Genomic DNA, 70,879 nt, shown 5'->3' with positions numbered 1-70,879 from the left:
GCATTCTGAGGTAGAGTATATGGGGAGATGATACTAAGTATGTCCCATCCCAAGGGTATTTTCCTCTTCCTGTCATTTTCTTTTGAATTTTCCCACCTGAAAAAGTGCTGGACCTAGGATAGACAATCAATATTTCAAATAAAAAATAAGTTGAAATGTATAGTGTCATAAAACTATAGCTGTGATGGTGATGGTACGTTCTTGGGTATATATAGAAATAGAAAACAACTGATGCTATTGACATTGAATTATTGATAGGGCATTAGGGATGGTTGGTTACTCATCACTAGTACACATTGCCATCAGCATCATAACTATGATCATTGAATTTCAGAGTCTAACAATCTTTAGTCAGTGTGAGCACATTTTTATAAATAAGTTGAGCTTAATTTCCTAGAGAAAATTAGAGAAAAGTTTAGAGAGCTATTTTTTGGGCTTATGAGGTTCAGTATTGTATCTCATAAAATATGGAAGGCCTCACATACCCATAGTGAACAGAAGCTGTGGCCTTTGTTTCTGTGACTCACACTTTCAACTTTGCCTTGGTATTGTGCTGTTCCTACTAAGACTATAAGTTCTTCTTGCACAAGGACAGTCCCTAATGCTTCCTTGTTTCCCCCAGAGGGCCAGGGACATGTAATTATATAATAAGTGCAGTTCCCGGTGGAATGAATGAACCCAAAATTGTCTGCTTCCTATGTTCTCCAGGAAGGGTCACTTTGGCCTGCTAAGGATAGAAAATGCCTAAAAGCAAGAGGTGTGAGGAAGAGGAGGCAGCCATTGTTATTGTCCACCACACGTCACATGTGTGCTCACACCATTGCTGTTGGTTTGAGGTTAGAGACTGCCTGGGCCATGAACAGGGTCAGTCCTACCATTGGTGAGGTCTCTGTAACTGTTTTTGCCTTCTCTGCCTGACAAGGTCCTCTCATCTATCCAGGTCTACCTTCCCCTGTGAAGTCCTTGATGTGGTTGGGCTGTATCCCCACCCAAAATCTCATCTTGAATTGTAATCCCCATAATCCCCACATGTCAAGGGCAGGACCAAGTGGAGGTAATAGGATCATGGGGGGTGGTTCCCCCATGCTGCTCTCTTGATCATGAGTGAGTTCTCAGGAGAACTAATGGTTTTATAAGCATCTGGCACTTTCCCTGCTTGCACTCACTCCTTCCTGCTGCCCTGTGAAGAAGGTGCTTGCTTCTCCTTTGCTTTCAATCTTCCATCATGATTGTAAGTTTCCTGAGGCCTCCCCAGCAATGCAGAACTGTGAGTCAATTAAACCTCTTTCCTTTATAAATTACCCAGTCTCAAGTATTTCTTCATAGCAGTGTGAGAACAGACTAATACAGTCCTTCTCAACCCCTGCAGGTAGAATCCGGGAGTTAATCACTAAATCCTTTGTGCTTTCTTGGCATTTTACTCAGACCACCTGTACCATTATACATTATATAAGTGTTTATCCTCTTCCTTGAGTCTGGAAGCTTCCTAAGAGCAGGAACCAGGCACAGTTACATTCTCTCACCAGTTTTTGTGAAGATAGTATTATTTGATGAGTAAAGAATTAATTAGTAAATGAACAGATACAGTTCCTGCGGCAAGAATGGGTGAAAATGAGAGAGACCACAGGTACTTTTCCAGATGACCTTTAAAGGCCTTACAGAAGGAAACCAGGAAGATGTTGGCAAGCCATATAAGTGGTCATTCTTCAAAAGCAAAAATACTTGAGGTAGATACACCTTGTCCTTTTTAATAAAACCTGTGCTTCTTGATGGACACAGCCTGTGTCTAAATTTCAGTATGGCATCTTGATGGCTCTCCTAATCACTTCTGACTTGTATAGCATTCATCTTATGGGTCAGACCTAGCACAGCATGTTCAAAGACTTGTTCACAGGTGAGCATAGCACATGATATTTAAGAACATCTTCCTCTTCCTCTGCCAGTGCCTGTCTCCAAGTGATGCACCAGAGTGGTTCATCAGTTCTTCAAAATGAAGACAGTGTGATCCTTTGGGCAGGAGCTGACTTGGAGCCAAACCTCCTTGGATGGCCCCAAGACTTATTGAAGTAGAACCTTGTCACTGGGGATGTCTTTGTTACTGAAAATAAATGCCCTCCTAGGAGGAACATTTACACGCAGCCAGGCCCAATTCTTCCCATTGCTGGAACACCAGATGCTGAGCAGGACTATGACAGAAGTCTCAGGATGCCCCTAGAAATGCTCGGCTGCAACTTCCAGAGGGAAGATGGATTGGCCAGGCTCAGGATGGCCCAGGGAAACACTGTTCCAAAAATTGCTGTGATTTATTCACTGACAATTGTTTAGGTATAGAATAAAGGTTAAAAGCTTGGGACAAGCCAGGGGTGATAAGGAACATGAATCTGTTTTCGTCTGTGAGGGCTGCTATAATAAAATACTTCAGACTAGATAATTTATAAGGAACAGAAATGTATTCTTACAATTCTGGAGGCTGGAAAGTCCAAGATCAAGACCCCTGCAGATTCAGCATCTAGTGAGGGCTTGCTTTCCATTTCAAAGATGGTGCCTTCTTGCTGTGTCTTCAGATGGCAGAAAGGGGCAAGGGAGCTTGCTTGAACCTCTTTTAAAAGGGCACTAATCCCATTCATGAAGGTGGAGTCCTCATAACTTAATCACTTCTCAAAAGGCTCCACCTCTTAATACTATCACGTTGGGGATTAGTTTCTAACATATAAATTTTTGGGGTCACCAACAGTCAGACCATAGCATTATCCCTCCATCCTCTCCAGCTTCCCTCTGCAGTCCACCAGGGTGGTCTTTGCAGCTCCCCAGGAGGCTGCTGTGCAGTCAGGTTAGGCCCACTTTGAGAAAGCTGAACATAGACTTTCTTATTATCTAAAAATTAACAGAAAAGCAACAGTACAGAGATCAAAACAATCATGTGTTTATTGCAGAATAAAGAAGAAGCTCATTCTCTCTCTCTCAGGGGAGTAAGAAAATCATCACTGTAGCATATTTCCATAATTATAGCAACCATCTTTTTTCTTTTTTTTTCCTTGAAACAGAGGCTCGCTATGTTGCCCAGGCTGGAGTGCAATGGCACAGTCTCAGCTCACGGTAACCTCCATCTCCTGTATTCAAGCTATTCTCGTGCCTCAGCCTCCCAAGTAGCTGGGACTACAGATGTGCACCACCATGTCTGGCTAGTTTTTTTGTTTTTAGTAGAGACGGGGCTTCCCCATGTTGGCCAGGCTGGTCTCAAACTCCTGACCCCAAGTGATCCACCCACCTCAACCTCCCAAGGTTCTGGGATTACAGGCATGAGCTACTGCGCCTAGCCCCCATCTTTATGTTAATACCACATAAATCATATGAGCACAGCTTGGGGTAGAATTTGCTCTGTCTTCATACCAATATCATGAAAATTGTATCAGTGCAACTAAGGTAGGGTCTTAAGAATTATTATTGATATTTTTAGATATTATTATTATAGATAATTAAACATAGTGAGGATCCTGAGGTGTGATGTGCACATCTGGAGACCCAGGTAAATTTTGGGGCCTTGGGAACCTCTTTGCATGGATTTGATCCATTTCCTGGACAAAGCCATGATGGGACGTTTTGGAAACAATAGTCCTGTAACAAAGACTTCTGACCCAGGTATAAAAAGAGAAGGAAAGATGACTGCTCATTTCTTGTGCAGTATGTGGGATGGGCAGAGAATTCTCTTAAAGGTAGCAATGAGTCATGTGCTTGCATATGTACCTAAAGTATGATTCAGGGAAGGTGCTTTTGTTTTTGTTTTTGTTTTTTTGTTTTTTAGACAGTCTTGCTCTGTTGCCCAGGCTGGAGTGCAACGGTGCGATCTGGGCTCACTGCAACCTCGGCCTCCCAGGTTCAAGTGATTCTCCTGCCTCAGCCTCCAGAGTAGCTGGAATTACAGGTGTGTGCCGCCATGCCTGGCTAATTTTTGTATTTTTAGTAGGGACAGGGTCTTGCCATGCTGGCCAGGCTGATCTCAAAATCCTGACCTCAGGTGATCCGCCCCCCTCAGCCTCCCAAAGTGCTGGGATTGCAAGTGTGAGCCACAGAGCCTTGCCAGGGAAGGTGCTCTGTGGGGCCTCTCACAGGGTTCTCCACCCTAGACTAGTGAAACTAGTTCCAAGGTATGGAAGATTTGTGCCTGCATGTCACTGAAGGATGAGTTAAAGAAAAATAGTGGTTTTGTTTGTTTGTTTGTTTGTTGGGCTTTTTTTTTTTTTTTTTGAGACAGAGTCTGGCTCTGTCGCCCAGGCTGTAGTGTGGTGGCACGATCTCGGCTCACTGCAATCTCTGCCTCCTGGTTTCAAGTGATTCTCCTGCCTCAGACTCCCTAGTAGCTGGGATTACAGACATGTGCCACCCCACCCAGCTAATTTTTGTATTTTTAGTAGAGACGAGGTTTCACCATGTTAGCCAGGCTGCTCTCGAACTCCTGACCTCAAGTGATCCGCCCACCTCGGCCTCCAAAAGTGCTGGGATTACAGGTGCGAGCCACTGCGCCCGGCCAGAAAAATAGTTTTAAGAAACTAAGAGTGCAAGTCCAGATAGCATATGATCCATTATTTTTTAATGTTAACAATGGTAGGAAGAGGACCTTAGTCCAGTTACCATCACCATGGTGATGACAACTTTGGAAGGAGGGATGCTGGAAGCGAAATTAGGGCCTCAGCTGCCAAGGTCCCATGCAGTGGGGCTCCAGCAACATTGTATAGAAAAGAGCACATGCAGAAGGTTAAAGCAGGTCAGGCATCCCAAATCAGCAGAGCCTGGGGCCCAGTGCCAGAGGGACCCAGCAGAACTGTGAGAACCCCAAGGATTCTAAAGATGGGAAAGAAGCCAAGTTACTTGGCATAGATGAGATCTGAGTTTGAGGAAATTTTTACTTGGCCTTAAAGACCAAGTTGTACCCAGGAAACAGGAAGACTTCGGGACACAGAAGTATTAGTCACTATTATTTTATTTATTTATTTAAGATGGAGTCTCACTCTATTGCCCAGGCTGGAGTGCAATGGCACGATCTCAGCTCACTGCAATCTCTGCCCCCCAAGTTCAAGCAATTCTCCTGCCTCAGCCTCCCGAGCAGCTGGGATTACAGGCATGCACCACCACGCCTAGCTAATTTTTGTATTTTTAGTAGAGACAGGGTTTTACCATGTTGGCCAGGCTTGTCTTGAACTCCTGACCTCGTGATCCAGCCACCTTGGCCTCCCAAAGTGCTGGGATTACAGGCATGAGCCACCGTGCCCGGCCTAGTCACAATTACTATTATAGATACTATTATTGTGATGTATAACCACTTCTGGATTTAAGATGTGTGAATTTAGCAGACTATTTCTCTCTGAGCCTCATTTTGATCATCTGTAGATCAATGAGTTTGACCAGATATTATGTAAGTTTCCTCCAAATATAATGGATTGTGAACCTTATAATTAAAAAAAAAACAGGGAACTTTATGGAGAAACCGTAAAAATTCGATACAATGAATAAAACAAAAATGACAGAAAGCAGCATAGAAGGGGTGAACTTAAAATTCTTGGGTTAACAGGATAGGATTACCTATTAGGAAAAACCCTGACTAGGGTGACCAACCATCCCTGCTAGCCTGAGCCTGAGGGGTTCCCAAATCACAGGATTTTTGCTTTTAAAATCAGGAAAGTCCCAGACAAACCAGGATGAGTTGGTCACCCTACTTATGGACCTCAGGTACCCAAATAGTATTGCATGGAGAAAATGAGGACAGTTTCATACAAATCAATTGGAATTTGATTAACTAAGGGCGTGAGTTCTTATAAAGAAACATATTTCATGGAAACACTAGATGCTAAAGAAAGAAAAAAGTACACTTGGACAAGAAATCTATAAGTCTCAGAGAATATTTGGATAAAAATAAAGGAAGCAAGAAAGATATATTTTGTTCAGGCAGCCTGCATCTGGAAGTCCAGCCAGGGAGAAAATGTGTATGATAATTTACCAACGCAAATATGGAGCTCAAATTCTAAAATTATTAAGCAAATTCTAAGTGTCCTAAGAACGAGTATTTTTCATCGCTGTTGTTGTTGTTGTTGTTGTTGAACAAAGAAAGAGGAGAGCGAGGTTTGCTGATTTTGTTTGGGGTCAGGACAGTTGTTTTTCATTGGCAGTTGGAGATGAGGTTCATAGAAGATGGCATTGTCTCTTGTCCTCACCACACCACCTGCCTCCCTCTTCACCCTCAGTCATGTTGGACTGTTTTGAGCCCTTTTGGAGGAAGAGGTTAGAAGTAAAAATTGGAGTTGTTTTGGTGAGAGATTTTGTAAGATTTGGGGCTCAAATAGTGGTGCTTTGGTATCTATGTAACAAAGTACAAAATAAAGTGGGTAGAGAACTTTCTCTCCACTTTGGTATGGAACCCAGCTTCACTCTGCTCCTTGAGGACTAATGGCTTTGGGAATAAGTTGCCCATGGACACTGACACAGTCAGCAAGGGCTGTGAGGTACCCTCAGGAGGTTCTACAAAAAGTAAAATTAAATATATATTTATATCTTCTATATATATATATATAGAAGGTATATAGAGAAAAATATATATAGAAATATATATAGAAAATATATAGAGAGAAATATATAGAGAATATATATAGAAAATATATATATAAAAAGATATATATAGAAAATATAAATATATATAAAAAAGAAGATATATAAAAGATATAAATATATGTGATGGTTACTATTGAGTGTCAACTTGATTGGATTGAAGGATGCGAAATATTGTTCCTGGGTGTGTCTGTGAGGGTGTTGCCAAAGCAGATTAACATTTGAGTCAGCTGGACTAGGAGAGGCACAACCCACCCTCCATCTGGGTGGGCACCATCTAATCAGCTTCCAGCACAGCCAGAATATAAAGCAGACAGAAGAACGTGGGAAGACTAGACTGGCTTAGTCTTCTGTCCTACATCTTTCTCCTGTGCTGGATGCTTCCTGCCCTCAAACATCAGACTCCAAGCTCTTCAGCTTTTGGACTCAGACATTTCACCACAGACTGGAGGCTGCACTGTCAGCTTCTCTACTTCAGAGGTTTTGGGACTTGGACTGGCTTCCTTGCTCCTCAGCTTGCAGGCGGCCTATTGTGAAACTTCATCATGTGATCATGTTGAGTCAATACTCCTTAATAAACTTCCTTTCATATCTGCATCTATCCTATTAATCCTGTCCCTCTAGAGAACCCTAATACAATATATAAAGGATAGATATAAATATATTATTTACTTCTGTATTATTTATATATTATATTAACATTTACATTATATTATTTATAGCATAAATAATTTGCCTCATTTCATCATGAAAGATGAGGTTTCTTTCATTCATTTAATTGTAATTTCATTCATTCTTTTAATTGTAATTTTATTTTCATCTTGATAGTCCGTTGTGTATATGTACTGCAATGTACTTATCCAATCTCTTGCTGAGAGGCATCTGAGTGGTTTCTAGGCTTTCGCTGTTACTAGCCATGGTACTGTGAACATCTATGTACACATAGGCACTAGGATACACATGTGTAAGTTTCCCTAGGACAGAAATTGCTGAAGTACAAACATTCATATCTTCAACTTTTCTAGATAACAAATTATTTTTCAAAATGATTACCAATGTGCTTTCCCCAGGTACATATGAAAAATTATGTTGCTCACAAACAATAAATACCATCTGTAACACTTCCCAATCTAGACAGTTTGTAATGGTATCTGGTTGTGATTTTAATTTGCCTTTCACTGATGACTAATAAAGTTTAATACTTTTTCATATGTTTATTGGCCATTGGGATCTCCAGTTTTATTAAATATCTGCTCAAGTGTTTCTCAATTTTTCTATTTGGTTATTGTTTCCTTAATGATTGTAGGAGTCTTTTATATATTCTGGTAACAGTCTTTGTTAATTATATATGTATTGCAAATATCCTAAAACATTCTGGGGCTCAAATTTGTATGCTCTTTATAGTATGTTCATATGAAAAATATGCTGGATTTTGATGGGATCAGATTTATCAATCTTTTCCTTTAGTGCTCTTTATATCCTCTCTAAGATGCTTTCTTTAACATGAGATCGGGAAGACATTTTTTTTATCTTCTAAAAACTATACAACACTGCCTTAACTACTGTAGCTTTATAATAAGTCTTAAAATTGTTAGTGTTAGTCCTCCAATAATGTTCTTTCTCAAAGTTTTTTGGCCATTCTAGGTCCTTCCATATAAATATTAGAATCAGTTTGTTAATTTCTACCCCCAACAAAAAAAAATGATAGGTTTTTTCTTTTTTTTTCTTCTTTCTATATTTAATTTTATTTTCTTTTAAGTTCTGGGATACATGTGCAATATGTGCAGGTTTGTTACACAGGTAAACGTGTGCCATGGTTGTTTGCTACACCTCTCAACCCATCACCTAGGTATTAAGCCCCTATTTAACCTGATGCTCTCCCTTTAAGACAATGAGTCTTAGTTAAGGTCGTTAGTTAAGGTAGATTTGGGTTTCATGTAATAAAGAATGTTCTAGCTACAGGAAGTAGTAACATCCTTATCACCAGAGATATTCAGAGGCTGAATGACTGAGACCATCATGGTTTCTTGTGAAAGGTTGAGCTGAATGACTTAACATTTCCCAATTCTAAAACGAAAGATCTTTAGATGCTGCAAAATAGATTTGAAAAGTGCGCTAAGGGCAAAGTCTCAATTTTGAAGCAGTATCACTTGCCGTTTTTCTCAGTCTACTGCTTCCCTTATCAAGCTTTCAGCCTTTCATATATCCTTCCCTTGCCATCACCTCTCAGAAAATATGACAAAAGCTCTCATCTTCTCCCCAGGTAATACATGGGTGATGAAATAATCTTTACAACAAACCCATACGACACAAGTTTATTTACTTAACAAACCTGCACAGGTACCCCTGAACCTAAAATAAAAGTTTTAAAAAATCCTAATATAGTTTGGACATTTTCCCCTCCAAATCTCATGTTGAAATTTGATCCCTAATGTTGGAGGTGGGACCTGATGGAAGGTGTTTGTGTCATGGGGGTGGATCCTTGTGGTGGTCAGTGAAATCTCACTCTATTAGTTCCCTTGAGGTCTGATCCCTAAGAAGGGTCTGGCACCTCCCTCCCCTCTCTTTTCCCTCCTTTCTTGCCATGTGATGCCTGCTCCCTCTCCGCTTCCACCATGAGTAGAAATCCTCAAAGCAGATGCTGACACCATGTTTCTGGTACAGCCTGCAGACCACGAACCAAATAAACCTCTTTTTAAAAAAATTATCCAGCCTCAGGTATTCCTTTATAGCAAAGGAAATTGACTAAGACACATGCTCCTATAGATGTATATGTATGCATCTATAATGCATATATATGTATATGTATATAACACACATACACATGTGTTAGGACGTTCAGGGAATACAGGGACAGTATCAATCTCAAAAAAAGGACCCCACCGAAATTAAGGACAGCAATTCTCAATACTTTCATTGATAACATTTTATAACATGTTATTAATAACAATTAATAACATTATGGACTTTAATGTGGTTTTAGCTTACTCAAATTTGACAACATCTTTAAATCTTTTTTTTTTTTTTTTTTTTTTTGAGAAGGAGTTTGTCTCTTCTTACCCAGGGTGGAGTGCAATGGCGCCATCTCGGCTCACTGTAGCCTCCGCCTCCTTGATTCAAGTGATTCTCCTGCCTCAGTCTCCCGAGTAGCTAGGATTACAGGCGTGTGCCACTATGCCTGGCTAATTTTTATATTTTTAGTAGAGACGGGGTTTCACTATGTTGGCCAGGCTGGTCTTAAACTCCTGACTTCAGGTGATCCACCCGCCTCGGCCTTCCAAAGTGCTGGGATTGTAGGTGAAAGCCAGCCACCGCGCCCGGCTCTTTAAATCTTTAAGTGACTATTCTTCAGAGTAATTCACTCAAAAGTGAATAGTATAGAACACTAGCTATGTTTTAAACATAGTTGTATTAAATGTTTCTCTCTCTATATATATATATACACACACACACATATATATAGTCACCTATATTTGTTAACCTATATATAGGAACCTGTGTGTGTGTGTGTGTGTGTGTGTGTACATAGGTTTTGGATTTTCACTTTCAAAAATGAAGTTGTTAAATCACCTGAATGGAACGGGCATGGCTGTATCCTCCTGTCTTCACTTTGAGACACTTTGAAGAGTTTGCCGTTTGCCTTTGGTGAGTGAGCGCAATAAATAACTTCCACTTGACCCACAACAAAGTTGAGGAGACTCAAAGGTTAATTTAACAATTTCTATGAGATAAATTAATCTGGGGGCCAAAGTAACTGTAAATACTTGGTATACTCAGTGCTTAAAATTAGATAGGAATGGGCGAATTGAGGACAGTGATTTGCATAACATTTTCTTTGGAGATAAAATCCAGTCAGAGATTTTTTTTCACATGCAATCATTTCAGGCAGTTCACCTAAAAAGCAATAAAAATTGTTTTGGTTTTTCCTTAAAAGAAGTGAGATTGCTCTTCACTCTATCTTTTGTCCTTTCTATAAGCACTGAGTAAGTAGGCCATTATTATTATTACTATTTCATCTTTCTTTTTTTAATATAACATTAAATTTTTACTGGCTTACTTGCTTTAAAATGTCATATTCACATTCTTTATTCCAAGAACGGGAGAAGATAGAAGAAAGTTTTACCACCTTTGATTTGAGGGAAGACTTAAAATGTGATAGGCTGAAATTTGGGGATAAACCCAAGGTCTGAATGACAGTTGGGGTTTGACGAATACTGTACAAACAGAATGGCAGAGACTTAATCCTTGGAGAAACTCTATAAAAAGAAATAAGGTTTTTGGGACAAGTAATTAAGTAAGAAACAATAGCATGAAAAATAGAATGACAAACTGAGAAAGCTGATATTCTCACTGCCCTTGGCTCCAGTAAGATCCTTCCCAAAGAAATTATCTTCTTGCTATGTGTGCCAGGACCATGAAAATCCAGACAAATGAGAAGATTAAAAATCATATCAGATGGAGAACAGTGAAAACAACAGGAAATGATTTGTTTGCAGAATAAACAACTGGGTGAGATATGATATTGTCTTCAGAATTTGAAGGACTGTCATGAAACTTTTATGACAGCACTAAGACCAGAAAGAGGATGGTTCCAAGAGTTCTATGTGGCATGGAATAAAGACATGATGATTAAGATTGCCTGACAAATTGACAAGCTGCCTCCCAAATCCATGCACTCACTTAGAATGAAAGTATCTGGGAGCTGTATTAGTCAATTTTCACACTGCTGATGAAGACATATCCAAGACTGCTCAATTTACAAAAGAAAGAGTTTTAATGGACTTACAGTTCCATATGGCTGGGGAGGCTTCACAATCATGGCAGAAGGTGAAAGGCACGTCTTACATGGCAGCAGATGAGAAAAGAGCTTGTGTAGGGACTCCCCTTTTTAAAACCATCAGCTTTCATGAGACTTATTTACTATCATGAAAATAGCACAGGAAAGACCTGACTCCAGGATTCAATTACCTCCCACTGGGCCCCTCCCACAGCACATGGGAATTCAACGTGAGATTTGGGTGGGGACACAGCCAAACCATATCAAGAGCTAAGTGATAAGAACTTATGAACACAAAGAAGGAAACAACAGACAATGGGATCTACTTGAGCAGGGAGGGTAGGAGGAGGGAGAGGAGCAGAAAAGATAACTATTGGGTACTGAGCTTAAACCTGGGTGATGAAATAATATGTACAACAAACCCCCATGGCATGTGTTTACCTATGTAACAAACCTTTACATGTACCCCCAAAGCTAAAATAAAAGTTTTAAAAAAACGTTTAAAGTAGTACTAATAATATTGGTTCAAGAATATTGAGATTAACTACTACCTGAAGAGTCCTATTATATTCACGTATTGTATATAAATGATCATATTCATCTATTTACATGTAAAAACACAAAAGTTGGCATCAAACAATACAAGGTTAATTATTACTGTAGATCTGAAAGTAGAAAAAAACAGAATGGAATTATTTGTTCCTAGGTTGAGTGACCAACTATTAGAGATGCTGTGGATGATTCCTCATTGAATGAGGAATATCAGTGGAACTTTACGGCAGTGGTCAGACTTCTGGGTCTCATGACTGCTTTATACTCTTAAAAATTATTGAGGCCAGGTGCGGTGGCTCATGCCTGTAATCTCAGCACTTTGGGAGGCCAAGGCGGGTGGATCACAAGGTTAAGAGATCAAGACCATCCTGGCTAACATGGTGAAACACGTCTCTACTAAAAATACAAAAATTACTTGGGCTTGGTGGCACATGCCTGTAGTCCCAGCTACGGGGGAGGCTGAGGCAGGAGAATCGCTTGAACCTGGGAGGCAGAGGTTGCAGTGAGCCAAGATTGCACCACTTCACTCCAGCCTGGGAGACAGAGCGAGACTCCACCTCAAAAAAAAAATTACTGAAGACCCCAAGGAACTTTTGTTTAATATGGGTTATATATCAATATTTACCATACTGAAAACTAAAACTCAGAAATTTAAAAAATATTTATGTATTAATAATTTTTTAAAATAATAAACATTATATGTTATACAAATAACATTTTATGAAAATACAACTATATTTTCTAAAACAAAAATTTAGTGAGAAGAATGGCACTACTTTGCGTTTTTATAAAACTCATTAATGTATGACTTAATAGAAGACAGCTGATTTTCATACCTTCTTTATTCACTCTATTGGAATATCACACACCATGTGGCCTCTGGAAACTCCACTATACACTTGTGAGAGAATGAGAATAAAAAAAAAACGCTTTTAGTATCATTACAAAAATGGTTTTAGTCTCCTGAATCCCTCTGAGAGCATCTCTAGATCCCAGATACACTTCAACCCTTTGTAGTCTGATAGCATCAACCCAATTTATCAACCTAATAATACTGCATTAATAAGCCACACTCTCCCCTTTCAGGACATGGTTAAGAGGACTCTACTTGGGTACAAAGCATAGACATGTGAATTCATCAGAATCTAAAAGTATCATTCTACTTTCTCTTTTTTTTTTTTGCCATAGTCAAGATTCATTAATCTTCAACTAGAAGTTCAGTACTCTTTTTTGTTTGTTTTTTCAATAGAGATAGAGTCTTGCTCTATTGGTAGGCTGGTCTCAAACTCCTGGCTTCCAACACTCTCAGAGTGCTGGGATTACAGGTGTGAGCCACCACACCCAGCTAAAAGTCTGATACTCTTCACAGCATCATATTATTTATCTGCAAATAAACTATCTTGAAAAGATTATAATGGGTCATGTCAAAGTTGATATATCTATGAGGAAGTTTACATTTGAGGTTGCCCAAAAATAATTTCTTGATTCATAAATCTAGAAGCAAAGGGGAGATTTTCAACCTCCAAGTAATTTTTACTTTTTTCTTGGTTCTACATAAGCTTTATCATAATTATGTCACTGACATGTTGGAATAAATACAAAGTTAATTACAATTGAAAAAGAAGAACACTGCAACATAAACTAAATTATTTTAACTAAATTTGAACTTACGTGGTTGACATTGTTTCACAATTGTGTAAGTTCAAATTTAGTTTAGATCTGTCTAGTTGTTTAGTGTTTAGACCTTTACAAAGGCCAGATAACTAAACAAATCCTTTTCTCTACTTTTTAGTACTGTTATTTTTAGATTACTTAGATTAACCTCAAAACAAACCCAGTTTATAGCATAGTCCACAGCCTGTAATTAGATAACAATTACAATATTGGTTTAGCAAAAGTGGAAGCCATCTAATCATTTTCCAAAACAATTTAATTCCTAAACTCATTTTGCTTTTCATCATTTGTTGCCAACAATTTCCTACTTTGTCAGTTTCTATATATCTCTCATGTTCTTTTCATACCTAGTGCTTGGTATTGCCCTTCTATGTAGAAGTTAAGTTTATGTTAAAGATCAGATAGGTCTGTTTTAACTTCCTGAATTTCTGCTTCTTGTATTCCTGAAATGACTAGGGCAGTTATTTGTAGATTTTCTAAGGCAGTTACTTGCAGATTATGTCTTTTATCTCTGTGGAAATAATAGACATAATAATTTCAATCAATAATTGAAATAATTCCAATTGCTACAAATATTCATAGCGCTTTTCTTAGGTGATATTTATCTAGTGGAGATAAATTTGGTAAAATGAGCTTTTTGTCATATCCTTGTCCCTTTTTGTCATATCCTTGTCCCTCAAATTGTATGCATTGTGGTTGGACATATGTGACTTTAAATTGTTCTATTTTGAAAAATATTTTACTCTCCTAGGTGTTGGTTTGTAAATTAATTTTAATAAGTTAATGAGAATGTGTTTCAATAAATTTGATTTTAATAATTTAGGTGGAGAGTTTGTTATGCCTTTGGTCCACTGTGGTTTCCAATGGTGTGTTCATAAGCAATGTGTGTCACTCCAGGATCCTCTGTCAATTATGCATAGTCCAGAGTTACAGAGTTTAACAGAGCATTTTGCAAAAGAAGTGTCTTTAGCTACAAATATAGGTAAGTGGGAGTCTAGTCTTGTTATGGTTTGGTAAATAGGATGTTGGACTGACCATGTAACTTTATTCCATGATCCATTAGATGGCTAGATCGTGGAGAAAAAGTAATTTGACATACCTGGGTTTATTTTTATGACTTTCTTCATATTTATTTTGGTTCCTAGTGTTTCCCACCAATTGATTTAAATTATGTATTGTTGTTTATATCATCCTGAATTTCCAATGGACACATTGGAAAAATAACTTGATTTTGTACATATTTGGTTTTGCTGGTAAATTTGTTTAATATAATCATATTTCTTGGTTCATTTCCTGTAGAGAATGTGCTAATAATCTCTGTTGTTTCGTATGTGGATATAAATGGTCCAAGTACTAAAGGTGACTTAGATAATAGCAAATTGTAGTTATCTGGTCTGTGAGTACATGTGAATATTAATTGTTCCCATTTTATTTGTCATAATTTATCAAAAATACTCATTTCCAATGATGTCCAGGACCATCCAGGATTTCTAGAAGATGTTGACTTCCAAAAGTCAGTAAATTTAGCAGGTATTTTGTATGTTGCTATATCTACAGTGATGACTGGGAACTAGTGTACTTTTCACAATTGTGTCCAAAATGAGCCTGTTTTGGCTTCTGTTGCATCCCATGATACAGCAGACTTTCCAGTTATGATAACATATCTGTCTGCATTTTCTATAAGCTCTTTGGCTAAAGGTACTTTTGATAATCATAGAGAAGTTTTCTATCTAGTGTAAATTTAGTATGTGTTGTGTTATGCCAAAGCTGCCTGAATTGGGCTGTGTCTGTTGGTTCAGTTTGATTTGTAAAGCATGTTTGTCTTGGCATCTGTAGCCATGTTGATTAGTAATTTATATTGAAGGATGGATGAGGCTAAGATTTTTCACCTGTGGGATAATGGAATGTAGCTTTAGTGTATGTCAAGTTAAGTTTAAAGTATATTAATGCTGGTTGTGCCTCAAAATATATATCTTGTTGGGTAGCGTTGATTCTATACATTTTAAGTTCATCAGTTGTGATGTTTAACTGGTACCCTTGAAAGCAATATACTGGTATTCAGGACAAGCTTTATCTACATAATCTTGTGTTGTTTTAGTGTGTGTTTCACAGGTAGTGTGTGTAAAGTGATAGGATCTGTTAAGATTATTGGGTATAATCTTTGTTTACAATCTAATTCTGCTGGTAATAATTTTTTTGCCTTATTAAAGAATTGTGGTCCTGTCAAATAATCTTGCCTTTTGGCATAGTAATCATAAGATGAACAGGGTGGATGAAAGAAAACTTTCTAAAAATGGAAAGTGAACAAAAGTTCCTTAGATAATAGTTACAATATGTCTTATCCTCTTATTATGTCTTTTATCTCTGTGGACATAATTGAAGTAATAATTGAAATAATTCCAATTGCTGCAAATATCTGTAGCGGTTTTCTTAGATGATATTTATCTAGTGGAGATAAATTTGGTAAAATTAGCTGTTTATCATATCCTTGTTATTCTGTCATAGTCTCATGTGTATCCCAGTAACATACTTTTTCCTGTGGAGGTTTGAAATGTGGGTATATGTAATATGGAGTGGTTCATGTGGTAGCAATATTTGGTGTAGTATCATCCTTTGAACCTACTTCATAATCATAATCTTCATTTCCTTCAAGCCTGGGTTTCTTCATTTCCTTCAGAATTCATATCAAGTATTAACAAATGACTTACTTGTAGAAGTGTATTATATTCAAGCATGTCATGTTAGATCCTGCAATATATGGTTCTATCTGTGGTATTATGATTGCTCTTTGGTCTGATTTATTGCTTCTTATGCAATGATCTATTTTGATTGATATGTCTGTTTCTGTTAGCATTTCGCTATCCATTATGTGTGCTGTCTATTGGTTTGAAGTGTTATTGAATGCTTGGTTGTAGCTGCATAAATTGGCTGTGTCACATTTAGTCATGTCATTTATGCATTCTTCTGAGGGGTGCTTAAAAATGTGTGCAAAGCTTCTATAAAGACGCATTGGCTGGGTTGTGTCTCATGCCTTTAATCCCAATACTTTGGGAGGGCAAGGCAGGCAGATCGCTTGAGCCCAGGAGTTAGAGACCAGCCTGGACAATATGGTGAAACCTCATCTCTGCAAAAAATTAGTTGGTCGTGGGGGCATGTGCCTATAGTCCCAGTTACCTGGGAGGCTGAGGTGGGAGGATCACTTGAGACCAGTGATTGTGCCACTGCACTCCCCACTGGGTGATAGAGTGAGACTCTGTCTCAAAAAAAAAAAAAAAAAGATGCATTGATTCAATGCTCGTGTAGAAACTCTGCAGGCATCGCTTCGGTCAAACAAATACGAACAAAATGGTCTAATTGAAGCTCTAAGTATTCCTTTATCAGTCCCTTGATTTTCCAACAATTGTTCAAAAATGGTATATTTTCATAAAGTATATGTTATGAAATGTGTTCTGTTAATACTATAATTTTAGATGCTGTATGAGTTGGCATTGTTGGATATGTGTGTGTTTGAGGCTTAGGGATTTTAATGGTTGCTTCAGAAGTAGAATTAATAGTAGTAGTAGTAATAGTATCTGTTATTTCCCTTCTATACCTCCTAACATATTTTAAGCTATTTGTATCAATCCTATGTTTGGGATTAATGATCAGATACATAGGCATTAAACTGCAAACAGAGTAGTGTTAACTGCAAACAAAGATATAATAATCTATGTATAAATCTCATTGTAATTATTTACTTCTTTAATAGTATAGTCAAGGGTTGCTTCCAGCAGTGGTATGGCTGCTGGGTTAAATTGGCGTAGCTCCAACAAAATAAGGTAGTTATGTGGTGTTTGTTCTCTCCTATTAAGCGGTTTAACAATACAACTTATATAATAGGTTAGCATCCAAGCAAGACCAATGCAATCATTGGGGTGTACACTTTCAGCTAAACCTTGAATGGCTGCTGATGCCGCATTTAATTCATAAATGTAAGGAGTCGGAAGGTGGCAGTGGCACTTAGGTTCTACAAAGTCTGGTATGAAATTCCAGCCTCCACCGGCCTGCATGGGCCAGTCTGCTTTAGCTAATTCCTGAAAGAAATCGGTGAAGTGGTTCTGAGAGCTGTAGGTGGTGAAGATGAGGCTGAAACTGAAGAGGAAAGAGGGCAAGACGGGATACATGAGGGTGATGGAGATCCTGGAGAGGTTAAATCCATATGCTGGGAGTGCACTACAGCTCTCAGTCTGCAAATGCTTAATCAAATAACGCTCTTAATAAGCAGACAGTGTAATTTGTAATTTGCCTGCAAGGGGTGTGTTTACTTGTGTTAGTCTCATTTGTCTGTTTACAGTCTCTCCGGCGGCAATGTAAGTAACAGGATAGCAAAGTCACTATGATGGCTAGTATGAGGTGAATGAGAAAGGTGATAAGACCAGTTGAGAAGTGACACAAATTTGTAGCCATTTTGATGTCTTAAGTGGGTATGGTATTTAATTATTTCGGTGATGACTAGAAGTGATGTTTTGGGTTTTTGGGGTTTTTTTGAGACAGAGTCTCACTGTGTCGCCCAGGCTGGAGTCCAGTGGCATGATCTTGGCTCACTGCAATGTCTGCCTCCTGGATTCCAGTGATTCTCCTGCCTCAGCCTCCCGAGTAGCTGGGATTACAGGTGTCCGCCACCATAGCCGGCTAATTTTTGTATTTTTAGTAGAGACGGGGTTTCACCATATAGGTCAGGCTGGTCTCAAACTCTGGACCTCAAGTGATCCGCCTGCCTCAGCCTCCCGAAGTGCTGGGATTACAGGTGTGAGCCACTGCACCTGGCTGAAGTGATGTTGAAGTTAAAAATATTAAGTTAGTGGCAAGTAAAATTGGATTGAATTGAAGCATGCCTTCACTTATTCTTATGGAAAATATTAGTGCATGACTAGAAGAAAACAGTGTAACAATACTGCAGAAAGTGGGATAGCATGTCTAAGTTTAGTGAGAATTTGGAGAGAGGTTGAAGATTTTGTGTAATTGTGATTCTCCTCTGTTTCCTGTAATCCTATAAGTGTTTCTGTGTCCATTGGCCATAATGTCCTGTTGGGAGATAGTGTTGTTATTTAGTTTAGTGCTTGCCTTGTAAGGTTTAATATTTGCATTACGTCCTTCCTTATCTTTTGTGACCATTAAGGTCAGTTGATTAAGATATAAGTGGGGGCTGCTTTTGTTAAGTCTTTCTCTTTGATTTAAATGGAAACATGCCAGGTTAAAAGCTTATTGGAATGTACTCATTTTGTCTAAGGTTCTTAATTCTCTTTAGTAGTCCACTCAATCTTTCTGTACATCCCACTGCTGTCAGATTATAGGGTAGGTAGTATTCCATTGTATATCTCATTGATCTGCCAATGCTTTTGTTGTCCTTAATGTAAGATGAGTTCCCTGATCAAGTTCAGTTGTTTTAGGGGTTCTATTGTAGCTGCCCAATTTTCTAAAGATGAGATGGTTTATTTAGCAGGTGGGTGGCTAGCTGCTATTGCTGCACCATTTCCTGTATATGTATCCATCATTGTTACTGCATATTTTTGTGGATAGGAGTGATTTAATGGTGCTATAAAATCTATCTGTAAGCAGAAATTAAAGGCATCAGGTTTATATTACTATATATCTATGAATTTAGCATATCTATATTTGTCTAGGTTAGTTTTACATTGCTCACAATTAGCTTTTGCCTTTTTAATTTGGTGCCATGTCACTTTTTGATTTCTGTCTGATAGCCACCTATACATTGACTGTGTGTTCCCTTTAAATGTCCTTTTTGCTTATGTAATTGTAGGAGTGTTTGTGGAATGGTGTCTGGTGTCTGTTTAATTTTAGTCACACCTTGTTTCATTATAGTTATCAGGGGTACTTAAGGTATCTCCCATTCACTATCTGATTTTTGTCCTGAGTTGTGGAGGTGTAATGAATGTCTCCCTGAGTTGTCTGGATTTCTGTGTAGTTTTAATTTGGGTATGTTTTGAATGTCAATGGTTATGTTTCTTGTTAATGTATCTACGTGTTTATTAAATTTTGTGGGCTCTGAATTAACTTTTTGGTGTGCTGAGACATGTGCCACAAATATCTTAATTCAGTTTGATAATTCATGTAGTTGCTCCCAGTAAGATTTGGACCATATACCTTTACCATTAATTTTGAAATTGTTTTGTCTTCATTTATGTGGCTGCGGGGCTATGCCTGCAAGTCTGTAAAAACGTAAATTTTATTTTGATTTTCTGAGTGCCTGACTGCTAGAACAGCTGCAATTAGTTCTGCCAAGAGTGATTGACCTGCCTCCTTCAGGATCGGTTGGTCCTGAGGTCTGAGTGCTGCTGCTGTCCATTGAGCCTGGCCTTGGGTCACAGAGGCCTTTTTGTCTATAAACCAGGTGTTGGGTAAGACGTTTGACTAGCCTGGGCCCCATTTTCCTATATTAGCATAAACTGTACCTACTCTCAGAATAAATTTTGGCACATCTATTTCAGTGTTGTGAGTTTCCTCAGTAAGGAGACCTGGTTGACCCCTAAAGCCTGTGTCTCCATCCTGGATATACCATTTCCATGTGAACAGCTTTGGATCAATTTGGATACCTGTCAATTTTTTTATTTTTCAGGACTCAATTTTATCCCATGAAGGAGAGGCATATGGTATCTAATGGTAATATTGCTGTTGCCAGTCAGAGGCTCAGTGTTTTTGAAGGCTTCATATTTAAGATACACACACACACAAACACACACACACACACACACACACACACACACACACATATATATACATTTTTTTTTTTTAGAGACAGAGTCTTGCTCTGTCACCAGGCTGGAGTGCAGTGGCGTCATCTCAGCTCACTGCAACCTCCACCTCCCAGGTTCAAGCAATTCTCCTCCCTCAGCCTCCTGAGTAGCTAGGACTACAGGTGTGCACCGCCACTGTGCCCAACTAATTTTTGTATTTTTAGTAGAGATGGTGTTTCACCATGTTGGCCAGGATGGTCTCGATCTCTTGGCCTTGTGATCTGCCCACCTTGGTGTCCCAAAGTGCTGGGATTACAGGTGTGAGCCACTGTGCCCGGCCCCATATATATTTTTCAAATGGGCTGTATTTGTTGTTAGAATATGGAAACTTTGTTGTCCAAAATCTGACCAGTAGGATTTAGAATCTGATTTCTTTGTCTATAATGACCATGTTCCATGTTCATTGCTCATTAAAATTTCCAACCTAAGTTCCAAATCTGGAGATGGGTAATGTCATGTTTGGAATGTGGTGATGTAGTCTTTGAGTGTTTCAAATGCTTGTGTTTGTTCTTGTCCCCATATGAAGTCTTGGGATTTCCTGGTTATCTTTTTGGTTTTAGGATGATGCTTAGGTAAGGTATAGGCTGTCTCTAGTATCCAAGGAAACTTACTAGTCTTTGCTTCCTGTTTATTTTTTGGTGCCCTATGGGCTTTTGATCCATCTATCACTGTGGTCAGAATTTTTATCCCTTCTGATAACCACTGTACTCCTAAAACTTCGCAGTTGGTGTCTTGATTTATAGTTGTATCTATAATAATCATCCATCTCAGTGATCTCAAGTGTGTTGAGATTTCTTTTGGGTAAGTTTTTCTTGGTATTGTTTACCATTGTAATGTCATCTATGTACAATATTATTAGTGATGTGTATTTTGATTGATCTATGTGTGATAATAAAATGGAGTGAGCTGTTATTGGACTATTTAAATATCCCTGTGGTAATCTTTTAAATTGGTATTATTTGCCTTCCCAGGTAAAGGTAATATATTCCTGGTCTTCTTGGACTATTGGTGTGGCAAAGAACATATCTGACATGTCTATGGTTACAGAGTATTTGTCATTATAGTTAGTGATCTTATTTATTTATTTTTGAGATGAAGTCTTGCTCTGTCACTGAAGTCTCACTCTGTTGCCTAGGCTGGAGTGCAATGGCATCATCTTGGCTCACTGCAACCTCCACCTCCCAAGTTCAAGTGATTCTTTTGCCTCAGCCTCCTCAATAACTGGGATTACAGGCATGTGCCACTGAGAGGTGAAGCCAGCTGGACTTCCTGGGTCGAGTGGGGACTTGCAGAACTTTTCTGTCCTACAAGAGATTTGTAAAATGCACCAATCAGTGCTCTGTAGAAACACACTAATCAGCACTCTGTAGCTAGCTAGAGGTTTGTAAAATGGACCAATCAGCACTCTGTAAAATGGACCAATCAGCACCCTGTAAAATGGACCAATCAGCAGTTTGTAAAATGGACCAATCAGCAGGACATGGGTGGGGACAAATAAGGGAATAAAAGCTGGCCACCCCAGCCGGCAGCAGCAACCCACTCGGGTCCCCTTCCACACTGTGGAAGATTTGTTCTTTCACTCTTCACAATAAATCTTGCTGCTGCTCACTCTTTGGGTCCGTGCCACCTTTAAGAGCTGTAACACTCACTGTGAAGGTCTGCAGCTTCATTCTTGAAGTCAGCAAGACCACGAACCCAGACACATCTTGGGGGCTCGTCTGAGATATTGCCATGTGGTGAGTACCATCAGACCCCTTTTGCTTGCTATTCTGTCCTATTTTTCCTTAGAATTCGGGGGCTAAACACCGGGCACCTGTCAGCCAGTTAAAAGTGACTAGCACAGCCGCCAGACTAAAGACACGGGTGTCAGGCTTTCTGGGAAAGGGCTCTCTAACAAACCCCGATTCTTCGGAGTTGGGAGTGTTGGTTTGCCTGGAACCAGCTTCCACTTTTCCTGTACTTCCAGGCAGAGCTGAGGGTCAACAGAGAGGAAAGCCATTCAGCTTCAGGGTCCCAACAAAAAGTTGGTTGATCCTGCAGCCATGAGCGGAACTCTCAAAGATACGTCGCCCAAGCTATACTCACCCATCTATCCCATCTATCCTGACACTTGCATCCTGGGTCCTAATGCCTGTCAGACAAACTTTCTCCCACCTCTCTTCTCCAAGACTAGTCCTGCTTCCAAAAACCATTCCCTGTCTCTGGTGCTTTTCTAGTTTCTCCTATAAGAATGATTTCTAGTATAAATTGCAAGACTGTTCCTTTCTTTAGGCACCCAGGCTCACCAATCAGACAAACATAATTTTTGCCCAAAGCCCTGTCATGGGCGAGACTATCTGGGATTTTTGGATCCCTCCTCAGAAGGATGCATTTCTGCACCTGATAGTGTTATGGTGTTCCATTATCCCATAAATGGCGGAGTCAGTCTGCATCTGTGGTCTGTCTTTAGCAAAAATCTATTCTTAGTATTTGTAATTCTGCTCTGGTGTATTCTCGTCCTGAGGTCTGCCATTTCCATCATTACAATCTATAACTCTTTTTCTAGTTATCATAGGTCTTGACTTATAGATCCCACCTCCAACAGGGATCATTGATTCTCCTAGGTCCTCTGGATGGAGGTCCTTAAGACACAGGGTTTCCTCCTTAAAAGTTTCATTGGAAAGGGATTGACTTTTCCTTAGAATTCTGTGAGCTAGCTCTTTGCCTTTGTGGTGACCCCTGTCTATCTGTAAGATACTTTGCATTAAAAGTGCAGGGATTTCTTCTTTGGGGGCTCTGGTAATTAAAAGCTGAATAATTTTTGGGTCCCTCAAGTCTGACTGTATGTCCTCAGAGGATCATACAGAGAGTCTTTTCCTGGCTTCCAACTCTGTTGGGTACCAAGGATCCTCAACACTGGGTACTGCATTTGGGTGACAAGCCCTCCAGCATGCTTGCTTAAGTTTCTTTCCTAGGACCCACATTATGCAATATTGGTAGCTATTTTATATAGTTTCTCAATGATATATATTTCAATTTCCCACTTTAACCAGACATAAGAGTGCAGGTTATGTAATAATTGACTTTCTTTGGGCCAAATTAAATATTTGTTTTGCTAACCATCATCTCATAAATTGAGACCCTGCTTGGTATGAGCCTTTCTGGCTCCACCAACTTCCTAGCTTGGCATCAGTCAAGACCTTGTCAGCCGTCATTATCTTCATGACCTAGGTAAGGTCCCCTGTCACCCAAGGTTTTCCTCAGGGAGACAGACTTTCAAGGTGAAGAGAGATTATCTCTTCTTAGAGATGGTGGCAGTTTGTTTTGCCAAATGGCATGACTTCCAATTTCAGTTTAAGTGGGGACTTCAGCCTTAAAAATCAACTAACTATGCCAATTATGCCAAGTAAGACAACTGTGCTCATTGTACCCAGTAAGCCAACTGTGTCAATTTTGTCCTGAGCTGTGCAAGGTTAGAAATAACCAGATCCACACATGTTTGTGTCTTTCCACAGTGTCAGGCTTTTATTGATGCTATTTCAATCACAAAATCCACAAGCTACACGGAGTTCCCAAGGAGGCAATTCTCCTTAGTACTTCCCATTGACTTGTAGTCAGAGCTGTGGGCACACAGACTCAAGCCACTTCACAGTCAGTCAACATTACACATCATATATAATTGTATACTTAATATATAAATGTTATAGGTTAAACATCCCACAACAGACAAAGTAACATTTAACATTAAGAGGAAAAAGAGATAGGAGAAAGAGTAACAAGACAGTGCACAGAAAACTAAGAAGACAAAAGGAGTCCTGGTCTGGGCCAGGTGTTCTGTTGGTCTTGCAAGGAAGAGTCTTTGAGGTGGCAGAGCCTTCGGCGTCAGATGCCAAGTTCTTATCACGAGTGACGGCAAGAACGGCAAGTGCCAGTTAAGATGGCCGTTTTGAGATGCTGAAGAGCTAATCTTTGATAGTCACAGCTTCCTCTGGTGAGAACTGATAGTGGAAGAGTGTCCTTATCTGGTTGGATACAGTCTTTATTTTTTATTTGTTTATTAAACAAAATATCTTATCTTTGTTGGCAAAGTACCCTATGAAATATAAAATGGAGTCTTCTCCTAAAATGGAATTAGTTATGTCAAGGGTGCTCTATACAATATTTCTACTACTTTAAGAGAAGGGCATATGTGGAATGTTGGATCCCCCAAAATAACACCAAAACAATCTATTGATCCTACTGATAAGACAATGCTACCTCTGTGACGTCTTACTAGCATCTTAGAGGGAAAGGTCAACATGAAGAAATGTATTGAGATTTTTGAAGTCTGGTTTAAAGCAGGTCTCTCAGTAGAAGAGGGAGGAAGGGTTGGAGCTTGATTAAAATTAGATAAGCATCATGACAGAATAGATTAGAACTGTTAGATGCAGCAAGGCAAAGATTTTGAGGAGAGGGTTCAAGGAATCTTGAAGTGTAAACTAAACTAACATTTGATGCCTTATATAGTTTCTCAATAATATATATTTCAGTTTCCCACTCTAACCAGCCATATGAGTGCAGGTTATGTAATAATTGACTTTTTGGGGGCTAAATTAAATATTTGTTTTGCTAACCAAATTATTCTGTTGAAGAGTTAATGAGTCATTTAGGAAGTTCCAAGGATCAACAATAAAGTTATCAGCAATTTTTAATTTCTTGGGCAAGAATTCCCTAAAGGAGTTTGGTAAAGAAGAAAGCAAACTTATGTTCACAGAAGCTGTGAGATGTGGATAGTTTCAGTTCTCACTGTGGTTTTCATTTAAAAAAAGAAAAGAAAAAGAAAGAAACAGGCCGGATGCGATGGCTGTAATCCCAGCACTTTGGGAGGCTGAGGCAGGTGGATCATGAGGTCAGGCATTCGAGACCAACCTAGCCAACATAGTGGAACCCCATCTCTACTAAAAATACAAAAATTAGCTGGGTGTGGTGGTGTGCTCCTGTAATCCCAGCTACTCAGGAGGCTGAGGCAGGAGAATTGCTTGAACCTGGGAGGCAGAGGTTGCAGTGAACCAAGATCACACCACTGCACCCCAGCCTGGGCAACAGACCAAGGCTCTGTCTCAAAAAATAAAAATAAAAATAAAAAATAACAGAAAACCACACAATTTTTAATAAAGAAAAAGATGCCTCATGCATACATGTTTTTAAAAATTTTGTAGCTGGGTATGGTGGCAAACACATGTCGTTCCAGATACCCTGGAGGCTGAGGTGGGAGGATTGCTTAACCCCATGAGGCCGAGGTTGCAGTGAGCTGAGATCATGCTACTGCACTCCAGCCTGGGCAGCAGAGCAGGATGCTGTCTCCAAAAACAAAAAAAAGAAAAAGAAAAAAGAAAGAAAGAGAAGAGAAACCATAAAGTTGTATTTTTGATATTTATTATATATAAATAATATAAATTATTTATAAAACTGAATACAAATATATTTACACATATTTATTGAGGAGTGAATGAATTAATTAATTCATGGAAACTCTAGACAGGGAGGAGAAGTTGACCAAGCAGCTACCTCTGTCCCCCAGGCTTCTCCTTCCTCTTTGAGTGCTAATATTTAGTGTCCCCTTCACTACCATGCCCAGATTTCCCTGAGTACAGTTTACAATTCTAGCTCAAGTTGAAACAAAAATATCCTTTCTTTTGGATTCCCTTAGCATAGCTAAGCTAGGCAAGAATTTTAGAAATTATTGCTAGCTACTTAGAAAACATTGGGAGAATTGAACAAAGAAATAGCCCCAACATTCAAACAAAGAGAACGACACCTACAATAAGCAATGGTATGTCCACTCACACCAATCAGTGCTGAGTCAACAGAACCATCTATTTACTTAGTGAAAATTCCATCACTGTTTCTTCAGGGCAGCATCGCTGATACTACTCTGCAATGCACACACTCTGATTTTCTGATGTAATTCCCAGAATATTCCACATCCACAAGAAGTTAAGGTTCCTTTGCTTGGCACTCAAAACCTAAACAATCTGTACCAGTTTACCTTTCTGGCCATATTTTCTTCTCCCTTTCCCCAGTACCTTCTTAGATGTTCTCCCCAAACTCTTCACACAGTGTTACTCAAGAGCTAGGACAAATAGGACCCCTCTATGAAAACTGTCCCCTTCCACCCCCACTCCCCAGTGTCCCCATTGAAGCCATAATCTCCAATATGATGGTATTTGGAGGTAGGGCCTTGGGGGTATTAAAAGGTTTAAAACTTAGACACATAAAAAATTTGAAAAATTTATTTGAACAAGTAGCAATTCATGAATTGGGCAGCACCAGACCCCAAGCAGTTCAGGGCTCTACCAAGAGATCACAAGGGGAAACTTTTGTAAGGTGTTTATAGAAGCAAGACAAAGAAAATATTTGATTGATTCAAGTGGAAAATCCCTAGTTAGAGGATAGTTGGCAGTTTCTGATTGACAAAGTTGCTAGTTGGAGGTTAGCTGGTAATCTCTGATTAGTTAAATTTTGTTTTACTATTTACACTAAGTTAGGCTTCAGTTTGCTGATGTAGCAACTCAAGGTGGCAGAGCTGCCTCAGCCTAATGGCCTCCAAAGTAATTATTTTAATGGGGAGGTAATCATGTTTAGATGAGGTATGAGAGTGGGTCTATCATTATGGCACTAGTGGCCTTATAAGAAGAGATACCAGAGAGCTTGTTCTTTTTGTTTCTCTCAGTTATGGGAAGATATAGTGAGAAGGTGGCCATCTGCAAGGCAGGAAGAGAACCCTCACTGGAACTGGACCATGCTGACACGTTGATCTTGAACTTCTAGCCTTCAGCACTGTGAGAAATACAAGAACTGATTAATACATGAGGCTAACTCTGCACGTTTGCTCTAAGCCAGGGTGTAAGTTCGTTGAGGCCCAGGAGGCTGGTACATGGTGCAATACATGCTAGTTGAACTACATTGACTTGACTTGGTTTGGTTTCATTTAGCTTTATGAAGCCTGCCACTTTGCACACTCCTATGGTATTGCTATACTTTTAACCCTTGTGGCAGCTTTTTAAAATTGAATTTACAAGGATGAAGTGATGTATTTAAAAAGTGGAAGAAGAATAAGAACATTTTAAAAGTTTAAGTTCCATGAGAACTACTCCGTATCAAAGTTATGCTCCTCTTGCTTCTGATTTCCAGACAGGAGATAAGTAGAATCTTATTTTAAAATAGGTATTTTTAAATATTCCATTTTTCACCTAATGAAGTGTACCTACCTCCGTACCTACAGACAATTTATCCTGGATGTGAGAAATTGATCCAAACAAGAAGAGCAGATTCCATTTTATGTGCCTTGAGATCCTTGAAGGCTCTTTCTCCTTTTCTTTCAGATAGCTAGGACTGAGGGGTGCATGTCAGACAATGGGAAGCCTTCCAAAACTGCCCGGGGTTTCTTATTGTGAAAAAAATGATTTTTACCATGTCTTTTATTCCCGCATCCTCTTTTAGGAACCCTTGACTGTTTTCCTGGCCAGGGTGATCAGACATCACCTGGAGCTGTGGAGGAAACTGATCAAATATCGAGTTGATCAGATATTGAGGATGGGGGTTTCTTGCACAACTGACTAAGTAGAGCTGTTTGGTAGAACTGGATTTTACAAAGAAGTGCACAGATGGGCCTAGTAGAAGATTTAGAAGCCTGACTGAAGTTTGGCCAAGCAAAGAATCCTTGTCAATTTCCATAACATGCTGCCTTTTGTTATCAGTGAAATTTTATTTTACTTTATTTTGTTTTATATTTTATTTATTTTATTGAGACAGAGTCTCAGGCTGGAGTGCAGTGGCACAATCATGGCTCACTGCAGCCTCGACCTGCAGGCTCAGTCTTTTTTTTTTTTTTTTTTTTGCAGAGGTGGGGTCTCGCTCTCTTGCCCAGGCTGGTCTTGAATTCCCATGCTCAAGTGATCCTCCTTCCTCAGCCTCCAAATGTGCTGGGATTACAGGCATGAGCCACCATGCCCGGCCTGAAACTTAATTTTAGCTGGGCAGGTGCTGCCAAGTGCAATTATGAAGCAGCTTAATGTAGGAGATGGATGTGTGAAGAAAATAAATAGGGAGAGAAAAAGAAGATACAAAATCAGTGCCAATGTCTAGACTTTACAGATGTAATGATTATCTAGTTATGTATCTCATAAGAGCAACCAGGTATATGTGGAGAAAGATCCTGGTTATCTTCCTTAATATCAATGTAATTGATTTGGGATGATGCCAAAGGTTCTAGTTTCCTTTAACAATGCACTCTGGAGCTGCTATCCACAATTACTTGTCCCAAAGGGGTTTTTTTTTTTTTTTACAATATTGATGTTGGCCTCACTTTGCAGATTTTGATTTTCAAGGTCTAAGGCCATGAACCCCCATCTGTCCTTAGGCAGCCAGCTTTGTTCTGTATGCAAAGTTATGACTCACACAGAAAGGCTTCCTGTGGGTGAAAAGGAATGTGTCGCCGATTTCAGTGGAACAGTGAGGACAGAGCTTGATATTGGATGTCAGAAGACCTGCATTTGAATTCCAACTCTGCTTTTTACTGGCTGTAAGAAATAAGTTTTTTGAGCTTCAGCTTTATCATCAACAAAGTGAGCAATATAAAGACTAACTCCAAGGGGTCAGGTGAAGGCTTAAGAAGACAATGTATGTGAACTGCTCATTGTAACTCTATAGTGTTTTAAGAAGCTAAGTTTTTGGAATGTATTATATATTGAAAGTAATGTGGGTTTTGACCTGTATACTTAGGTTACTTAATCTTTTTTAAGCCTAAACATTTTCATGTGCTAAAAATCAGACAGAGAAAGAAAGAGAGACAGAGGCAGAGCTATTACAACCTACTTTTGTAGGTTCTTTTGAGGATTAAGAAGGATAATATATGAAGTGTCTGGCAAAAATCCCAGCAATAAATGGCCTTCCATCTTCCTATAAAATTACAACTCTTTATTAAATTATTAAACCATTAGCTACTTGAATTTTTAAATAAGAAATGGAAGAATTGCCCACACCCAAGTTCTATCAAATCATATCCACATTCATCTTCCACTGTTATCCATCACTGTCATTTCTTCCAGCTCAATACAGTTTCTCTTCTTGAGTCCTTCTTGGCCCATCAAGGACCTGTAACTGTGAAACACCAGGCCCTTAAGCTAGTATCACAAAAAAGCTCTGGATATTTATGGCTGACAGATTTGTATTCTCATGACTACCTGACACTCAAGACTACTACATAGCTAAAGCCTCTTTCTGAAAAGTCCATGAAAAAAGAAACACATTTTTGTTCTAGGCACTTAGGTGAAACAGGCAAAGAAAGAAATTCTAAATTCATCACATATGCATAGCTCCCTCACCACGGGGCTTTTCTATGTATAGATCGTATAACCCATCCTACTTAAGGTGTAGATCAGTTAGTATTGTCACACTCTCCAACCAGTTTCAAGCTCTTGGGAAATAATTCTCTAGTTGGCAATTAGATAAGGTGAAAAGTGAAGGAGCTTTCTAAAGTCATTCAATCTTGGCTCCATTCCCTGAGTAGTTCTGTATGGTCTTGGGCAAGCTACTGAACCCTTCTGGGCCTTAAATGTCTCATCTGTAAGATAGCAACCATACCCACCTTTCAGGATATCAAGAGGACTAGAGAAACCTGGATGGAAATAGGCTGCACGGAGGAGGCAATTTCACAAAACACCTCCTCCATTTTAGAACATCTTTGTCCAGACACTAAAGGTGGAGAGAAGGGTGCATCACTTATGCTTCAGTGGTGATGTGTATGTGACACTCCTGTGATGAGATCAGCCCCTTCATCCAAGCTGGCCCCTTGTGACTGCTCTTCCTCAGGGTCTGGAAGTGTCCACGCAGCCTGGAGGTTTTGTATGGAGTCTCTAGACTCAGACTACCTCACTACCTGTCACCTTGCCATATGAAACACTTAGCATATTGCCTTTCATGCAAACCATTTCATGGGACCTCTCTGCTACATTTCTCCAGATTCTACTTTACCCCCATAAAGTAGGTTCTGCTCTTGGGAAAATCGTTACAAGATAACACCTATTCTCTTTCATCCAGCTCATCACTTACTCTCTTCTGAGGGTGGTGGAGTGTTTTATCTGATGAAATCAGAAAAAGGAATTGTGTGCACTTGGCACAGCCTCTTTTGGATCTGCTCTCTCTCTCTCTCTCTGAGAAAGAATGCTATCTTCAGGTTGCACATACTTTCCACCCAGGTGATCTACCTCTGAGAGGGAGTCACAGTGGTCCAGTTTCGCCTGACACTGGTGGGCACATTCATTCCAGGGGGGCATTTGGTGGAGTCTATAGACAAAGATCAAATTACCTTCTGCAATTCAACCTTGTCAGAAACCAAGCTGATATTTTGATCTTCATGTGCCTGGTGTCTGTTACTCAATTTATTATCAGTTCAAGAAAGGAAGAGCAGTCCTACTCAACTTCCAGTAGAGGGTGATAAATACACATTGACTATTAATTTTATGTTTGGTTTTCCAGAGATTTCCATGCATATGAACATACATTATATTTTGCCTAACATGAAATGAGTGTTCTTTTGTCAAACAAGCTCTGGTACTTGTAAAATAGAGCCATACTAATGGCGTGAATTTAACCAGTTTTGTATCTACCTTTCATCCATTTGTACAGGCACACCTCATTTCATGACGCTTCACTTTATTATTGCAGTTCACAGATTGCATTTTTACAAACCGAAGTTTCATGGAAGCCTTGAGTCAAGTAAGTCTACTGGTGCCATTATTCCAACAGCAAGTGCTCACTTGAGTATCTGTGTCACATTTTGGTGATTCTCACAATATTTCAAACTTTTTCATCATTATTATATCTGTTATCATTATCTCTGATCAGTGATCTTTTATGTTATTGTTACAATTGTTTTGGGATTCCATGAACCGTGTCCATATAAGAGGGCAAACTTAATCGATAAATGTTGTGTGTTCTGCTCCACTGACCAGCCGTTCCCCCATCTCTCTTCCTCTTCTTGGGCCTCCCTACTCCCTGAGACATAAGAATATTAAAATTAGGCCAATTGATAATCCTACAGTGACTTCTAAGAGTTCAAATGAAAGGAAGAGTCTCGCATCTCTCACTTTAAATCAAAAGCTAAGTAGATTAAGACATGACTAAGCCTAGCAAGGAAGGAATGTCAAAAGCTGAGACAGGCTGAAAGCAAGGTCTCTTGTGCCAAATAGTTAGCCAAGTTGTGAATGCACAGTTCTTTGAAAAAGCTCTTGAAGGAAATTAAAACTGCTGCTCCAGTAAACACATAAATGATAAGAAAGCAAAACAGCTTTATTGCTGATATGGAGAAAGTTTCAGTGGTCTGGATGGAAGATCAAATGAGCCACAACATTCTCTTAAGCCAAAGCCTAATCCCGAACAAGGCCCTAACTCTCTTCAATTCTATGAAGGCTGAGAGAGGTAAGAAACTTGCAAAAGAGAAACTTGAAGCTAACAGAGATTGGTTCATGAGGTTTAAGCAAAGAAGCCATTTCTGTAATAAAGTACAAGATGAAGCAGCAAGTGCTGATACAGAAGCTGCAGCAAGTTAGAGAATCTAGCTAAGATTATTGATGGAGGTGGCCACACTAAACAATGGATTTTCAGTGTAGATGAAACAACTTTATACAGGAAGAAGACGCCATCTAGAACTCTTCATAGCTAGACAGGACAAGTCAATGCCTGGCTTCAAAACTTCAAAGGACAGGCTGACTCTCTTGTTAGGGGTGAATGCAGCTGGCGAATTTAAGTTGAAGCCTATGCTCATGGGTCATTCTGAAAATCCTAGGGCCCTAAAGAATTATGCAAAATCTGCTCAGCCTGCTCAATAAATGAAACAACAAGGCCTGGATGACAACAAATCTGTTTACAGCATGGTTTACAACATGAATATTTTAAACCCACTGTTGAAAACTACTGCCCAGAACAAAAAAAAAAGGATCCTTTTCAAAATAGTACTGCTCATTGACATGTACCTGGTCAACCAAGAGCTCTGATGGAGATACACAAAGAGATTCATGTATTTTTTTTCTTGTCCGCTAACACAACATTCATTCCGCAGCTCATGGATCAAGGAGTAATATCAACTTTCAAGTCTTATTATTTAAGAAATACATATTGTAAGGCTATAGCTGCCATAGATAGCTATTTTCTGATGGGTCTGAACAAAGTAAGTTGAAAACCTTCTGGAAAGGAATCATTATAGATGTCATTAAGAACATTCATGCTTCATGGGAGGAAATCAAAATATCAACATTAGCAGGAGTTTGGAAGATGATGATTCCAACCCTCAGGGATGACTCTGAGGGGTTCAAGACTTTAGTGGCGAAAGTCACTGCAGATATGGCAGAAACAGCAAGAGAACTAGAATTAGACATGAAGCCTGTAGATGTGAACGAACTGCTGCAATCTTATGAGAAAACTTGAATGGATGTAGAGTTGCTTCTTGTGGATGAGCAAAGAAAGTGCTTTTTTGAGATGTAATCTACTCTTAGTGAGGATGCCCTCAATATTGTTGAAATGACAATGGATTTAGGTAGAGTATTATATAAACTTAGTTGATAAAGCACTGGCAGGGCTTGAGAGGACTGACTTCAATTTTGAAAAAAGTTCTACTGTGGGTAAAATGCTGTCAAACAGCATTGCATGCTATAGAGTAGTCTTTTGTGATAGGAAGAGTCAATCAATGCAGTAAACTTCACTTTGCTCTTATTATAAGTAATTGCCACAGCCACCCTGACATTCAGCAACCGCTACCCTGATCAGGCAGCAGCCATCAACATGAAGGCAAGAGCAAAAAGATTATGACTTGCTGAAGGCTCATATGATGGTTTAGCATTTTTTAGCAATATTTTTAAATTAAGGTAGATACATTGTTTTTTAGACACAATGCTATTGTACAATTATATTATACAATGTAAACATAACTTTTATTTACACTGGGAAACCAAAAAAAAGTCATGTGACTTGATTTATCATGATAGTTGTTTTATTAATGTGGTCTGCAGTCAAGCCCACAGTATCTCTGAGATATGCCTGTACTTCTTAGGTGCTTGGAATAATGCCTAGTATGGATTAACAGAACCAGTTCTAAAGCCAGGCTGCCTGACTCTGTCATCTACTCAAGCCCTGTAGGTCTTGTTTCCTTAACTACAAAACTGGTGCAATAATACTTACCTATGGGTTATGATGATACATAAGTGAGATAATGTGTGCAGAGTTTATGGTAATCCTTCAAAGGTTAGGGTCAGTTTCAGCTGTAATACAGACCCCAAAAGAGTAACATTAATACAATGAGAGTTTTTTTTTTTCTTCTGTCTCAAAAAAGGAGATTGGAGGCAGGCAAGTCTGACATGGCAGCTGCATCCTTTAACAGAATCTAGGCTCTATGAAAGAAAATAAATTTTCTTTCTGAGGAATGGTAGCCCCCTTTAATGATCAAGCCCAGGGAAGCATTGAAATGCAACAGCAGTAACATCTCACTCCCCCTTGAGCTAGATAGTTACCTCTTGAAGCCACTTACTATGTGGGCTCTGGACTAACTGATGCCAAATAGCCATAAAATACCATATGCTGGCTGGGCATGGTGGCTCAAGCCTCTAATCCCAGCACTTTGGGAGGCTAAGGTAGGCAGATTACCTGAGGTTGGGAGTTCGAGACCAGCCTGACCAACTTGGAGAAACCCCATCTCTATCAAAAATACAAAATTAGCCAGGCATGGTGGTGCATGCCTGTAAGCCCAGCTACTCACGAGGCTGAGGCAGGAGAATTGCCTGGACCTGGGAGGCAGAGGTTGTAGTGAGACGAGATCATGCCATTGCACTCCAGCCTGGGCAACAAGAGCAAAACTCAGTCTCCAAAAAAAAAAAAAAAAAAAAAAAAAACTACCATATGCTGGACATCAAAGCTTATACCCTATAGCTCGACAATGCATAAGCCAATCACCAGCCAATGTTATCTCTGTAAAACAATAAGAATTCCAGTCAAACAACATTTTTATCAGCGTACTCCTTGTCCCCCTTTGCTTTTAATACCCTGCTTGTAACGAAGGCTAAATGAACATTCCCCAAGGCAACTTGAAGTGTGTCCCAGGCAGTTGTCCTCAACCTTTGCCAAAATAAATTATCTACATTAATTTTTGCCTTAGTTTCTTCCTTTAGGTTGATATCTCTTTCTATTCTGCTGCTTTAACCATGCTGTCTCATAATCCCAGCTGGCTGCTTGAGCTCCAGCCATTACATCCACATTCCAGGCAGTAGAAAGGAAGAAGCAGCAGAGAAGGGCTGAAACAACCCTTTACTGATTTCTTGGCTTACCAAGAAATGTTCTCTTAGAAAACTCAGTTCCCCTTGCTCGGTTGGCATTAGAGTAGATTTCTCAACTATAATTTTACTTCCTTTAAAACTTACTAGGAATTTTTCTGCACTGATCATCAGAACTAAGCATAGAGTTTCATGAAACATTTCCCCCCAAGCTGTATTACAGATATTTACTAACAGTCTTACAATCCAACTTTTAAATAGGAAGCTTACATAAGCATTTTGCCACATGTATATATGACAAGTTATGTATGTGTAGTGAGTGTGTGTGTCTGTGTGTGTCTGTGTGTGTCTGTGCATGTGGAGAGACAGAGAGGCATGTTGCAGTCTCTGGACTTATAGTGTGTACTTTTAGCATGTACATTTTATAGAGGCTGCTCTCTAATAATCTTAACCTTTTTGGGTCAGAAACCCACTCTAGGATCTGAAAGAAAGCTTAGAACTCTTCTCTGGGAGAATGTACATGAAAACATACACTCCAAATTATAGTCATAATGGATTTTTATTGCATTGGAAATGTATTTCTTTCACAAAAATTATAGAAAAAAATATTTACAACAATTTGTGACACTAATAAATGTTCAAGCTTGGCAAATGGTTTTAACAATGGTCTTTCCTTTTCTCTCAACAAAAAAGTGCTTGAAGTTCAATTTTGTGTCTCCAGAAGGCCTCTGCACAGTCAGTGAGTTTCTTAAAGTCTGCTCTCATTTCTTGACAAAAAACCTCTCAAAAAATGGTGATTCAAAGCCCTGATTCTGATGAAACTGATGACTCTCACAACAGTAAACAAGACTTCTTTCAAGATTTCCGCAGAGTACTTGAAATTTTTTAATGAAATGCGAGGCCTCCTCACTCCCTCCCCGGTCCCCAGGCATTCTCCACCCCATCATCCTGTTTTAACTCTTTCGATGTTGTAATCACTCTATGAAATCATTGTATTTGTTTGGTTGATAAATGTATTACTTTGCTTAGCATTTATCTGTCTCTGCCACTAGAATGGAAGTTTCCCTGAGGCCACACCATAGCCCAATGCCTGCAGCTGTGTGCAGAGTTATTTGTATTCCCGTGAGGATCATCACTCACCGGCCAGCTGGAGCCCATTGCACAGGCTACTGAGAGGCAACTGGGCTCATCTCTCCTTGACTCCATGTTTGGAGAAGCCAGCAGTGCTATATGAAATCATATCGGAACCTGAGTCAAGAGGAAAAAACATGCACCCCTATATACAGTTATCAAAATATCCTTTCATGTGGTAAACCAAGTGGAAAAAACTAAATACTATGATAAAGAACAAAAACAGGCTGGGCATGGTGGCTCATGCCTGTAATCCCAGCACTTTGGGAGGCCAAGGTGGGTGGATCACCTGAGGTCAAGAGTTCAAGACCAGCCTGGCCAACAATGGTGAAACCCCATCTCTACTGAAAATACAAAAATTAGCGGGGTGTGGTGGCACACGTCTGTAATCCCAGCTACTCAGGAGGCTGAGGCATGAGAATTGCTTAAACCTGGGAGGCAGACGTTGCAGTGAGCCGAGATGGTGCCACTGCACTCCAGCCTGGGCGACAGAGCAAGAACCTGTCTCAAAACAAAACAAAACAAAAAAAAAAAAGAAAAGAAAAGAAAAAAGAAAAAAACCATGATTAGCCAGGCACAGTGGCACATACCTGTAGTCTCGGCTACTGGGAACGTTGAGGCAGGTGTATGGCTTGAGACCAGGAGTTCTAGGCCAGCCTGGGCAACATAGCAAGACCCCATCTCTTAAAAAAATAAAAAAACCAAACAGAAAACCATGATTATGTATAAAGCCCTGCATAAGTAAATTAGAGATATGTAGACATAAAAATTTGCCCAATTCAATCTGTTCCCATGCCACTGTCAACTGTCATAAAACACCCTGTTGGGTGACTCAAAAGCCACTAAGACTGAGGAGCCCCGGGCTGACTGGAAACAACTGTTGCCATTGCACAATCATGCAGGTCCGAAAACACAAACAGCAGCCCATCTTTAATCCATGTTTTATACTTTGTTTGTCATGGATTTTTTGCATTGATTTTGATTTTTTAGAATATTGCATTAAAACCTTAGTCATTATGATTACTGAGATTGTCCAAGCCCCAGTCTTGGCACTGAATGTCAGACAGCTTAAAATAGGCCACTGTCTGAGCATTAATCCCCTGGAAACTGGCAAGGGCTGCTAATCAGGACTCCACTCCACCCCTCCCAGAGAACTGGTTGTTGAACTTTATTTATCAATAGACCACTGCCAACAATCCTCATTGTCAACATTCCTTATACCTTACCTTCTATCTCTTCTCTCAGTGTTCATTTCCTGTTCTTGCTGTAACTGATAACATGCATTCCCTTGTGGACATTGCTTCACCTGCTGTTCTCTTAAGAATTGTCTTGTTTTTCTTTGTCCATCCTCATACCAGTGATCCTAAAAGTAAGGTGGATATTCTCTTTGGATATTGCGGCTCTTAGCCTATTTTTGTCAATATCCCAGGTACTTTGAAGTACTCAGCATCAAAACTATACACGCTACTATTATTTTAAATGATCTTAAGGTCACACTCATTCATCAGAGATTTTATTGCTTTTCGCTACCACTTTTGTAATAATTCTTGGAGACTTGCCATATCCATATAATTCTCGGTGACTTTGTTATCTCAGTTAATTTACCCCCTCAATTGTTAAGAACTTTTCCTCTCTTTATTGTCATTACAAACAAATCTACTACCATTGAGTCTCAAATTTAAGCATCTTATTCTGACCAATACCTCTTACCTTTCCATCTTATTCCCTGTAACACTCATACTTTATCAATTCTTTAACACCATCAAGATCTCTGATCCACTAACCTTATCTCATTTTACTGTCTGTCACCATCTTCCTGGACAATCAACTTCTTCTTGTCCCTCTTTATCCAGTTAAGATACTGTAATTGATCACAGTAGTTACTCCTTACATTTATGTTTAACTGGCAAATGGATCTCTTTCTGTTCCCATCAATAAAGAGGATCAGAGACAGTCTGCATTCAGATAGAAGAGGCAATAGTATGCTTTTACAGCTTCATCCCAAGGCTAGGTTAGCTCTCTGACCTATTGTCAGAGTTCAAAGATATCTAGACTATCTGACATCCCACATTGATCTATCATGTTAATAACATCATGCTAGTTGGATTATATGAGCAAGAAATGGGTAGCACACTGGACATTTTGGTAAGAAACGTACTCCAGAGGGATGAAATAAATCATATTAAGACTCAGGATGTATGTCACACCAGTAAAACATTTAGGAGTCCAGTGGTTGGGACATTCTGGGACATTTTCCCCCAAGTACAAGAAAGGATGAATTGTTGCGTCTCCCTATCTAAATCTAATTGTCATAAATGAAGATGGAAGTATAGCTCTTGGTAGTTCTCTTCAAGCCCTGGTGGCAGCATATTTCACACTTGTGAATACTGCTCAAACCCATATCCTAGATGTCACCAAGGCAGCCAGCTTTGGGTGAGGCCCAGTGGAAGAAAGAGCTCAGCAGCCAGATAAGGTTGCAATGTGAGCAGCCCTGCTCGGGCTGTATAACCCAGCAGACCCTATGGTATCAGTATCAGAGTATCAGTAGGGGAAAAGGATGTGTGTAGAACTTACAGAAAGCCTCAATTGGGAGAGTCACAATGAAGACCTAGGACTCTGGAGCAAGTCCATGCCATCAGCAGCAGATAATTTAATGTCTTTTGAAAAAGAACTTTTGGTGTGCTACCAGACCCAGACAGAGGCAGAGTACCTGATCATAGGACAAAAGTGACAATGTAGCCACAATTCACATCATGTCCTAGGTTCTATCAGACCCCCAAGTCCATAGGTTGGGTAGGCTCAGTAACAATGCATCCAAAGCAGAAGTGTTTATCCAAGATCAAGCATGAGCAAAACCAGAGGGCACAAGTAAGCCATGTGAGCAGGTGACTCAGAGCCATGTCATCCACTGTTGCACCAGCACCTCTCCGTCGCTTCACCCAAGCGGTGGTGTGGGGGATCCCTTATAAGTAGGTAATGGAGGAGGAAAAAGCCTGAGCTTGGTTTCTGAGTTGGTGAATTGGTTATGGGGGTGCAAGTCAAAAATGGATGGCAGCTACACGATGGCTCACTTGGGAATAACTTTGGAAGACAATGCCGAGTTGAAGTCCTCCCAATGAACAGAGCTTCAGGTGGTGCACTTGGTCATCAACTCGTGGGCAGTGACCAATGTCTTGGCCAGTCTCTAGAAAGAAAGCTTCATATAATTGGAGATTTTTTTTTTTGAGCTGGAATCTCACTCTGTTGCCCAGGCTGGAGTGCAGTGGCAAGATCTCAGCTCACTGCAACTTCCGCCTCCCGGGTTCAAGAGATTCTCCTGCCTCAGCCTCCCGAGTAGCTGGGACTACAAGCTCCCACCACCACACCCAGGTAATTTTTTATATTTTTAGTAGAGATGGGGGTTTCACCATATTGGCCAAGCTGGTCTTGAACTCCTGACCTTGCAGTCTGCCTGCCTCGGCCTCCCAAAGTGCTGGGATTACAGGTGTGAGCCACTGTGCCCGGCCTCGAGACTTTTATTCTCTTCATCTCTGTAATCCTGGGGCCAAAAATAGTTCCTGTTGATATTAAATAGTGAATGCTTGTGGGATGAATGAATGAAGTTACTGAATAATTGAATGAATGCACCTCTTCCGTAAAGATACCAAACTTGCTAATACCACAGGCTCCTCACCTGTGCACAGAAATCTTTTCTTCTAGGAGGTTTGCTTAGCAAAGTAATTTTTCGCCATCTCAAAGGTAGCCATGGCCCTAGTAGTTTCCAAAAGTTGCTCCCAATATTAGAATGCTTCATGAAAGGCATGGATCTGGCCATCAAAGAGGAAAACAGGAGCTGGAGGCCAGAAAGTGCAAGGTTCTAATATTGGTTGGAACCCCGAGAGCTCGCGGACAAACAACACAAGGCAGTGTGGAGCAACACGCTGTTTTAATGAGCGCCTGGGTGCAGATGGGCTGAGGCCTAAAATGATGTCAGCCCCAAATGAGGATGGGGCAGAGGTTTTATAGTCTCCTATAAACAGGAAGTGTCCCAGTCTGATGTAACTGCTACGTGGTACCCCCACGGCCTCTCTTTCTTGGTCTTCAAGAGGTACGTGTCTTCTGGCCAGCTCTCTTCCTGCTTCGGCTATCTTGCTGACGCACACTGCTGGTGCAGGTGACCTTGTGCCTTGGCACTGGACCTGAAAAGGGAGGAGTTATTCATTCCCCCAAGCTTTCAGGACCGGGGGAAAGTCTTTCATTCCTGTCTATTTGGTTATAGAAAAAGGGAAAAGGGATTACTTTTTAAATAACTACTTCAGGCGTGACATAGAGGGTGGTGTGGGCACCTCGGAAAAAAGAAAAACTTAATTTTGGGGGTATTCCTGAGAGACGGGTTGGTATCCATTGTGTCGTCGTAGCAGGATTGTCTGGTGGTTAACTGTAGTTTCAACAAGACTTTTAATGGCTTTTATTATCAGTGGGATAATACGGGGGAGAAACAGAAGGAACCCAGTGGTGAAGACTACTGTCCCTACCAGCGTTTTAAATCCTCCTAAATTAGAGAACCACCCTCCTAGGTTTGCTGGTTCCCATCCCTTCCAGGTTTGGACTGTACATGGGCTACTTTTCTTATGTTTGAAGCGATTTCTAGAAATGCTTTTCTATTATTGTCTATGTTAAGACAACAATTGGAGATACTAAACTTACCACAGACCCCACCTTCTTCTGCTAACAAGTAGTCTAGTGCTAGCCTGTTTTGATAAATTGCCACGCGCATTTGATTTTGTTGTTGCACGACCATTTCCAGGGCTGAGGAGGTTTGGTTAGTGTTTATTTCTAGAACAGCCTGTAGTCTAATTATTCTATTTAGCAAATATATGGGAGTGCGATCACCCGATGAACCATTCTCAGCCCAAGTGGCCGGACCATAATATTCGATGATCCGTTGTGGAGGCGCCTCATCCTCTTGCCATCTTTGGCTTCATCCTACCTTCAAGGATCGTTTTTCTTTGTTTAGGTTATCATACACAGGGACTTCGAGGGTGTTGCCCACCTGCTTTGGAAGTCAAAAGAATCCAGGTTTAATTGTTCCTAGGAAGAAAGTACCTTGCCAGTGATAAGGTGGCCACAAGTAAGCCTGGGTTCCACATATCCAAAGGAATCCATCAGGGGCAATCCATTGTAGGCTGGTGTTCATAGGATTGTTCCATTGTGCACTTAGGTGGGGGTATGTGGCATAAGGGTTAGTGGTGTTTGTACAGTTCCAGCCCCTTTTTGACGAGACATGATTGAGGTAGCTTAATTTAGAAGGAGACCAGGCTCTGTGGAGTAACCTTTGCCACCACTCTGCTGCGGAGGTGTTGACTGTTAGGGTTTGGTGACAGGGACTTTTACCTATGGCACGATGGGTTTTATTAGCCCACTTGCGGGATATGCACACCGTCCCTCTTACCGGGTTGGTAAGTGTCCAGGACTGCAGGTGTTCCTGAGGAGTGAAAGTGAGGCTGGAGTTTTGGGATGCTAGTAAGTAAGGGAGAGTGTCTATCCCATACCACGGCCACTGTTCACTCACACGAGCTCCCCCGCATACCCAACAATTGCACACATTCATGGTAAGCACGATGCGTTCTCCTAGATCTACAAGCAGGTTTCTTTCCTGGCTTGGGAAGGGATAGGCCTGCTTGTAGTTTTGTATAAAGAGGTGGAAATACCATGGGTGTTTTTTTTGGGGGGGGAGTTGTTGATTTTGGCCTTTGCTTTGGCTACAATCTGTTCTCTCTTTATGTCCTCTAGCACTTCAGTGTTTACTCTCCATTGTCCAATTTTGGTGAAGCAAAGCCACTGCTTACCTTTTGCACATATAGCCCCGTTATACCTGCCAGATACTCCTAGATTTTTCACTTTATAATAACTTTTCCCTGATTCAACACATTCCTTGACTAACGTTCCATAACAGGATTTTCTATATTATTATGGTAAGTAAAGGATTGTTGCATTTTTCCTCCGTAGTGGAAAGACAGATAACACTCACATCACAGCAGCTTGGAGGGGCTGCTGTGGACAGCAGGGTGGCTACTGACAGTATTAGGATTGTGGTGAGGGATATAGGAATTAAGACCTTTGGTTGGAAGTGAGGCACAGCAAGCGGTTGGGTAGATACAGGCCATCTCTGGAAGCAGGTGATTAGTCTTCCTCGCGTTTAGGCTTTCTAGGGGGTTTTTGGCTTTAAGAACAATTTTTGGGTTAATTTAAGCTTGGTAGGAGAAATTGGCCTGGAGGACCACTTAGCTGTTAATGTTTTAGAGGAAGAAATAGCCTTGGGGGTGAGCTTGACCTGGTGCGATGGATCCCGCGGGGGAGCCCTTGTACTCTCATTGCAGTTGGCGTGCTGAGTACCACAGTGTAGGAGCCTGTCCACTTCAGTTGTAGCTTTTTGCGAGGGTCAGGTTGGCAGATAAACACGTCTGTGCCTGCAAGACAGTTATGTTGAGAAGACAAGGAGGTGTCGACAGGGAGAGGCATGGTCTCATTTGCTGCTTCATGAATGAAAATCCAGTGTCTAGATTAAGGAGAAGAGGTAATTCCTGAGTGGCTCAGAGTCTGGAAAGGGTGGAGGCTCCAAGACAAAAGTTCAGCCACACACGATTTCAAAGGGACTATAAAAAGAGGATGCCTTTTGTGTTGCGTGGAGTCTCATGAGGGTGAAAAGGAGGTTTTTTGTACATGACTGGCAGGTTTCTAGAGCCGGCTTGGTGAGTTGGGCTTTAAGGACAGAGTTAACTTTTTCAATTTTGCCTGAAGATTGAGGCCTGTAGGGTGTGTGGAGAACCCATTTTATACCTAAGGATGTAGAGATGCCTTGGGTGATTTGACTGATGAAGGTGGGCCTGTTATTGGACTGGATGGATGTTGGGAGTCTGAAACAGGGAATTATATGCATGATGAGGGTTTGTGTGATGATATTTGCACCTTCTGAAGTTGTCGGGAATGCTTCTACCCACCCGGAGAAAGTACAGACAAAGACTAGAAGATAGCAGAGCCATTTTTTGGGCAGCATGTGAGTGAAGTCTACTTGCCATTCTTGCCTGGGTACCTGGCCTCGGGCTTGTTATTGATTTCTAGTTTTATTCCATTGTGGTCAGAGAAGAAAGTTGATATAATTTCAGTTTTATTTATTTATTTATATGTTTGTTTGTTTTATAGTAACGGGGTCTCATTCTGTCACCCAGGCTGGTTGGAGTACAGTGATGCAATCATAGTTCACTGCAGCCTTGAACTCCTGGGCTCAAGTGATCCTCCTACCTCAGCCTCCTGAGTAGCTGGGACCACAAGAATGTGCCATCAGCCCCAGCTAATTTTTTTTCTTTTTGGTAGAGACAGGATCTTACTATTTTGCCTAGGCTGGTCTTGAACTCCTGGGCTCAAGCAATCCTCCTGCCTTAGCCTCCCAAAGTGATGGGATGACAGGCCTGAAGCACTGCACCTGGCCTTCAAAAATTTTTAGAATCTTATTTTGTGTCCTAACATATGGTCAATACTGGAGAATGTTCCATGTCCTGACAAAAGTAATGTGTATTCTGCAACTGTTGGGTAAAATATTCTGTAAATATTTGTTAGGTCTACTGAGTCTATAGTGCGATTTAAATTTGATGTTGCTTAATTGTTTTTCTGTCTAGATGAATCTGTCCAATACCAAGAGTGGAGTTTGGAAATCCTCAGCTATCACTCTATTGGAGTATATCTCTACCTTTCAATCTAATAATGTTTGCTTTATGTATCTAGGTGTTTCAGTGTTAGGTGCACATACATTTCAATTGTTATATTCTTTTGCTAAATTGATTCCTTTATTATTACATAATATCTATTTTTCTTTTTAGCTTTTTATTTGAATTCTGTTTTGTCTGATATATCTACTCCTGCTCATTTTTTTGTTTCCTTTTGAGTAGAGTATCTTTTTCAATCACTTTCTATGTGCATCTTTGCAGGTTAAAAGAGTTTCTTGTAGGAAGCATATAGTTGTGTCCTCTTTCTTTTAATTAACTCAGCTAGTCTATATCTCTTAAATGAGAAATTTAATCCATTTACATTCAAGGTTATTATTGATAGTTGAGGACTTACTCCTGTCATTATTAATCATTTTCTGGTTGTTTTGTATGTCCTTTGTTCTTTATTTCCTCCCTTATTATTTATTTTTGTGGTTGCGTGGTTTTATGTAGAGATAGGTTTGACTTCCCTTTTTCCTTTGTGTATTGGCCCTACCAATGAGTTTTATAGTTTTACGTGTTTTCACGATGGTGATTAGGGTCTTTTCACCTCTAGATGTATGACTCCCTTGAGCATTTTTGCAAGGCTGGTCTAGTGGTGATGAATTCCGTTAATTTTTGCTTGCCTGTGAAAGATTTTATTTCTTCTTCATTTCCAAAATACGGATTTGCTGGGTATAATATTTTTGAGTGGTCGTTTTTTCTTTCAGTATTTTGAATATATCACCTCTTTTTCTCCTGGCCTGTAAATTTCTGCTGAGAAATCCACTGTTAGTCTAGTGGGGATTGTGTTATAAGTCATTTGATGCTTTTCTCTTGCTGTTTTTAGAATTATTTCTTTGCCTTTGCCTTTTGACAATTTGACTATAATATGCCTCAGAAGAGGCATATCAACCTGTTTGGGTTGACTCTATTTGTGATTCTTTGAGCTTTCTGAATCAGGATATCAGTCTCTCTCCCAACATTTGGGAAGTTTTCAGGTATTATTTTATTAAATATGCTTTTTTTTTTTGAGATGGAGTTTCACTCTGTTGCCCAGGCAAGTGCAGTAGCATGATCTCAGCTCATTGCAACCTCTACTTCCCAGGTTCAAGTGATTCTCCTGCCTCAGCCTCCCAAGTAGCTGGGATTACGGGTGCCCACCATCATGCCCGGTTAATTTTTGTATTTTTAGTAGAGACAGGGTTTCACTATGTTGGCCAGGCTGGTCTCAAACTCCTGACCTCAAGAAATCTACCTGCCTTGGCCTCCCAAAGTGCTGGGATTACAGGCACGAGCCACTGTGCCTGGACTTATTTCATTAAATAAGTTTTCTATATCATTTCCTTTATACTCTCCTTCTGTAATACCATAATGCAAATATTTGTTTGCTTAATGGTGCTTCATAACTCCTGTATGCCTCCTTTTTTCTTTTTATCTTTTTTGTTGGTTTGCTTGTTTTATTTCAAATGACCTATCTTTTAAGTTCAGAAATTCTTTCTTCTGCTTGATCTCATCTGTCATTGAAGCTCTCAGTTGTATTTTTATTTTATTCATTGAATTCTTTAGCTCTAGGATTTCTGTTTGGTTCTTATCATTGTTGAATTTCTTATTCAAATCATGAATTGTTTTCCTAATTTTGTTGAGTTTTCTATCTTTATTCTTTTTTATTTCATTGAGTTTCTTTAAGATTATTATTTTGAATTCTTTTCCTGGCATTTTGAGTATTTCCTTATTATTGCAATTTGTTACTGGAGAATTACTGTGTTCCTTTGGAAGTATTATGTTTCCTTGCTTCTTCTTGTTTGATGTGTCCCTACACTGATTTCTACACATCTGGTGGAACAGTCACTCCTTCCAATTTCATGGAGTAGGTTTTATATGGAAAGACTTATTCTCATAGATCGGTCTTGGGGAGTAGCTTCAGGGCAGTGCGTTGGCTTTGTTTCTAGGTGCATGCAGTAGTGTAGCATCTGCATAGTTTCTTCAACTATAATCTATCCTTGCAATGTTTATGAGTATCTCGGTGTCCTAGGCTGAGAGATTTTGTGGCAGTGGCAGTGCAGCTTTGCCATGGTGGTCTTGCCAGGCCTTTCTCATGTCTGAGTGCATGTGTGGCCACATTGGGTTGGCCAACTTTGGGTCTGGCTCTCTGTGATTTAGTGCCATGGGGCTGTTTCCCAAGCCTGGGGGTCAGGTGTGTGGCTGCTTTGATGGCCCGCCTGCTTGCCTTCTAAGGATTGCCTATGGGGCTATCTCCCAGGCCCAAGATATGAGTGCATGGCTGCTTGGCTGCCTGGAAGTGTGTTTGCCAGGGCAATCCACAAGGCCATTTCTCAGGTATGGGATGCAGCCACACACCTTCTTGGCTGGCCTGGGTGCATGTCTGCTGGGGGTGGCCAACAGGGCTGTTTCTCAAGCGTTGACTGCACATGCAGGTCCTTTGGGCAGGTCAGCAGCATGTCCATGGTAGGGGTGTGGTCCCATGCTGCTACTGTGTCTTAGGCCCTGGGCATGGGCACACAGCTGCTCTGTGGGCCCAGTGGCATGTCAGCTGTTAGGTGGATCAAGGACCTCTCTCACTTGGGAGAGGGTGTGCAGCAGTTTAGCTGGCTTAAGGGTAGGCTCTCCTCAGACAAGACTTCCAGAGTCTTCCTCCAACTGTAAAACCAGACAGTGTAGGTTGGTTTCACTGCTGTGCAGGACCAGAGTCACAGGCAATTCTGGGCCCAGAATCCATGCAGCTGGAGTTGTGGGATTCAGCCACCTATGGGCTTCACACAGCTACTCAGTCAGCTTCTCAAGTTTCTCCAAGCCCTGGTTGTGAATGCGAGGCAATCCAAGGGTGTGTTCATGGAGGGAGTAGGTGCTACAGGCCTGTTTTTCAGGCCCTGTACATCTGCATATGGCCACTCTGCTGGCCTGGGGGCAGGCATGTCAGCTGTTTGATGGGCTAGGGACCTCTCCTGCTTGAGGGAGGACACACAGCCATTTGGCTGGCTTAAAGGAAGGTTCACCCTGGGTGAGACTGTCAGACTGTTCCTCCAGCTGTATTGCAGATGACAGGGGTTGGTTTCACTGTGGTGCAGGACCAGAGTCATAGCCAATCCTGGGCCCAGTCTTTGTGCAGTTGGCCCACATGTGGGCTTGGTGGAATGAAGATGGAGCCCCAGTGCTGGAGAAGTGCAATGGCTACGGCCCCCAGAGCAAGGCACAGTCCAGAAATGGCTCTAATCTCAAGATGGCGCCATGCTGCAGCAGCTTGGCTCACTAAGGGAAGGGTGTGTACACACCCTGTGCTCCTAATCCGGAGTGATACAGCTATATGGATTCCCAGAAGCTCTTCAAACTGGGCACGGGGCTTGCAAGGACTGTGGGATTATTTTGTAATGAGGACTGGAGTCATTTACAGTGGCAATGGAGACTGGTGAGGTTCTTTTACCTTCTCCCTAAAAGGGGACTTCCCTCCTGTCTCTGGGCTGATGCAATTGTGGCAGGCAAGATGGGGCTACAGAGGCCATGTGCCTCCATGGTACTCTCTTGGGCTTCCAATCACTACAAGTACCCCTTTACTCCCCCATTGCACTTTAATGCTCTTTTTTCATAATTGCAGTTAAATATTAGCGGTTTATTTATTCCCTTGGTCCTTTCTTATGGTGGGGACAAGAACTAGGCATTTCTAGTCAGCCTTCTTCCTGACGTCACTCATTCCAAAATTCTTAGTGTGAGTCACAGTTTAAAAATTTGAAAGCTACTGGTAGTGGTTAAGAGTTTGAGTGCTATAGTCAAATTCCTAGGTTTAAATATTGACCCTAACATTTACTTAATGTGAGATCTTAGCAATTTTTCTCACTTCTCTGCATCTCAGTTTCTTCACGTGTAACATGGATTGATCATAGTATCCATGAAAGGGGTGGTTATGAAGATTAAATGATTTAATGTACATAACTCAATAGATATATAAGCAGCAGCAGCAGCACCTTCATATAACATATGCCAAGTGCTGAACCATAATACAGTGTCCAAACCATAATAAAGACTCAGTAGTGGTTTGTCGTTGTGGAAGAGACTTCTGTTGCTCACCATACCCATTCACTTCTGTTTTCTGGCATACAGGAGGATGACACTTCCCCATCCCATTGAAGATAGGCCTGGCTGGGCTCTACCACCAGATCTGGTTAAAGGATTATAGGTAGAAGTGATGTGTGCCACTTCCAGGACTGAGCAATTGATTGCTCATTTGAGACTCTTAGGTTCTCTTTTGCCTTCCTAAGCCAAACCCTGAAACCTTGGGTTGGGACAGCAGGGAAACAATGTGGTGGGACCTCCATAGCTTGAGTCCCTGAGTGACAATGTGAACAGAGCCTACTGTCACCCTCAGCTCCACCAGCTTGTGTTGGACATGTAGCATATAACCTTTGTTTGTTTATAGAAGCTTTATTGATGTATAATTTACGTACCATATGATTTACCTTTTTAAATATGCAATTGGGTGGTTTTTTTGTATATTCAAACTTGTACCAGATCTCGCAGGGCCTTGAATGCCAGGCTCAAGAGTTTAGGTTTTATCCTATGGGAATTGGACAGTTCATAAGAAGTTGTCTTTTAATTCAAAATGTGTTCATTAAGGAAATAATCTGACAAAGAGTATTCCCCATTTCCTTCTGTCTTCTTCCTAAATTTCCTAAATGTTATAGGTTGTATTTTCCTTCTTAGCATCATTCCATAGCTATATGACTTTGTTTTCTACTTTCACCTTAACATTACCTCATATACATTTTTCTCTGTGTCTTTGTCATCTTTACTTTTGATGGCTACACCTTATCTCTTGCTATTGTTGGATATTTACAGTTTTACTTTAAGTATACAGCATTTTAAAAATACATACGCATATGTGTATATCTGTGTGCAGGCCTGGGACTAAGGGAAGGCAAGTGCCAAGGACATAAATGTAAAAAAGCTCCTACCTTCTGGCATGAAAATTTGTACCTGTGTACCTCATTTGTCTTACCTTGGTCCCAGCCCAGCCCTATACCTAGTGTGTGTGTGTGTGTGTGTGTGTGTGTGTGTGTGTGTGTGTGTGTGTGTTTTCCTTTTAAATTATTTCCTTAGGAAAAATTCCCATGATGGGAGATTACTGGTTCAGAGCATGTTAAGATTCCAATTACTAGAGTGTTTCTCAGGAGGATTCCATTGAAGGTTTTTTTCCCTTTTTCAAACAAAATTTTGATATGTATACTTATCAAAAGATGGGAGATCAAAAATCTTGAGATCAAAAATTTTGGTATGTGTACATTTTACAAAGATTACAGAGGCAATGGGGGATGTTAGGGGGCTATCACAATAGCATGTCCCAACTAGAGTGCTATTGTTGCTATAGAAATTCCACTGATACAACTTTTCATGTCTGCATGGCCCAGCCAAAATATTCTGGGTTTATTTATTTATTTTACAGACAGGGTCTTGCTATGTTGTCCAGGCTGGTCTCTAACTCCTGGGCTCAAGCAGTCATCCCACCTCAGCCTCCTGAGAAGCTGAGACTACAGGTATCACTCCAGCTTTAGACACAGTTATAACTTCATGCAATCAAGCTGTATACTCAATTATTATCAAACCAACAACAAAGCCTCTGATATTGAGTCCATGTCCCTAACAGACGACCCTTCTGTGTGTACCAACCTGGCCACTCAAGGTGTATCATTTTCACAAGAGATTAGCTCTTTGGATTTGGACCCAGGAGGTTCAATTGGCAGAGCAACCTCCAAGTCAAGAGGACTCTCATGGAGGAAGGAACTTGCTGTTTTACACAAAGCAAGTTCCCAGCTTTAGGCTCAAGTTCAAATTCTATTACTTGGGGACAAATGAATTTGCCCAATAGCAACAATTTTTACAAAAGTTACATGGAAAAATATCTGGGCTAGTCTGTTCTGTATAAATTTTTCCAGGAGGGAGCACTTTTAAAGAAAGCACCAAATGGAAAATCACCGGCATGGAGTTTAGAGAGACCTGGTGCTTGAGTCACTACCAGGCAGATGGAGTTCCCAATCTTGCATAATTAGGGGAAAGATCGGAGGGTGATGGAGCAGAAAGAGCAGTTGGGGTGAGGTAGAGTATCATGAAGAGAGGTTGTTGGAAAGAAACCAAAATTGTCTTCAAGGATCTTCAAGTGACTTTTCTTAGGCTATCTTGGAAAAATGTGTGTTTCTACCTGCCAATTAGGGTGATCAATTTACTATTTTGTACCTTCTAATTTGAAATACTGGAAGCTACAATATTAGAGTCAACTTTTTCTTCTGTGGTTTTCTGTCTGTTCACTTTTCTTCCTCTAGAGAGTTTTGATAAGTTACTGTACTGGAACTTACTGCTTTGATAGAGTCTCACTTTCCAAAGACTGATGAAATTTGTCTTACTGATTCTGAATGGACAGCCTTACTTTCCAAATTCTTCTGAGAGTTCTGGATCAAGCCCATCAAGGCTTTCTAACCTCAAGAACATCAAAGGATGCTGGCTTTTGGTGGAAGGCTTGCTGAACCACACCTAGTATGCACAGACACAGCTAACACCTAGAGTGGGGTGCAAAGAGAGATCTAGAAGGCTACAAAAAGTCTGGGCAAACCCATATTTTGTGAAGGTGCTTTGCAAAAGGATTGCAAGCCATTTTTCTGGCATGCACCTTTGTCTAAGAACAAAGTGCGGTAAACTATATGTGTAGTCAGTATGATTCACATAGATTAAGGACAAGGTATTCGTCAGATTCCCAAAGAGCATCAAACTGGGGTTGGACAACAAAGGCATTCTTCTGGGCTCTTAATGAAACCAAAACTTATTTCTAGTCTATGTATTTATGGGATGCCTGTTATTTTCGCTAAAGCATTCGCTTTCCCACCAGATACAGCAGCTGAGGAACTCCTTTCTGCCACGCGGGGCGCGGGCGAGCGTTGGGGGCGGAAAGAATCCGCTGCCACTAGGACCAGGCGGAAGAAGCATCCCCGCCGACCCTTGGGGAAGGCCGCCGCGGCACCCCCAGCGCAACCAATCAGAAGGCTCCTTCGCGCAGCGGCGCGCCAACCGCAGGCGCCCTTTCTGCCGACCTCACGGGCTATTTAAAGGTACGCGCCGCGGCCAAGGCCGCACCGTACTGGGCGGGGGTCTGGGGAGCGCAGCAGCCATGGCAAGCCGTCTCCTGCTCAACAACGGCGCCAAGATGCCCATCCTGGGGTTGGGTACCTGGAAGGTAGGTGCTCGTGGGGGCGCGGGCCCGGGGCTCGCCTCACACTCTCCGCGCGGCCTGTATTGGCGAGGGACCCCGAGTGACCCTGAGCAGCTCGCCCCGCGGACGCCCGGCGTGCTGGGAGCCACGCGCGGGCTTGCAGGGTCCCCAGCGGGCTGGGGTCGGCCTTGCAGAGACCGGGGGCCTTGGCTCCCCGGGTTGGCCCTGGGCGTCAGGGCAGCATCCTGCGAGTGGGGTTTGGGAGCAGCTCACGGGAGCCCCCGCCCTACCGCGGGCAACCCTTGATGGGCGGCCCACCAGTCCGCATTTTGGGTCCTAGCGGGCGCCCCAAGCGGCACAACGCGAGAGGGAGGCGGGGAAAGTGGGCTTCACAGACCGGTGGACCTCGGGCGCAGACAGGGACGTGGAGCCGTCGGCAAGGTGTGGGAGCGCAGACCCAGCCTCCTTTCCCTCGAGGCACCTGTAGCCCGGTTGCCTCACTTGTAAATAGTTGGTCTCAATCGTTTCGATTCTTGCCCTCCCTGAGGAATAAGCATCTCAAGCCGGTAGAGGGCAGAGAATTAGGTGGCGCGAGTTTGCCCGGACCCAGCTGTTAACAAGGCGCAGTGCGGAGCTCCTCGGCCAGGCGCCGCCTCGGGGTGCCCTGGGTCTGGAACTCGGGAGAAAAATCTGGGCACCCCGTAGCTAGTTGATAATTCAGGAGGCGCCAAGGTTAGCATTTTCCCTGTAAAACCTCAACACCACACAGCGTCCCCGAGAAGTGCCTAGCCGGATGAGAATGACAATAGGACATGAAACATCATAGGATATGAAAAATGATAATATGATATGAAAAACCAAAAATAATAGCCTGAGCCTGATTATCTGAAAATTGAGCAACAAAGGTGGTGGTATGGGAGCTGAGGCAAAACCTAGAATTTTTAACCTTCTAAGTATTGCATATTATATTCCACAGCCATAACCTGGGTTTCTCAGTTTCTGTTTTTGTTGTTTGCTTGTTTGTTTGTGACAGGGTCTCGTTGCCCAAGCTGGGGTGCAGTGGCACAATCATGGTTCATTGCAGCCTGGAACTCCTGGGCTCAAGTGATCCTCCTGCCTCAGCACTGCGGGTAGCTGGGACTACAGGCGCTCACCACCACACCTGGCTAATCTTTTTTCTTCCCCGCAGAGACAGTCTCCGCTTGTTGCTTAGGGTGATCTCCAATTCCTGGGCTCAAAGCGCTCCTCCCACCTCGCCTCCCAAAGCTACAGGTGTGAACCATCTGGCAGGCCCACGTCCCAGGTTTTTCTCTTAAAATTTGAATATGGGCCTGGGCGTTGGATATTTACACACAGACAAGGGAAGAAAACAACAGAAAGAACTGAGTGAACTGTGAGATGTTTGAAATAGGACAGAAGAGTTTACATGTACCCTAAAACCTGCTGTTGAAAATTAGTAAATATAAGGTAAGAAAAAGGTCATTTGCATCAGGGAGAGTGTTTCTTGGCCAGAATGATCAGGGTACGTGATTTGTTTCCTCCAAAAACTCCAGTGGTGTCTCTAAGGTTGTAATTGAATTACAACCATGACACCAAGCTAATTTCCATCTGTTGCATGTTATGCTCTTGGAATGGATGCAGAAGGATGCTTTCTTGGCAATAGCAAATACTTTCTAAGCATGATGCAACGCACAGATATATACATGTAACTGGAATAAAAATTACTTAACAGTACTTAACCTATGTAGGCTGCATTTCAATATTTTTTTCTATTCCATTTTTCCAAAAATTATTGTCATACCTCCAGAAGCTAGTTTTGTGACCCATCATTTGAAAATCACTACTCTAGGGTAAATAAGGAGTAAAAGTTTATTTTTTTTTTTTTGAGACAGGGGCTCAGTGTCACCCAGGCTGGAGTGCAGTGGCATGATCATGATTCACTGTAGCCTTAACCTCTTGGGCTCAAGTGGTCCTCATACCTCAGCCTCCCAAGTAGCTGGGACCACAGGTGTGTGCCACCACACTCGGGTAGTTTGTTTTTAATTTTTTGTAGAGACAGGTTTCCCTATGTTGTCCAGGCTGAGGAGTAAAAGTTTATGAAAGAGGGTTTCAGATTATTCACTTGAGCACTCAATGCCCCAAAAAGCTATGTATTTGTTTAAGATAACATCACATCATAACATCTGTACATTTAGGTTATGCATTCCAGTAGACAGAGTTCATTGAGAAATTGGATAATGTCTGCTTCATTCATTACTATTTCTAGCACTTCTCACAGTGCCTGGCAAATATAGGAGTAGGTATCCAAAAGTTATGTGTTGAATTCATATGAAGAAGTAAAACGACTTTAGAGATAGCTGTATGGTGAAAACGCCCACTTGTATTCCTGTGGATGAGGAGATCAGGTTGGTGTAGAATTGTACGGTGGGGGCAGCGGGGAATGGTGGGTCAAAGTAATGGTATAAGGATGGACTTGGAATCAACTTCCTTTTTTTTTTTAATGACTTAAAACCTTTCCCTGGGGCCGGGCGCGGTGGCTCACACCTGTAACCCCAGCACTTTGGGAGGCAGAGGCGGGCAGATCATGAGGTCAGAAGATAGAGACCGTCCTGGCTAACATGGTGAAACCCCGTCTCTACTAAAAATACAAAAAATTAGCCCGGCATCGTGGCACGCACCTGTAGTCCCAGCTACTTGGGAGGCTGAGGCAGGAAAATCGCTTGAACCCCAGATGTGGAGGTTGCAGTGAGCCGAGGTCCCGCCACTGCACTCCAGCCTGGGCGATGGAGCAAGACTCCATCTAAAAAAACAACCAAACAAAAAAACCTTTCCCTTGTATGTGTGTATGTATTCTTTCACAGATGCTCGACAGAAGATGTGATCCTTTGCCTGTCTTTGTGACAGCTGGAGGAGGCCCTGCAGGCAGGTGCAGTTCCTTATTCTCCTGGGTCTTCCCATGCCGTAGCGGCTGTGTTGTACCTTTCAGACCCTCAGCAGGGCTCTGGTAGTCTCTACTCTTGAAGGTCCTCAAACTCCATTCTCTTCTCAGGTGAGGGTTTCAGGCAGATGGGGAGACCATCTCTGCCCCAGACCCATGTGGCTTGGACAGGGTTTCTTTCTGGCAGTCTTGCCTTCTACATTGGATAGTAAACAATTACACCTGTAATCCCAGCACTTTGGAAGGCCAAGGCGGGTGGATCACCTGAGGTCAGGAGTTCGAGACCAGCTGGCCAACATGGTGAAACCCCCTCTCTACTAAAAATACAAAAATTAGCCCGGCATGGTGGTGGGTGCCTGTAATCCCAGCTGCTTGGGAGGCTGAGGCAGGAGAATCACTTGAATCCAGAAGGTAGAGGTTGCCATGATCTGAGATTGTGCCACTGCACTCCAGCCTAGGCGACAAGAGCAAAAAAAAACTCGGTCTCAGAAACAACAACAACAACAAAAACCCATCACAGCATTGTAAAGCCAGGAAGCTTTTAAAACAGAGATGATGTCTGGTGCCCACCAGTGTCTTGTTACTGATAGTGTTTTTAATCTAGTTGAAAAATTGTTGGAGGTAAAAGTCATTGTAAGTCTCCTATGTATGCTCACAGAATACTCCTAGGGCTGAAGGTACAACTATGTTTCTCCATCTTTTGCCATGATCACTACCTCCCTCCCACCTAGGAGCCTTGTGAGACTTTTTTTTCCCCTAATTTGCCCCAAAATAAAATTGTAATATCAGAGATAATATTGTACTTCTGCTTATGGCCAGTAGCCTTCTAGAGGGTCACAAGCTGTTCTATAAGCTGAGGGGGGTTTTTTTGCCCCAGAGAACTAATTTTTGTCTCTTTGGGGACAATAGCACCCACTTTAAGAATGCATGAGGTAAAAGAAAATGTGCCAGGAAAGACTTGCTCCACCTTCCCCAAGTGGGGTAAGCTTGTGATGGCCCAAGATCCTTGGATGGGGTGAGGGTTGAGGCGCTGTGGGCATGGAGGTAACACAGGAGCCAGATTTACTGTTCACTTCCCTGGTGTCTCTAAAGCCCCCATCTCTTCCTCTTCAAGACCAAAGACATTTAAATAAGCCCTGCCCCTACAGGGTCAGTCCTGGTCCATGCACATCTCAACTAGTTGGAAACAGCAGTGTCTTAGAATTTGGGACAAATTGATTAAAACAGAACAGGAGGAAGTTAATTTCTGCTGCCAAACCTGATTCTGAGTGATCGTTTCCTGTTCCTTGCTCCAGGATTATCAGCACAGCATTCTCATGCTTCCTACTCAGGACCGTTTCTTTACCCAAAGTGAAGTTTCCTTTGCCCCCTCCCCTTATCCTTTGATTTCAGTAGTAACACCTGCTAACTAGAGAACATTTCAAAAATGAAGAGTTCCCTGTTCCCAGAGATCCCCGTGGTTAATATTGCAAAATATCCAATCTCTGAGATACTTTGGTTTTACCATAAACACTGTCCTGTGACCGTCTTCCTGTTTAGCACTGTGGCTTGCTTTTTGACTTGCAGAGGGAAGAGAGGGAGGGGTATCTTGAAGTAACTAGCAAGACCTGTAAGCAAAAGGGAAGAAGACTAGGTTTTAAAAGGAGTGTTGTATCTGTGTAGGAGGGAGACACTGATTTTAGTTATCAGTGTCTCAGAGTTGGTATTAGCCAGCCGGTGTTATCAAAGGAGGAACTAGGACCGCTGTCTTGAAGGAGGTGGTGGAGGACTCAAGGGCAGAGGCTTCTCACTGCCATCACTTGGTGCCATCAGCCCAGAGCATTTCAAGTCACTGCCCAACGTAGAGCTTTGCAGAGCCAGAAGTTCTGGGAGGAATGGGCATGCATGGTTTTGCCCATCAAGGGCACACAGATTAGTGGCAGGATCGGGTTAGAAACATGTAGGATTTGTATGATTGAGCTGTAATTGGAGTGTTTCATATACTGCATTTCTACAGCTCTCATCAGTAATGGCTGTGCCTGGATGCCACCCAGCATGTTTTCATAGTTTACCTTCTTTTTAGAAGTCAATCTGGACCCCTCCTTCTGTTTGCATTTTCTCTTTGTTGACATGGAATGGGGAGATGTTGTCATCCTGTGTTGGCATTCCCAAGTTTAGTGAATGGTTTCTCACCATAGCTTAAGTTGGCTGCTTCATTTTTCATAAGGCAAATTAGTTTCTCTCAGGGAAGGGCTGTACATTGAGATCATTAACATAGAATGTGGTTGTGGATCCTCGTACATTTTCATTGCAGAGGTGACTTTTTCCCTCCAGCACCTTTGATCAGCCTCCCAGCACACATGTCTCCAGCGAATGGCACATATCCAAGGAATGATCAGCAGCTTCTTCGTGACCTCTTGCAGTCATTGCTGTCTTTTACTTTTCTAGAAAAACCTCTCACAACTTTTTTTTCATGTCGTGCCAACGCAAGCTTGATTATCCTAGTCTGTGCTCTTTTGGTTCCAAAGAACTGAAAAACCACTTTAATCTTAAGCAGGAAAAAAAAAAGTGTGTTTGGGGTGGGGATTGATTGACTTCCCCAAACAACAGCCGCTGACATTAGGTGTTTGAGATTCAGGGTTGTAAATGTTGTCACCAGGATTTGGCCTCCCTCCACTTTCCTGCAGCAGCTCCAGGCTGACATTCTCCCAGCTCAGTGACCCCAGCAGAACCGGGGCTGGACTCAGGGGTTCCAATTCAAGTGCAAAGATTGAGTCTTATGGCCTGGATTGAGTCATGTTCCTGTCCCCGCACCAGTTGCATGGCAGGCAGTGCGTGGCTAGGCTGAGCCTGCGGAGTGTGCCCTCAGCAGCTCCTCAGAGAAAAATCAATCAAGGCGCCATCAAGCCTGGAGAAAGTTCAGTGTGTCCTGGGCAGTTTCCTGCCTGGGCCCCAGTTGTTCTTTCTGGGGTAGGGATGTCCTCTGCTCTCCCTGCTGTCATCAGTGGTGGTTGTGCCCGGACACCACTCAGGGCCTGTGGTAAGGCATTCTTTCTGGAAATTGAGATTCTCTGTTCCTTCAACCGTGCAGAGTGGGGAAGGCTGCAAGAGCAGCTTCTGAGGTCCTCCAGTCAAATAAGAGGTCGCCAGGTCCTCTGAGGGTCGTCCCCTCTTAACCCACACCTTCGATGAGCATCCCCACCCTGCCTCGCTGCTCCCTCTGAGGTGGAGAGTGAGCTCCATGCTAACAGGCTCTGGTAACGGGCTTGTTCAACTGGGCCCCTTTCTTCCCCAAAGCCTGTTGAAAATAGCTGATGTCAAAACACAGATGTCTGCAGCTGCTATGGCCCTGGGGGGTTTTTCTTTTCATTTGTTTCTACCCCAGCTCTCCAAAGGAATGTGCTCTGTTCATTCAACAGCCCGCTGCACATGTTTATTGCTCAGCTCTGTGATCATAGCAGGATAGTGAAAGTTGGGGGATACGTGTCCATGCAGCCTACCTGGGTGCCAGTGAAGCGCGATGCCATGTAGGCACTTCCTCCTCCTCTTCAGTAGCCAGGCTCCCCACAGCTGTTCTGGTTACTCAGATGGTCAGGTGGCTTGGCCATGGACACCCATTCAGTCATTTTGCCAGGTCAGCCACTAACCATTTGGTGATCTTCCATGATCCACATTCCCCCTCGTTTCCCTTTAACTTATTTCTCTCTGCTGATACCTCTGAGGGGCCATCTCCCGTGTCTCCACCCCTTGAAGCAGATCCTCATACAGTGAGAATTGACACATGGGCCTTTGAATAAACATCAGTGATGTGCTTAACTTCATGATAATCTCCCAGAACCGCTTGAAAACAAGCGACTGCCGGTATCAGAAGCCATGCATGAAAAGAGAGCGTAAGGGGCAGGCATTCACTGGCTGAACTGGGGAGCCACATGGGAATTGGGGTCCATAGGACATCTATTTTTGAAATATTTTGAGATATTTGAAGGAAATGGTTTCCCTTACTATCTCAGCATTCAGAGTGTGGGGAAATGTTTTTAATACAGTGGTTTGCAAATCAGTGGATGTGAAGAAGCAAGAAAATGAGATGGCTTCAGCATATCTTTTAAAAGTGATCTCACCTACACTTAAGTGGCTGTCAGATTCTCCTACAGGGCAATGCTGTGTGGCCTTTCACTTCCATCCCCCGCGTCTGAGGCTGATAGTCCAGAATGCTGCTGAGGAAGTGCACGTGGTCTGTCTTTGCTGAACAAAGTGGCAGGCTGGTCAGCAGGTATCGGTGGCTGCCACTGCCCCTCCTCCTTGCTGTGCAGACTCTGCATTCTGCGGGGCTCACGTTCTTTCTCCTTTCAGTCCCCTCCAGGGCAGGTGACTGAGGCCGTGAAGGTGGCCATTGACGTCGGGTACCGCCACATCGACTGTGCCCATGTGTACCAGAATGAGAATGAGGTGGGGGTGGCCATTCAGGAGAAGCTCAGGGAGCAGGTGGTGAAGCGTGAGGAGCTCTTCATCGTCAGCAAGGTATCGTTCCGCGGTGGGGCTGGAAGGGGCTCTCGGTCCCATCATCTGTTGGTGCATCAGCCCAAAGCCAAGTCCACACTCAATACAGCTACACTTTTCACTGATGGGCGATTCTTCCCGGGGAAACGTATCACCCACGGCCATACAGGGCTCCAGAGCTCGCCCATCCTTGGCTCTCTGTTGAATGGTCATTCCATCTGGGCCCATTGCTTAGAGTCCCGTGCTGATGAGGCTGAGGTTGTGGATTGGCCCTCCCTTTCCAGGGAGTCGCTTTCAAGGATGGAACTTGGTTCCCATCTGCAAACTGAATCTCCAGTGCTAGCCACTGTCTTTGACCTGAGATACTGATGCACAAAGGACATGAGGCAGGAGGATGGGGCTGGCTCCACAAACACCAGCCCGGGGGGAAAGTTTCGAGAGTTCTTGCTTAGGCCTAGGGCAGGCTAGCCAATCTGTCCATTCCATTTTGTGTCCTCTGGTCCTTGTAAGAGGTCTCTGTGACCTGGTCATCCTGCCTGCCTTTGGAAAGTTAGGATCCAGTACGCAGTGGAAATGCCCTCACAACCATTCACAGCATCATGGTAAAGCAAATGGGTTTTGGGGAGAGGAGACTGCTCTGTCTTTCCAGCCAGGAAGCTGCCTTGTGGCTGGCAATGATGACATGTGCCCTCTCGCTGGCTTAGCTGTGGTGCACGTACCATGAGAAGGGCCTGGTGAAAGGAGCCTGCCAGAAGACACTCAGCGACCTGAAGCTGGACTACCTGGACCTCTACCTTATTCACTGGCCGACTGGCTTTAAGGTATGGGATGCCTGGTGCAGACCAGGTCCCTTGGGGCTCAGGTGCAACCTGTGGTGTGTTTTGAGCTCCCTTAGCAGATTACGTGTGGGTGACTTTCTGTTCTTGCTGCTCAAGGTATAGCCAGTGGACCATCAGCACTGGCATCACCTGGGAGCGTCTTAGAAATCACAGTCTCGGGCCCCACGCAGGCCATTTGAATCCGCACCAGCAGTGACTCATACGCACACTTCTTCAAAGTTTGAGGAGCACTGCTCTTTGCCAGTTGGTAGATGTGCAATTTAAAACTGTCAGCAAACACAGCTGCTGTCTGTAGTGCACACAGCCATGAGGCACGGTCAGCCCTGGCCCTCCCCTCCAGGCACGTGCACACACCAACCCCCATACACATGAGTCCCTACCCACGTTCTACATGCATACCCTGTCCTGTGGAGGCCCGGTAACTATTTGCAGTCTAGTTGTTGGCACAAGAAGAACTTGAGAGTTACTTTGTCTTTTGCCTTTTTTCTAGCCACTGCCTCAGTTTTCTGCTGTGAGCCAGGTTCAAAGTGTGGGTTTAGCTTTATCCCGTAGCCCTGTTTTATTGCACCACAGCATATCAGGGCTGAAGGGACTTGACTTTTATCTTTTGATTTTAGGGGTAAGCTGGGGAGGCTGGGCCAGGTGGTAGTTTTATAGGCCAGTGACCCGCCAGGCCTTGGGCCCTGTGAGTCCTGGTCTTGAGTCCTTCCTGTATCCACACATTGCAGTCAGTGGCGGGGCTAGTCTCTGTGACCAAGTAGTGTCCATGTCTCCGTCTGACAGTCTCAGCTCCAGCCCGTTTGATAAAGAAGTGTTGGCTATCTGCCTATTTCCTTTTCATAGTGGCACACAGATTATCCCTAGCCAGCTGTGGTGGTTTAGAATTGTTTTAGATGCCAGCTTCCCCCAGCAGGTCTGTGAAGGACTATTACTGATTGTTTTGTTTGTTTGTTTTTTATTGTAATGACAGCCTGGGAAGGAATTTTTCCCATTGGATGAGTCGGGCAATGTGGTTCCCAGTGACACCAACATTCTGGACACGTGGGCGGTAAGACAGCCCCTGGTTGGACCTTGTTTTCGTGACTGGTTCCCTCTTCTTCTTAGAAGCAATCTGCCTGCCATTTCTCACATTGCATTTTGTTATTCTGTCCCTGTTGTTTGCTCTCTCTTTTTTTTTTTTTGAGTTGGGGTCTCCCTCTGTTGCCCAGGCTGGAGTGCAGTGGCACAATCTCGGCTCACTGCAAGCTCCACCTCCTGGGTTCACGCCATTCTCCTGCCTCAGCCTCCTGAGTAGCTGGGACTACAGGTGCCCGCCACCACGCCCGGCTAATTTTTTTGTATTTTTAGTAGAGACGGGGTTTCACCGTGTTAGCCAGGATGGTCTTGATCTCCTGACCTCGTGATCCGCCCGCCTCAGCCTCCCAAAGTGCTGGGATTACAGGCGTGAGCCACCGCGCCCGGCCTGTTTGCTCTTCTTATCTCATTAAAGCCAGCCTGGCTTTCGTCTCACTGTCTCTTAGCTTCTGAAAGGTCTAATTCACTGGCACTGAAGAGTGAGGGCAGGACCCGTTAAACTGGTGCAAACGACACTTCTGATCCTGTCCTTTCTGGGTTCGTTTCTGCACCACACAGACACTTTTCTCTGTAGGCCATGGAAGAGCTGGTGGATGAAGGGCTGGTGAAAGCTATTGGCATCTCCAACTTCAACCATCTCCAGGTGGAGATGATCTTAAACAAACCTGGCTTGAAGTATAAGCCTGCAGTTAACCAGGTAAACATCCCCCAACGACACTGGCATTGCAACGTTGCTGTTTTACTGTCTGATGCTGGTAGGGATTTCTCGTCCACCTCACCCAGCAAGTGGCCAGGAGGCAGCTCCTGGGTGTTGGCAGAGTCCTGAGTTATGATTCAGCATGACACAGCACATCTGGGAGAGGAAACTTACAGGAAAGAAAGAGTTTGAGCCTGGCTTGTGACGATTTGGGGTCTGACAAAGAGGCAGCCATGAGATCCTCAGAACTGTGATAGTTGATAAGTGGCTAAAGCCAAGAAAAGCCTCTAGGGCCCATGAGAACATCTATAATAAGATAATAATAACACCAAGGATACTACCTGGGAACTGTAGGAAGTTACAGCTTATCTGGGAAATAGGGTGTTTGTTATACATAGTTTTCTGTATGGGGTAGGGAGGGACTTTAGCATAGGAAGCTTCATCTGTGTCCCATCAGCGTGTAGCCACAGTGCTCCCATCAGCTCTTGTTTTTGCATTTGCAGATTGAGTGCCACCCATATCTCACTCAGGAGAAGTTAATCCAGTACTGCCAGTCCAAAGGCATCGTGGTGACCGCCTACAGCCCCCTCGGCTCTCCTGACAGGCCCTGGTGAGCTTCCCACAGGCTCATGCTCCTGTGTCACTTGGTGAAGATTAGAAAAGACTAAAAAGAACAATTCAGCCTCAAGGAAGATGTTTCTGGGGGTGATCTGCAAAACTTCCCCTGAGCCTCTTGCTGGTTTTCCTGGAAGGGTTGGAGTTTCTAGTAGCAAGACACCTACTCTTTTTCCAAAGGGTTGGGGGTTCTTAACCCAGCTCTGAGGAGGAGACTGGTGGCTGCCCTCTGAGGTCGATGGGAGGATTAGGGTTGGGGTTTCTGGCTGCTGTGAGTGGTGGCCATGATGGTGTGACCTGGACTGTCTTTCTATCCTCAGGGCCAAGCCCGAGGACCCTTCTCTCCTGGAGGATCCCAGGATCAAGGCGATCGCAGCCAAGCACAATAAAACTACAGCCCAGGTACAGCCACTTCAGGTGTTGCTGACCGTCCACAACTGCCTGCATTCCTGACAGTCCTGTTAGCCAAGAGGAGGAAGTGACTGAGCCTGTTACACCCTCACAGGAAGTATGGTTAGGGGTCCTCAAGTACAGAGTGGAAAGGGCACAGATCGGGGTTTTAGAAGACTCTGGCATGGGCTCTTAGATTAATAGTGCCTGCCCCCACTACTGCAAGGGTGACTGCCACGAGGGCCAGCGCTTGTTCATTCATGTGGAACCTCATCTGTACAAATGTAAGAGCTCTTAGCCGTGCAGGGAATGTTCTTTCTCCTGAGTGGTAGTGTGCATTTCTAGCCAGTGGAGGGCCTCATGTGGTCTCATGATATGCCTGAGACACTGAAGCGTGTGGCACAGTGGCTAGCGCAGGACTCTGGAGTCAGATCTGGACCTGAATGCGTCGCCTACCTGTTGCTAGCTGTGACCTGACATCTTGGAGCCCCTCTCTGATCACCTGTGGAGTTCTAGCACGTCCTTCTGCAGGTTGTGTGTGTGAGAGACTGAGATGATGGGTGCGAGTGCCTGGCATGTATACACACTCACTGTCTCCTTGGGCTCACAGGTCCTGATCCGGTTCCCCATGCAGAGGAACTTGGTGGTGATCCCCAAGTCTGTGACACCAGAACGCATTGCTGAGAACTTTAAGGTAAGATCTTGGCTGGTCAGGCCTGGCCCTCCTCCATGGAGTGGGGGATGGGGGAGGCCTCTCATCCTGTCTCTGGAGTGTCATCTGTGGGATCACCACCATCCTCTCTTCTGAGGCCAGGGAGCTGTGGCGAGCAAGCCAAGACTGAGACTGACACCTCACCAGTGGAGCCGTGTGCAGGGGCAGGCCTTGGGCCTCCAGGGCCCCGTGCTGTGCACGCATACACCTACACCTTTGCTCAGGCCCTTCAGCCACACCGAGAGGTTACCCGGGGAGAATCTCGCTCTTGAGCTTCACTGCCTGGACCTGCCCTGCACTGGAGCTCTGTCAGCTACCAGCTGCATAACCCTGGGCAAGTCGCTTAACTGCTCGATGCCTCAGCTTCCCTATCTATAAAATAATATCCATTTTGAGGGTTGTTACGAAGATTAAGTGATGCATCAGAGCACTTCACATGGTGCTTAATACCTTAGTAAGTGATCGAGAAATGTTGCTGTGCTGATAAGTCCAGGGACTGCAAAGGACCCTCTGGGCCATTTAGTCCATTCACCAGCTCTGCAAGGAGTTCGTGTGATGATGGGCAGAGCCTAGACCTGTGTCAGGACTCTGGCGAAGCGCTCAGTGTGGCAGCTGGAGCAGCTCAGGCTACTTGGCGCCACCTCCCTCCCTGCCTGCCCTTGCAGCATTGGTGGCGGGGGTGTGGGGGAGGGGGGGGGCACGCCCAAAGGAGAGCAGCTCAGGGGAGTCCTGATGGCCCAAGAGCCTCTGTTCTCACTGAGCAAAGTGGCTCTGCCAGGGATGCTCTGTCTTTATCCAAGATCTGTGCCGAGCGCAGCACAGCCATGGGCCTGGGGCTCTTGGGCAGGCCCCAGCTTAGGTGAGCAGCTGATTTTGCCCAATTCCACTGCCCAAAGACTGTGGCCATAGTGCCTGCCACCTGTCACATATGAGACAGGGATGAGAGTGATCCCTGAAGAGGGAAGTGGAGCTCATTGTTTAGGAGAGGAGACGTTTTTCTTCTTACGTGCAGGTAGATGTTCTAAGTACACAAGATAAAATGGCAAAACAGTGGCCACTGAGGGAAAGGCATATCCCACCAGAGATGCATCGTTTGTTTCGTATTTCATTTTTTAAGGAATTAGGAAAGAAAAAATAAATGACTAATCTCAAAATGCTAACCTAATTATTTTATTTTTGCATCTTACTGTATAGCTTTTGCACATTTTTCTGTGATCATAACCACAGAGCCTGTAGCAGACTCTCTTTCTGCACATTCTGTGATCATCTGAAGCTAAGAGCCCTTCGGCTCTGGGAGTGTGTGTCAGCCTCTTGTGGGTCTCACCCAGTGGTGCCTGCCTGCCTCCCTCCCTCCCAGCCTCCATGCCAGCTGAGTTCTGTACCGTCTGCTGCCTTCATGCAGGTGGTTCTCTTCTCCCAGTATACCTTTCTTGCCCTCTCTGTCAAAATCTTATACTTCTTAGGCCATGTCAAATACCATCTCCTCTTCGGCTGTGGTTGTTCAGTTTCCCGGCTGGAATCCCTTTGGAATACCTCTGCCCTTCCTGTGCTGTTGAGTGTCTTATACAGTGTGTGATTAGTTATTTGTATTACAGTTGTAGAAATACCTCTGCCCTTTGTTTGCTTCATAAAATAGAGGCAAAGACACATCTTACCCATAATTATATTCCTCACTGCAACTTATCACAATAGAAGTGCTCAGTAGTGTTTTTTGAAATGAAATAAAATGTATCATTTCCCTGGGAGGTTCTGGAAAGGAAGGACTGTTTCCATCGTTCCATATATTATCTAGCCCAACATGCACATTTCCTGAATACTAATATATCAGCTTTTCCTAAGTTCAGTTTATCTTATCGCTCCTCTCTGCTCAAAGCCATGGAAGACATCTGGGTCCTGCACAGTATTTTGTCTTTTATTTTTATTTGCAGAGCTTACTGGATTTTTTTGTTTGTTTTTTAGGTCTTTGACTTTGAACTGAGCAGCCAGGATATGACCACCTTACTCAGCTACAACAGGAACTGGAGGGTCTGTGCCTTGTTGAGGTGAGTGAGCCCCAGTGTGAGGAGCAGTTCCCAGGAGATATTCAGATGCTGCACAGCAAGAGAGTGATCCCTGCAGGCCTCAGCGCCAATGTGCTCTCGTCACAGCTGTTCTTGCTTTGCACATTACCTTGCTTTCTCAGCCACGTGACTTGCATCAGCTGAACTGCATGGAGCCAAGATGCCAAGAGATCCGCTCTTGATATCTTCTTCCAGCCCTGGGGCATTGTTGGCCTGGCCTGAAGTAACTACATATTTTGGCTTTCCATTCAATTTTTAAATCCTAGCAGTTCATCTGAAACTAGGTGATCCCAGGTGACCCTGGATCAAACTCTGGAAGAATTTGCCTGTGACTTTTTGTCTTAATGACCCTAATGAAAGGGGTTTGGTCGGGAGCCCCTGGGGCTGAGGTTTGAGACAGTCCCGGCTCTGACCTGGTAAGCCACATGGCTCCAAAACAGGCCCTCCCTCTGAGCAGCAGGCACCTCAGTTCCTCCAGCCACACATCCTCTGGTTCTGTTTCCTCTGCATGGTAGTTTGGAAGGAGCTGCCTAGGAAGGTTTTCTGTGGGGTTTTCTCTTTTCCTACCATTACAATAACTAGGTGACGCATGTAACTCACTTTCTGCTTTCAAGAAGGAACTTCTCATTTTGCAGTGGAGACTGAGACTCTGTTTCTCTCTCACTACCCTTATTCTTGTCTGAGCTCTGTGTTTCCACACTCTCTCCTTTAGTACTTCCTCTTCTAAGCAAAATGTGAACATTCCCTAAGATGGGGTGGGCTACCAGCTTTCCCTTTCCAGCGTCTGTCCCATCTCCCTCCCCGGAGTTTGCACTGCTGGTGGCTTCAGCCACCGCCCCAGGCAGATGTTTGCCCAGTCTGCGTCCTGGACAATAACTCTGGCCCTGCTTCAGGCATATGCGTGCCTGGCAAGCCTGCTGCTGCCACACTGTGGCCTCACACTCAAAATAGGCCGCAAACAGAGCATGTCACAGGCAGCCCCAGGCCAGTGCCCTTTCAGACATCTCTGTTAATGCTACTTAGCCCTAGACATTAAAATCATTTTTGGATCTAGTGGACAAGGAGGAGAGGAGTGAATCAGTCACCAAGCTACATTCGTTCTCCTTTCAGAATCTCTCCCATTCATCCGTCTTCCTTTTCCCCTCCCACTTGAGACAGAGTGGATTGAAGCTTTCAGGGCTGAGGAAACACAGTGGTTTTCTCATTGCTCCCTTTACAGTTAGGCTCCTCTGCCCTCCAGTATTGTGCTAGAAACTTCTGTTCGATTATCCTGTTGCGTGGCGGTGAGTGGGAGGAAGAGGCTAGCCCTGACATGCTCAGGTCTCCTAGGGAGTTTTCGCTAACTACACACACACCACCCCTCTGGCAGATAATGCTTTACTGAGCCTGACCTGCTGATGTCAGTGTCACTGTGGGTATACAAAAAAGGCAGACCATGGAGAACTTTTGAATAAGAGTTACAGACTGTAAGCACCCAGCTCAGATTACATAACTCTGGCCTTGCGTGAGCTGCCCAGCTATCTGTCCAGTGTTCCTGCCTTTATGTTCCTAGCACAGCCATTGGCCCTACTAGATGGACAGTGAGTGAGCCTTGACAAACACGTCTGCACCTGTGCTCCCTGCCATGTGCTCCCTGCCCTGTGCTCCCTGCCCTGTTTCCAATATAAAATCGCCGACCGTTGATTGGGCTCACTTCAGCCCCCACTGATACAAGGAGGCTCCCTCTGTCCTCAGAGCACTTGCCGTTGCTTCTCTTATCCTTTGAGATTCAGTCACATACAGACTTTTAACATCCCTTTTTTTTTTTGAAATGGGCTCCTACTCTGTCACCCAGGCTGGAATGTAATGGCATGATCACAGCTCACTGCAGCCTTGACCTCCTGGGCTCAAATGATCCTCCCACCTCAGCCTCCCAAGTAGCTGGGGCCATGGGCATGCACCACCATGCCTGGTTAATTTAAAAAGTTTTTTTATTAAGATGGAAATCTTGCTATGTTGCCCAGGCTAGTCGCAAACCCCTAGCCTCAAGTGATCCTCTCGCTTCAGCCTGGGATTACAGGCGTGAGCCACTGTGTCTGGCCTGCCTTCTCATATTATTACACAAGATGTTTAAGACCACAAAATACTGTCTGGTCCTGCCAGCTAGACTGAGTTACTGGAAGGCAGAAATCGTGTTGCCGTCCTGCACGGCCCAGGCACAGTGCTGGGCACATGGGGAGGGTGGTGTCCCTCACACATGTGCTGCTTGATGACAGTAGTGGTAGAGGGGTCTGGAGGGTGAGTTGCTTCCCCCAGCTGCAGAACCATCATCTGCACACTCAGAACTAGCTTGTTGCCTCTGAGGTTCTATTTTATTTCTTCAGTGAGACACATCATTTCTCTGTTGGGAGTTGGGTATAGTCAAAATCACCTCTTCAAAAAGCAACTGTTTTCTCCTTTCTCCTGACAGCTGTACCTCCCACAAGGATTACCCCTTCCATGAAGAGTTTTGAAGCTGTGGTTGCCTGCTCGTCCCCAAGTGACCTATACCTGTGTTTCTTGCCTCATTTTTTTCCTTGCAAATGTAGTATGGCCTGTGTCACTCAGCAGTGGGACAGCAACCTGTAGAGTGGCCAGCGAGGGCGTGTCTAGCTTGATGTTGGATCTCAAGAGCCCTGTCAGTAGAGTAGAAGTCTCTTCCAGTTTGCTTTGCCCTTCTTTCTACCCTGCTGGGGAAAGTACAACCTGAATACCCTTTTCTGACCAAAGAGAAGCAAAATCTACCAGGTCAAAATAGTGCCACTAACGGTTGAGTTTTGACTGCTTGGAACTGGAATCCTTTCAGCAAGACTTCTCTTTGCCTCAAATAAAAAGTGCTTTTGTGAGCTTGGTTTTGTGAGCTTTGGTTTTTTAAAACAATAGCAACCTTCTATCTCACTTCAACCATCACTCTCCACATACCCATAAGGCAGGCCAGTCAGTGATGCAAAAGGAGTGAGGACTTGACTTTTCTACAAGTCCTCAACTGCAAGTTGGGGGCCCCTCACCCCAGTACTTTACCCATTTAGCTTTAGGGTTGTGGGTCTCATCCTGGCTGCACACCAGGTCACCTTTGGGGGCTTTAAGGCTGGTGATGTCTGGACCTCGCCCTGGAGGCTGATCTGATTGGGCTGTGATCAGGACAGCAGGAGTGTACAGGCTCTCCAGGTGATTCCAGGGTGCAGCCAAGGCTGAGCCACAGCTTTAGGGTAAACCCATGTTCGATTCCACAGATTCCTTGGTTGCTCCTTCTACGTATGAAGGCCGAGGTCGGTGTTTACTAAGCAGCACAACCTGAGAGAAATTGCTTTTCTGAAGCCTGTTGTCTAGACAAGAGGAAAGAAAAGCATAAATAAATGGCTTCCAATTGGATGAAGATGAAATAGGGCTACAAAATAAAGATTTTGAGGCGGAATGCTGTTGCTTCTTTTTGTTACCGTTTCTTTATCCAGAGTTAAGTTAACAAAGGCCAAGAAAGGAATGGAATAGACAAGTGCCGACTTGAAAGTTCATCAAGTTAGGTTGTTTTGTGGCTGCCCTTGTTTATTGGATAATTAGGACCCCCATGATCAAGTCACATTAACTGCTTTGCAGGTGATCTGTGTTTAAGATGCACCTCTAAAGGTATAGTTAATTGGGCAGTGGTGGTTCCTGGCCCTCACCCAGCGCTGGAGGGGCACACCTAGCCCCTCTGCGGCTGGGGTTGAGCCCGGTGGAGAACCCAGAGCCCCACTGCACAGGCTGCCCTTACTACCTGGCAGCCTTGGGCCTGGGTCCCTCATGGCATCTGCTGATCACAGTGGTCCAGTTTCCCCTGCCAGAGTAGGCAGGTCACACCTGTTAAACTGCAGACCTTATGTTGCCCTCTGATGATTAAGAGTAGATTTTAGTTTTGTTACAAAAGTTACGTCAAATCATCTGACCTGATCCCCACTCTGTTTCTCCAGTTGGCTTCAACACTCTTTGGAAAAACTTTAAGGTAGTCACTGGTAACAGTTTTTAAATCGGTTACCTGCCTTTTAGATCTCCGCTTAGTATAGACCATTGTAGCATGACAATTTGAGACTCAGCCCAGGAGCATAAACAAGATAAAAGGCAAGCTGTGCAACCTCCCCTCCCTACTTTCCAGCAGAACCCTCAGATTTTTTCTAAGGACTGCCCTTTAGGAGCCTTGCCGGCAGTGGAAGAGGAGGAAGAGAATTAAAGCATGCCACGAATGACAGGGAGAACAGCTGGTTCTGCATTTTGAAGCTCCAATCGTATTTTCAGTAGTCAGCGGCTTGGGCTCAGGTAAGGCCCGTTGCTTGTATGCTGAAAAGTGTGGCTTAAGGAGCAGAAGCTGAGGCTGTGGAGCTCAGTGGAACCAGCTTCATTCCACTAACAATTCATCCAAGGAGTGGATGGATGAGAGAAGGTCCGTGGATCAAGACAGGTGCTGCTTCATTCACCAATGGAGAGCTCCATTCTTCCTTCCCCTTGTGGAATCAAAACCGCTACACCTTCCTGGGCAGACTCCAGCCCAGCCTCAGGACTCTGGTGGACTCATCACGATGAATGAAGTCACCCTTCAGAGGGCAAAGTCAGTGGCAGTTATAGAACAATGGTGCTGGCCCCATCTCGGGACATTTGCCCCTGTGAAGTTGGGGGCACAACATACATTCATGAAGCAGTGGGGTTTTACCAAAATAATGTTCCAGCCAAGGAGCAGAATTGTTAAGATATTGAGACCAATGGAAATACAGAACAAAATATTAAATCACACGGGCAAGTAAGATCTGCATTGGAAAATCTCTGAACAATGCCTCCGGAGACGATTTCAAACAGCATCATTTTTCAGGATCTGATTTCAAAGAACAAGGTTTCTCAACACTATGTCCTTTATGTTGATAAAATTGCACAAACTGCTGTAGTGCAATGTCCTTGCTGCTCTCTGTCACGGCTTATCACGGGGCTCATTGGCAGGACCCTGGGAGGGTGCCCAGCCGGGATAAGCACAGTCAGTATTGGATTCAACCCAGGAAGATTTCCCTGGAGGGGCGTTCTGGGAATTCATGGCTCTCTAGGATCCAGCCCCCTAGGTTATACCGAGTCTTTCTGTCCCTTGAAGGCAGTGGAAGCAGCTGATGGCTCCTCAGGTCCTCTTACAGCCCCAAATCCCAGTGTACCCTGGGGTGCCAGCTTCTATTTTCCACACCCTTCTATCCAGTTTCTAGAATTCCACCTGGGCACAGAGTAAACTCTCAGTAATGTCAGTTGCATGAATGAGTGAGTGAGTGAACGTAGAGTTTTTCTTATAATGCCTATTAGAACCCCCAAGTTTTGAAATCAGTATATATTAAACCCAAATGCTAGCTGTTCAGTTCTGATCCTGGCCCATAATTCACTGAATGGTGGCCAAGAGTTCTAGGACTATAGACTCTTAATTGCAGTTCTAATTCATTTAATCTATCAGCCTTAATTTCCTCAACCTACAAAATGCCTGCCTCATTGTGGTGATGAAGACTGCATGAGATAAAAACCCCCTGTCCCAAGGCCTTGCACACAGTACTCAAAACATGCTAGCCATTATTGTTGATATTGTTAATATCATTATAATCAAATGTTGACAACAGAAGCAAACCTATCCAGCCCCTCAAGGCTGGCAGGTGATGCCCCAGGGGGGCAGAGCTATGCCCTGAAAGGGGCTTTTTCTCTGCAGGAACATCACGCCATTCTCACACAAAGGAAGGGATTCTCTGACACACTTATCAGTGAGCAGCACAGTTTTTGTTTCCTACCCCTAGGATTGTATTTCATGGCAAGAAGAAAATACTGCCCATGGGCTTATAAGAGTTATCTGTTTCATACTGATAGGTGGAATCAGAATGCGAGAGACAGAAAAGACTATAGGGGTCATCTAATCCATTGTTTTTCTAAGCCAGAGTTTTCAAATTTATTTTTGGCAGCAGGCTCCATTCTTCAAAAGAAAATCTACACGGGTCCTCAGTATGTAACACAGATACAGGCAGAGCTGCTGTGGTTTCCGTGGGGGAGGAATCTGGGAGCCAAGCCAGCAGAACCCCTTCCCACATTCCCCTCCACCCATGAGGATGCTGGAACAGTTTCAAAGTCTTGGAATCTAATGCTTTGCTTTTTGTTTGTTTTTAATACCTACAAGGATTTATTTCACACAGTTGCTGGTGTTCAGCAATTTTGGAGAAGCTTAGCTGGGTGGTTCAATATGAAGGCTTGACTGGGGCCGGAGGCTCTGATTCCAAGATGGCTCACTCAACCACTGGCAAGTCGGTACTGGGTATTGGCAGGGACGCTCATCTCCTTCTTATGT

The 70,879-nt window shown here is 43.0% G+C and overlaps 1 protein-coding gene and 1 pseudogene across 3 annotated transcripts, besides 4 other annotated features; one reads left to right on the top strand and one right to left on the bottom strand.

The window, feature by feature from the left end:
- Positions 29,845 to 30,139: a silencer, noted in NCBI's record as "tiled region #13664; K562 Repressive DNase matched - State 21:Repr". NCBI's record gives its function as "represses a minimal TATA promoter and a strong SV40 promoter by Sharpr-MPRA in K562 cells {active_cell/tissue: K562}" and the evidence as "EXISTENCE:reporter gene assay evidence [ECO:0000049][PMID:27701403]".
- Positions 40,379 to 41,433, bottom strand: LOC100887077 (endogenous retrovirus group 48 member 1, envelope pseudogene; annotated as a pseudogene).
- Positions 46,091 to 46,591: an enhancer, noted in NCBI's record as "H3K27ac hESC enhancer chr7:134147917-134148417 (GRCh37/hg19 assembly coordinates)". NCBI's record gives its function as "activates a minimal SCP1, AML or CMV promoter by ChIP-STARR-seq in naive H9 embryonic stem cells {active_cell/tissue: H9 hESC(naive)}" and the evidence as "EXISTENCE:reporter gene assay evidence [ECO:0000049][PMID:30033119]".
- AKR1B1 (aldo-keto reductase family 1 member B) lies at positions 50,517 to 67,406 on the top strand. 3 transcript variants are annotated; one of them, NM_001346142.1, is made up of 10 exons: positions 50,517 to 50,634; positions 58,003 to 58,170; positions 58,854 to 58,970; positions 59,959 to 60,036; positions 60,637 to 60,759; positions 61,263 to 61,369; positions 61,695 to 61,776; positions 62,375 to 62,458; positions 64,436 to 64,518; positions 66,986 to 67,406. In NM_001346142.1, exons 5-10 carry the CDS (start codon positions 60,640 to 60,642, stop codon positions 67,026 to 67,028), a joined length of 519 nt encoding a protein of 172 aa, NP_001333071.1. In that variant the 5' UTR covers positions 50,517 to 50,634; positions 58,003 to 58,170; positions 58,854 to 58,970; positions 59,959 to 60,036; positions 60,637 to 60,639; the 3' UTR covers positions 67,029 to 67,406. The 3 variants fall into 3 exon arrangements, 2 of the variants coding, with proteins under 2 accessions (NP_001333071.1, NP_001619.1); NM_001628.4 differs by lacking the exon at positions 50,517 to 50,634 and adding an exon at positions 50,656 to 50,759 and having other exon boundaries at positions 66,986 to 67,400; NR_144376.2 differs by lacking the exon at positions 50,517 to 50,634 and adding an exon at positions 50,656 to 50,759 and having other exon boundaries at positions 61,695 to 62,458; positions 66,986 to 67,400.
- Positions 50,857 to 51,046: a silencer, noted in NCBI's record as "silent region_18673". NCBI's record gives its function as "represses an Ori minimal core promoter by ATAC-STARR-seq in GM12878 lymphoblastoid cells {active_cell/tissue: GM12878}" and the evidence as "EXISTENCE:reporter gene assay evidence [ECO:0000049][PMID:35858748]".
- Positions 60,402 to 61,601: an enhancer, noted in NCBI's record as "MED14-independent group 3 enhancer chr7:134132907-134134106 (GRCh37/hg19 assembly coordinates)". NCBI's record gives its function as "activates an origin of replication core promoter dependent on BRD2, BRD4, P300/CBP and CDK7 cofactors, and independent of MED14, by STARR-seq in HCT116 cells {active_cell/tissue: HCT116}" and the evidence as "EXISTENCE:reporter gene assay evidence [ECO:0000049][PMID:35650434]".
- Positions 67,407 to 70,879: the final 3,473 nt, after the last annotated feature.

The sequence above is a fragment of the Homo sapiens genome, chromosome 7 (assembly GCF_000001405.40).
Source record: "Homo sapiens chromosome 7, GRCh38.p14 Primary Assembly".
Lineage (NCBI taxonomy): Eukaryota > Metazoa > Chordata > Mammalia > Primates > Hominidae > Homo > Homo sapiens.
The sequence above is the reverse complement of the archived record's forward strand: the minus strand, read 5'-3'. Positions and strand labels throughout refer to the sequence as shown.

Excerpts from the sequence above, each read along its gene's own strand:
- AKR1B1 (NM_001628.4), top strand. The coding sequence starts at position 50,694 with ATGGCAAGCCGTCTCCTGCTCAACAACGGCGCCAAGATGCCCATCCTG. Across the intron at positions 50,760-58,002 it reads TGGGGTTGGGTACCTGGAAG|TCCCCTCCAGGGCAGGTGAC; the intron begins GTAGGTGCTCGT and ends TTCTCCTTTCAG. Across the intron at positions 60,760-61,262 it reads ATAAGCCTGCAGTTAACCAG|ATTGAGTGCCACCCATATCT; the intron begins GTAAACATCCCC and ends TTGCATTTGCAG.